At 43.6% G+C, this 66,771-nt stretch overlaps 5 protein-coding genes, 2 long non-coding RNA genes and 1 pseudogene across 8 annotated transcripts in view; 4 read left to right on the top strand and 4 right to left on the bottom strand.

Moving 5' to 3' along the window:
• Window positions 1-2,770, bottom strand: part of LOC307205825 — a 3,053-nt gene extending 283 nt beyond the window's left edge. Inside the window, exons 1-2 of the long non-coding RNA XR_013834085.1 lie at window positions 2,612-2,770; window positions 1-753 (exon numbers count right to left, since the gene is read on the bottom strand). The exon at window positions 1-753 is cut by the window's left edge and continues 283 nt beyond it. This is a non-coding gene — a long non-coding RNA (uncharacterized lncRNA). The remainder of the gene's footprint in view (window positions 754-2,611) is intronic.
• A 9,859-nt stretch (window positions 2,771-12,629) lies between these two features.
• Window positions 12,630-15,101, top strand: LOC307205820. The gene is made up of 2 exons (XR_013834077.1): window positions 12,630-12,758; window positions 14,326-15,101. It is a non-coding gene; the product is annotated as an uncharacterized lncRNA (long non-coding RNA).
• Window positions 15,102-25,313: 10,212 nt separating this feature from the next.
• Window positions 25,314-26,343, bottom strand: LOC307205803 (annotated as a pseudogene). Its single transcript has one exon. The product of its transcript is annotated as an uncharacterized misc_RNA (transcript).
• Window positions 26,344-32,126: 5,783 nt separating this feature from the next.
• LOC307205740 (uncharacterized protein) lies at window positions 32,127-37,165 on the top strand. The gene is made up of 2 exons (XM_079958512.1): window positions 32,127-32,222; window positions 36,392-37,165. The coding sequence occupies exon 2, from the start codon at window positions 36,406-36,408 to the stop codon at window positions 36,913-36,915; it is 510 nt and encodes a 169-aa protein (XP_079814638.1). The 5' UTR covers window positions 32,127-32,222; window positions 36,392-36,405; the 3' UTR covers window positions 36,916-37,165.
• A 4,312-nt stretch (window positions 37,166-41,477) lies between these two features.
• Window positions 41,478-43,223, bottom strand: LOC307205739 (uncharacterized protein). Its single transcript, XM_079958511.1, has 2 exons — window positions 43,160-43,223; window positions 41,478-42,256 (listed from the first exon to the last, which is right to left on the bottom strand). The coding sequence occupies exon 2, from the start codon at window positions 42,236-42,238 to the stop codon at window positions 41,729-41,731; it is 510 nt and encodes a 169-aa protein (XP_079814637.1). The 5' UTR covers window positions 42,239-42,256; window positions 43,160-43,223; the 3' UTR covers window positions 41,478-41,728.
• Window positions 43,224-47,269: 4,046 nt separating this feature from the next.
• Window positions 47,270-49,285, top strand: LOC307205748 (uncharacterized protein). Its single transcript, XM_079958520.1, has 2 exons — window positions 47,270-47,349; window positions 48,544-49,285. Exon 2 carries the CDS (start codon window positions 48,562-48,564, stop codon window positions 49,051-49,053), a length of 492 nt encoding a protein of 163 aa, XP_079814646.1. The 5' UTR covers window positions 47,270-47,349; window positions 48,544-48,561; the 3' UTR covers window positions 49,054-49,285.
• Window positions 49,286-57,750: 8,465 nt separating this feature from the next.
• On the bottom strand, window positions 57,751-59,797 carry LOC307205741 (uncharacterized protein). The gene is made up of 2 exons (XM_079958513.1): window positions 59,712-59,797; window positions 57,751-58,472 (listed from the first exon to the last, which is right to left on the bottom strand). Exon 2 carries the CDS (start codon window positions 58,452-58,454, stop codon window positions 57,951-57,953), a length of 504 nt encoding a protein of 167 aa, XP_079814639.1. The 5' UTR covers window positions 58,455-58,472; window positions 59,712-59,797; the 3' UTR covers window positions 57,751-57,950.
• A 6,348-nt stretch (window positions 59,798-66,145) lies between these two features.
• LOC307205742 (uncharacterized protein) lies at window positions 66,146-66,739 on the top strand. Its single transcript, XM_079958514.1, has one exon. The coding sequence runs from the start codon at window positions 66,202-66,204 to the stop codon at window positions 66,703-66,705; it is 504 nt and encodes a 167-aa protein (XP_079814640.1). The 5' UTR covers window positions 66,146-66,201; the 3' UTR covers window positions 66,706-66,739.
• The last annotated feature ends 32 nt before the right edge of the window (window positions 66,740-66,771 follow it).

Here is a 66,771-nt window from a genome sequence, read left to right on the forward strand (position 1 = left end):
TGTGTTTCAAAGAGACGTAGGCAAATAAATATCATAAAACTAGCAGGGGAAAGTGAGATAAAATTAAACTGGAAACAGCTGCATGTTCTAGATGGGCCTGATTACAAGGGATGCAGAACACTCTTCCAGTTCCCATTGGGATTGCCTAGGGAGTTTGGGTGCTCAGCATATCTAAAATCAGACCGAAATAGTCCACCACAGATCTCTTTTTCTTTCCTCCTTGTTGACAGACCGTGAGAGCTTAGCATGGGGTATAACAGATGCTGCCTCTACGCCCCACAAACCCATAACGGCCACGGCCCCCAAAACCACCAGAGCTAGACCCCAGAAGACCTGCACCACCATAGAGCCCTCTGCCATATCCGCCACCAAATCCACTGCCAAATCCGGATCCATAACCCCCAGGGGAGCATGGAGCATTTCCTCCTACAGCCACGGGCTCACAACTGGCAGAGAGGATGGGTCCTGGGATGGTCACGATGGCAGCAGGTGGCTGGATGACGACCTCTGCTGGTGGGATCTGGTTGACGCATGAAGGCTGGACTCCAGAAAGAATACCTAGACTGGCAGAAGGGACGCCGGATCCAACCAGGGCACCGGAGCCATAGCCATAGCCAGAACCATAGCCAAATCCACCGCCAAGGCCACCACCAAAGCCACAGCCAAGACCACCGGCTGATCCAAAACCAACGACTGGGGAGGAAGCACAAGATGGGACGGTGCAGGAAGGTCCACAGTTAGCCATGGTTGAGTCTGGAAAGACATAGGCAGGCACATATTATAGCCAAGAAACATTGTAATTCACAACAGCAATGAAAATTATGGGTTGCATCCAACTACCAATCTGAGTAGATGTCTATTGATTAAATAGGTCTACCTGGAAAAAACATTGAATACATGGAGAAACATGGAATACAGCCCTATGTATTCTCAGTGGCACAGTATATCAAGCAAGGGATAGACCAGACCATGTAATGAGCAACTTTATTTCCCGCCTTCTTAGATCAAAAGCTGGTGTTGCCAGTCTTTTGAGGCCAGTAGGGACATTTTATTATTGACAATTGTTCCCATGGAGTGAGGGGAGAAGTGGCGTATCAGAAATTGACTACCGTATCTGAAGAGCCGGGAAAAGAGGCAGGGACATAATTTCAGTTCAACAACCCCTGTGGACTCCAGGTTGAAAAATGGTGCAGGGAGTTCTGAACTAGATCGTCTAACAGCCAATCCCATCATGGTTATGCTGTGCCTCACCAGTTACAGGCATCATGCTTCTGAATACCAGTTGCTGGAAACTTCAGAAGGGGAGAGTGCCATTGCACGTGGGTCTTACAAATGGGTTTTCAACAGGTCTCTGATAGGCCTGTGTGAGAAAAGGATGCTGAACTAGATGGGCCATTTGCCTGGTCCAACAGCAGCTCCCAATACTGCTATTTAGATGAGGATTCTGAAAGAAATCTCTACCCTCTCACACACAGAATTACATCTCTGTTTCCAAAGAGAGAAGAAATATTAAATCAGTTTTAAGTTTGTATCATAAGCAGGCTCTCCAAGCATAGAGGGTAAGACGAGCTGAGAATGTGGCATTCTAAATCCCCAGCTAACTGTTGAAATTCAAAAGAGCTAGATATGTGTGTGTAAGTCTAAGAGATACACTTCAAAGGAACTAGGTAGCACAAATACACCATGGAGATTTAGTAAAAATGTGCATTAGTATTTTAAATCTCTGAGTCAAGTCCTACATTGGCAGGTATAAGTACAGTGGTACCACGGGTTAAGAACTTAATTTGTTCTGGAGGTCCATCTTAACCTGAATCTGTTCTTAACCTGAAGCACCACTTTAGCTAATGGGGCCTCCCGCTGCTGCCGTGCTGCCAGAGCACAATTTCTGTTCTCATCCTGAAGCAAAGTTCTTAACCCGAGGTAATATTTCTGGGTTAGTGGAGTCTGTAACCTGAAGCATCTGTAACCTGAAGTGTCTGTAACCCGAGGTACCACTGCAAATGGGAGCAAACTGGAACTTCTTCTGAGATGAATCAGTGTAACTATTCTATAAGCTCTCCATAAAGAATCACAGAACTGTAGCTTTTTACACCATCAATTCCTATCTCCCTGCTTTGATGGAGGCAATCCAGACCTCCAGCGCAGGAGATATTGACTACCCAACTCTCCAGTTGATTGCTTCCTTCATCAAACCAATCGGTTTCTTTGGGGAAGGATTCTGGCTCTGTTTAAAACATCTACTTTGTATCTTCTACCAGCATCTTCAGGTAGGGGTGACAGGTACACCCAGTGTGGAACCCAATGTAGACTAGTTGTGGGGAATCTTTTACCCTCCAAGGAGTGCTGAACTACTACATCCATCATCCCTGGCCATTGGCCATGCTTGCTAAGGATGATGGGAGCTATGGTTCAGCAACCTCTGGAGGACCAAAGGTTTCCCACTCCTGGTGTAGACAATACTGAGCTAGGTAGACCAATAATCTGACTTGATATAAGGCAGCTTCCTCTGCTCCCTGCTTTCCTACAAACTGTGCTATGTCCAACCAAGATTGACCTTCCTCTAGCTTTTACCCATTTGATCTATGCAAGGACTTGGATAAGCCAAGCTTACCTGTGTTGTTTTGATGCGTGGGAAGTTGAGAGATGATGAGAGGTGAAGCTGTTGGTGAACTGTGGAAGAATGAGAGCTTTTATACCATCCTCACGGAGTCCCTAATGGTTAAGAAACGCCCCTTCACACTTAATGTCTCAATTATCCACGATCAAAATCTGCTGCTTCCATCATAGTCTAAAATTGCTTTAATAAGCCAAACGTTGTCAGGATGCCAACTCTGTAATCAGCTTATTACACAACATGTTCATTTTTTCCTTCCATTTCTTCCCTCCGGGGATTGCTTACTGTATTCCGTTGGCTTGGGAAGGAATCTTGTTGGGGGGAAAAGTGGGCCTTGTTTCCTTTTCATTCTGTTTTTAAATATACAACATTTTTAAACAAATGAAAATACAAAGAAACAGCAACTATAACAGAGCCTCCAAGTATCCCTATTTTCCAGGGACAGTCCTGGATTTACAAAAGCTCACTCGGTTTCTGATTTGGTCCCAGAATGTCCCCCTTTTCCCTAGGATTTCCCTATTTTCATTTGATAAATGTTGGGGGGTATGGAATTATGCAACCCGAGGCATTTTTGTTGGGGATTGTAGGGAAAGACCTGCCAAAAAAGTTGAAAAACATCTTCATGTATGTGACAACGGCCGCGAGAGTTTGGGTAGCACAAGGATGGAAGACTGAAGAAATCCCAACTAAAGAATCATGGCAAGAAAAATTGATGGACTATGCAGAACTGGCAAAACTGACATATAAGCTACGGGACAAGGATAACTGTGACTTTAAGGATGAATGGGAATCCTTTACAAAATATCTGAAGACGCAACAAAGCGAACTGCACTCCTTGGCTGGTTTTGAATAAACATTCACAAACTTTTTATTGATAATAATCAGCTAAATAGTTTGAGGATCTATACAACTTTGTAACATGCAGAAAACAGCATTCTTAGAGAAACCAAAGACTGGAACTGAGGGAAGTCGGGGGGTGGGGTTTGTGGGGGGGGGAGGGAGGAAAAATGGGGGGGACAAGGATGATATGTTTTTGGATAATATGTCTTGTTATAATTTTGAATAATAAAAAAAAAACTAAAAGAGTTATGCAACCCCTGAGCCTAAGAGATGAGTAATTATACAACCTTTAGAAGACATCCAAAGGCAGCCCTGTATAGGGACATTTTTAAATGTCTAATGTTTTATTATATTTTTACATATGTTGGAAGCTGCTCAGAGTGGCTGGGGCAACCCAGAATCTCTAGCCATTTTGGAAATAAAATTACAGGAAAGGATGTGCAGGTCCCTCAAAGCAATTTCTGTGACATCAGACATGAGCGTGGTGGGGATCTTGTATATTTTTCTGGAAGCTGCAGTTATTCAACTTTTCAAAGCCACAATTTCCAGAGTTCCCTTGTTTGTTAAAGAGTTGATTGTTAAAGCACCCTGGAAATTGTAATTCTGTGCTGGGAATAGGGGTCCCCTAACAAATTTTTGCCCCCTTAACAAACTGCAGTTCCCATTCTTTCGGGACTTTAAATATTGATGACTATTTAAAGCAGTCTAATGATGCTTCATGGGACGCAGGTGGCGCTGTGGGTTAAAGCCTCAGAGCGTAGGGCTTGCCGATCGAAAGGTTGGCGGTTCGAATCCCTGCAGCGGGGTGCGCTCCCGCTGCTCGGTCCCAGCGCCTGCCAACCTAGCAGTTCGAAAGCACCTCTGGGTGCAAGTAGATAAATAGGGACCGCTTACCAGCGGGAAGGTAAACGGCGTTTCCGTGTGCGGCTCTGGCTCTGGCTCTGGCTCTGGCTCTGGCCAGAGCCGCTTCGTCACGCTGGCCACGTGACCCGGAAGTGTCTCCGGACAGCGCTGGCCCCTGGCCTTTTAAGTGAGATGGGCGCACAACCCCAGAGTCTGTCAAGACCGGCCCGTACGGGTAGGGGTACCTTTACCTTTACCTAATGATGCTTCACCTATATAGATGAGATATATCTTTAAAAAAAAAAGGAGTCTTATTCAGATGAATTGAACTTAGGATGGGGGACATGAGAAATGGAGAGAGATTGAAATTCATAGTCTTCCATTCCACTGTTCCCAGGATTCACTGGGGGAAGCCATGGTGATTGTGTTAATGGATACTGTCGGTGGTGCCCAGGGTCGGATTTAGGTTTGATGAGGTCCTAAGCTGCTGAAGGTAATGGGGCCCTTTATATGTCCAGCTGTCCTTTGTCAACAACAAACTGTCACTGTTTTTTGTGTTGGATATATGCTATATGGTAGTCTATGGACCTAATAGGTATCTAAAGCCATTTGCACATAACAAAATATGTATTTTATCAAAGTAACTGTTGAACTGAAATACAGTTAAGAAGAAGTATAATAATAGTGAAATACAATTAAGAAGAAGAATATTAATAGTGTAATAATTATTAAGCTCTAACTTAAAATGATTTTTTATTCATAACAAACTTAATAATGCAAACACATTGGCATTTGGCAATAACAAAAGTTGCTTTAGAAACACAGTTTACAATGACCCATAATCTAGTCTCTAGAAACTTGCTATAACATGAAATAATAATAGGTGTAAATATATGATGCAAAGTGTTATAACCTGTACAATGCGATTGTTGTTAATGCAATGCATTTTTATATAACATCAATATCACCATAGTAGTCCACATGGTTCATTGGGACAGCAGACCTTATTTCTTTTTTCTCTTATATTTTGGAAATGTACATTGAGGTTTTCTCCTTTAATTTTTTTGGGGAGCCCCCAAGAGAGTGGGGCCCTAAGCTATAGCTTGTTTAGCTTATACGTAAATCCTGCACTTGTGGTGCCTGGTCAGCTGAATAGTGTGAACCTCGCAGGGCAATTCCAGAGTCAGCAATCTTAACAGGAGAAAAACCCAAAAGCAACCTTGTGGCTAGAGGATCATCTCCTTGCTTTGATGCCTTCCGCTGGTGTCAGCTGTTGGCAGTTTGGGTTTCCTGCTAGAGGATTCTTGTTGGCTTTCCAAAATTGTTGACAAGATCAGAAGAAACCAACAAAGCAAGTTAAGTGCCATGACCCCATGCAATCCTGCATTCCAGCATTAATTGAGCCGCTTTGCCCTGCTTGTAATTATTTGCCAATAAAGAAAATTGTAGTGTGCGCTTGTTAAAATGCTCAGTTTATTTAATTCAAATTGTCTGAATGTTTTTTCCCAGGGTTTAATGCAAGGCAAGCTTAAAGTTTGCTCAGGTTTGACTTAATCATTCCTCCTTGACTTTTCTTAACAAATGTTTCGAATTTGTGAGTTACACAATTCTCAAGGTTATATTTCCTACAAGGAGCAAGCAAAAATTGCACAGAAAGGAGCCTCTCGTGTATGCAATCCAATGTAAACAAGCAGAGCTCACACAGCTTTGCCACAGATCTCCGCAGCCTCTAGTCTACGGGCAGAGCAGGACTGGTGTCAAAACTCTGTGGAACATCTCCCCTCCTGCTGAGTGAGAGAGGAGAGGCATTCTGCCGCCCTGCTTTGCTGCCAGGTAGAGAGGGGAGATCTCCCTCACATACACCTGGTGGTGTGACACATCTTTCCATTGGCAAGGAATCTCAGCTACAGCATCCATGACAGATGGCCACCCAACCTCTGCTTCAAAACGTCCAAGGAAGGAGAGTCCACAGCCTCCCAAGGAAGGCAATTCCACTGTCAAACAGCTCCTACTGTCAGAAAGTTCTTCCTGATGTTTAGTCGAACTCTCCTTTCTTGTAACTTCAATCCATTGGTTTGAGTCCTACCCTCCAGAGCAGGAGAAAACAAGCTTGCTCCATCTTCCATGTGACAGCCCTTGGGATATTTGAAGATGGCTATCATATCTCCTCTCAGTCTCCTGTTTTCCAGGCTAAACATGCCCAGCTCCTTCAACATTTCCGTTTAAGGCTTGGTTTCCAGAACCCTCTGTCATCTTGGTCACCCTCCTCTGCACACATTCCAGCTTGTCAACATGTATCTGAAATAGTGGCACCCAGAACTGTACATAGTATTCCAAGTGTGGTCTGACCAAGGCAGAATAGAGTGATAATATTACTTCCCCTGATCAGGACATTATATTTCTGTTGATGCAGCCTAATTCCAGATTCCAACCCTACCATCCAGTATAAAGATTTATTTCTCATTCTGCTGGTAGTTGCACATTTAGTGATAGTGTATCACTTGAAATCCTGGGTGGACCTACCTCTTGAGACATGGTTCAATAATATTTGGGATATAGCTAGTTCAGAATGACTGCTGGGCTTAGAAGAGTTGAAAATGGTGTTATAAAGGGAAGCACCTTTGGTGAAACCTAGTCTCCCCTTTTTTATATGTAAAGCAAAAAGGAAATTAAAGCTCTTCCATCAGCCTCACAAACCTGTCTGTGGAGAACCTATATGGACTGCCAACGTTTTAAGATCATGTAAAATAACACCATAAGCTTGCTATGTTCTTTTCCTTCCGGTGACTGTATTGTATAATAAATATTATTATCTTTTAAAAAAGAATCATAGAATCATAGAATCATAGAGTTGGAAGAGACCACAAGGGCCATCGAGTCCAACCCCCTGCCAAGCAGGAAACACCATCAGAGCACTCCTGACATATGGTTGTCAAGCCTCTGCTTAAAGCCCTCCAAAGAAGGAGACTCCACCACACTCCTTGGCAGCAAATTCCACTGTCGAACAGCTCTTACTGTCAGGAAGTTCTTCCTAATGTTTAGGTGGAATCTTCTTTCTTGTAGTTTGGAACCATTGCTCCGTGTCCGCTTCTCTGGAGCAGCAGAAAACAACCTTGTGTCTAGAAAATGCATTGCTGATCTCTTCAAAATGGTATCCACTGGGTATTATATCTGAATGAACTTCAACAAGGATATCAAGAGGTATCCATGTCTTTAATGGCGCATTCCAAATACTGTATACTGTATATACAGTATATACTTATACTGTATTGTATAATAAATATTATTATCTTTTAAAAAAGAATCATAGAATCATAGAGTTGGAAGGGACCACAAGGGCCATCAAGTCCAACCCCCTGCCAAGCAGGAAACACCATCAGAGCACTCCTGACATATGGTTGTCAAGCCTCTGCTTAAAGACCTCCAAAGAAGGAGACTCCACCACACTCCTTGGCAGCAAATTCCACTGTCGAACAGCTCTTACTGTCAGGAAGTTCTTCCTAATGTTTAGGTGGAATCTTTTTTCTTTTAGTTTGGAACCATTGCTCCGTGTCCGCTTCTCTGGAGCAGCAGAAAAAACCTTTCTCCCTCCTCTATGTGACATCCTTTTCTATATTTGAACATGGCTATCATATCACCCCTTAACCTCCTCTTCTCCAGGCTAAACATGCCCAGCTCCCTTAGCCGTTCCTCATAAGGCATCGTTTCCAGGCCTTTGACCATTTTGGTTGCCCTCCTCTGGACACGTTCCAGTTTGTCAGTGTCCTTCTTGAACTGTGGTGCCCAGAACTGGACACAGTACTCCAGGTGAGGTCTGACCAGAGCAGAATACAGTGGCACTATTACTTCCCTTGATCTAGATGCTATACTCCTATTGATGCAGCCCAGAATTGCATTGGCTTTTTTAGCTGCCGCGTCACACTGTTGGCTCATGTCAAGTTTGTGGTCAACCAAGACTCCTAGATCCTTTTCACATGTACTGCTCTCAATCCAGGTGTCACCCATCTTGTATTTGTGCCTCTCATTTTTTTTGCCCAAGTGCAATACTTTACATTTCTCCCTGTTAAAATTCATCTTGTTTGTTGAACTAAAATTCATCTTGTTTGTTGAACTAAGTCCCCCTGAGTTCAATGGGATTTTCTCTCTGGTGTGTTCCTGATCATTCTCAAAGTTGTTGTTGTTGTTGTTGTTGTGTCTTTTTTCCCCTGACAGGAACTCAAGGCAGCTCACAGCTACAATCTTATTCTGTTCCATTTATCTGTTGAAGGTGTTTCACATGATTCTTTCCCTCACATATTTTTTTTTCTTTTCAACAGTCTTGCGAGGTAGATTTGGCGGAGAGGTTGCAATTGGCTCAAGGTGGCAGGTGTATATGAGTATATGACGCATATCTGGGTGGGAGATCAAACATGGGAGAAGCTTCCTGGTGTAGAATAGAACGTACCAATGTTCATCTGATAAATGTTGGAGGGTATGCCATGGGGCTATATGGGCTTTTGGTCTGAGCTAGCAGGCCTTTTCTTACATTTGTGAAGAGAATGCTGGGGTTGGAGAACCATAATGATGTAAAAGAGGCCAGCTGGATGAGTTGTAGATTAGTGTTACCTTGGGTAAACTATTTCTTCCAGGCTGCTCTCTCCTGACGAGAGAGAGAGAGAGAGAGAGAGAGAGAGAGAGAGAGAGAGAGAGAGACTCTGTTATTAACTTGATGCTGCCTTGACAGCTAAGTTGTAAGTGATAAAGATCAAGTCAACAGAGCATGATTTTGTCCCTTGTCCCTTGTCTCTTCTCTCTCTCTTTCACACATGCACACACACACAAACACATCAAGACAAGCTGCTGATGCACCGATTTGGGGAAATTAACATTAATCATTTTACATTTTGGGCAGGACAGGTTTCTTACCAGTATAATTAGAGTGCTCATTCCCTTAATCGGGGTTCTGATCTCTCAAAATTAGTTTGACAGAAACAAGCAAATTAAACAGCAGGTATGTCACCATGTTTAAGCTCCAGGGCACCCCCAAACACGTGGATTGTCTGGGTTTGATTTTGTTTTGCTGAGAGTGAGAAAAGGAAATGAATGAAGAGGCAAGATATTTCGTGTGTGTGCTTTGCCCCCCAGTAGATGTGCCCCCTCAAGATCTCCCACCCACACAATGCAAATTGGGTTTGTTTTATTTTATTTTATTTATTTTTTAAAAAATGAGTCCCTTTTATGGATGGGCGAGAAAATTGGCACAGATCACAATCAAAGGGAAGCCTACCTAAATTACATTGCTGAAACAATAAGCAAAGCATACTCCGAAATTTGCACTTCTCTGAATTTTGCAGTGCTGTTGTAAAATTGTGCATATTGTATGTAAGTTCAGAGCAATGCTGATGAATTTTCCTGAAGGCACTTTTTTAAATGATGATGATGATGATAAATAATAATAATAATAATAATAATAATAATTTCACAACTTTATATACAAATGTGGATAACAGAACTTAACACTGGATAAAGGAGAGACTGAAATGGATAGCTTCACTTATCCCTAGAACCAATGAAGACTTACCAAGGGTAGACCCAGTGAAATTGATTGATTACTCTGGTGGCCCTGAGTACCTTGTCCACTTATGTCAGTATGCCTACTATGATTAAGACTTAGTTGAATAAAAACCAATAATCTCCCTTCCATCATACATCTCTGTTGCTGCCACATAATACCTGTTTCACAGCTGTGAGGATTCTGGGATGTTGCCAAGAATCCTTTATTGTCCCCTATGCTCCATCAATGCTGATACATTGTCAAGATCGATGCTCTTTCTGCCTTCCCTTATAGATCACTGATCGAGTCCATGCTTTGCATGGATAAGGTCCCAGGTTCAATCCTTAGAATGCCCAGGTAGGTCTGGGAATTGTCACCTGCCTGAAACCCTGGAGATGCCTGTCAATGTAATCAGCACTGAGCTATATGGACCCCAGTGTTCTGTCTTGGTAGAAAGCACCTTTCTAAATTGGGAGCCAAGCTATGTTCCTCTGTGTCTAGAAAATGCATTGCTGATCTCTTCAAAATGGTATCCACTGGGTATTATATCTGAATGAACTTCAACAAGGATATCAAGAGGTATCCATGTCTTTAATGGCACATTCCAAATATTCTAAGGCAAACATAAAGCATAGAGCTGGAGAGAAGCCTGACTATTTCAATTATATTTTCGTATGTTTTATTTGCATGTGTGTCAATGGGTCTTTACTCTCCTCCTGCCACAAATGCCAGTCTGGGTAGGCAAGTGAAGCAAGGGGCCCTTAGGGAGACTGTTCCCACAGTCTTAAAGTTTCAAAGAAAAATGTTTATAGAAATATAGGAAGCTGCCTTAGATCAAGTCAGGCCATTGGTTCCAGTCAGGCCATTTGTTCTAGCTTGTATTGTCTATGCTGATTGGCAGTGTTGCTTCAGGGTTCTGTATGGTGGTTTCTCTCAGCCCTGCTTGGAAAAGTTAGGGGTTGAATCTGAGAGCTTCTGCGTTCAAAGGATGTACTTGGCATTTTTGCTGGAAGATGGCACCAAATAGGGAGAGTTCTGGGAGCCAGATAGAGAGGTTGAGATGGCTACATTTGGCCCCTGAGCCTGAGATTTCCCCACCCTTCGTCTACACTGACCAGGAGCAAATGTCCAGGGTTTCAGAATGGCAGTTAAGAAAATGTACAAAACCGGTTCAAATTTGTGTTGGAAATGTAAGGAAAAAGAAGGGACTTTTTATCATATGTGGTGGGATTGTAGTAATGTGGTGGGATTGTAGTAATGTGACAAGGATAACTGTGACTTTAAAGATGAATGGGAACCTTTTACGAAGTATTTAAAGAAACAACAAAATGAACTGGACTCCTTGGCAGGTTTTGAATAAACACTCACAAATTCTTTATCGGTAACATACAGATAGATAAATTGAGGATCTTTACAATTTTAAAGGGACGCGGGTGGTGCTGTGGGTAAAACCTCAGCACCTAGGACTTGCTGACCGTATGGTCGGCGGTTCGAATCCCCGTGGCGGGGTGAGCCCCCGTCTTTCGGTCCAAGCTCCTGCCCACCTAGCAGTTCGAAAGCACCCCTAAGTGCAAGTAGATAAATAGGTACCGCTAGCGGGAAGGTAAACGGCGTTTCCGTGTGCTGCGCTGGTGCTGGCTGGCCAGAGCAGCTTCATCACGCTGGCCACGTGACCCGGAAGTGTCTCTGGACAGCGCTGGCCTCCAGCCTCTTAAGTGAGATGGGCGCACAACCCCAGAGTCGGACACGACTGGCCCGTACGGGCAGGGGTACCTTTACAATTTTATTGTAAAGACAAAGGTCTGTATAGTAAAAGCTATGGTTTTCCCAGTAGTGATGTATGGAAGTGAGAGCTGGACCATAAAGAAGGCTGATCGCCAAAGAGTTGATGCTTTTGAATTATGGTGCTGGAGGAGACTCTTGAGAGTCCCATGGACTGCAAGAAGAACAAACCTATCCATTCTTAAGGAAATCAGCCCTGAGTGCTCACTGGAAGGACAGAACCTGAAGCTGAGGCTCCAATACTTTTGGCCACCTCATGAGAAGAGAAGACTCCCTGGAAAAGACCCTGATGTTGGGAAAGATGGAGGGCACAAGGCGAAGGGGACGACAGAGGACGAGATGGTGGGACAGTGTTCTTGAAGCGACCAGCATGGGTTTGACCAAACTGTGGGAGGCAGTGGAAGACAGGAGGGCCTGGCGTGCTCTGGTCCAGGGGGTCACGAAGAGGCGGACACGACTAAATGACTAAACAATGACTAAACAACAACAACCATTTTATATCATGCAGAGAATAGCATGTGCTGAGAAACCAGAGAGAGGAGCTGAGGGAAATCTGGGGGGTGTGTGTCTTTTTTAGGGGGGAGGGGGGAAAGGGGGGAATGTGGATGATGCATTTTTGTTAAATTGTTATGTTGAAATCCCTAATAAAAATATATATATTTTAAAAAAGACAGAATGGACATTCCCATCCCTACCTGGAGATGCCAGGGATAGAACCCAGCAACCTTCTGCAAGCAGAACAGGTGCTCTGCCAGTAAACTATGACACCTGGAATGGTGGGACACCAATGTTGATTCATGAAGATACATAATCATTTCATAGCATTTGCCAGGAGGATAAGGTGATGGGGGGAAAGGGAAAAAAGTACCAGAAATGCCCACAAGCCATTCTGGAAGGGGGGAAAAAAACCACCGACAAGTTGTTAATTATTTCCCTTGCATGTTGTGAGTAATAGCATTAATGAGATCTCATGATGCATAAAAAGAAATTTGTTTGCCGCTGATTAATGCCTCTGAGCGTCATGGGGCGTTTCCTAACTGACACTGCTTCTGGAAAAATGGTATAAAAGCTCATGCCATCCCAGGTTCTCAATACAGCTTCACCTGACAAACCTTCTCATTCATCTCCAGCTCCTCCAAGAGACAGGTAAGTCATCCTTAAGGGAAGGGCTGTAGCTCTGGGACAGAGCATCTGCTGTGCTGGCAGAAGGTTCCCAGTTGAATTCCTGGCATCTCCAAGTAGGGATGGGAATGGCACCCTTTCTGAAACCTCAGCGAGGGTTATAGCTCAATGGTAGACCATCTGGACCAGGGGCATCTTCTTAGGTTCCATTCCTACCCTAGACTATTGTAGGGGAGGTGCCAATGATATCCTGAGGCCAGTTAATACATCTTAATGAATCTTTTGCATAGCGTGTAAGTCCATTCTTTGCCGTGTTTTCGCCACTATCCTCACTAAAAACGCCTCAATAAATAGTCTGAACCTTGTATATGTTGCAAGCTTTAAGAAGAGCCTGTTGCATCAGGCAAATGGCCCATCTAGTTCAGCATCAGAGATTTAAAATACTAATGCACATTTTTACTAAATCTCCATGGTGTATTTGTGCTACCTAGTTCCCTTGAAGTATATCTCTTAGACTTCCACAAACATATCTAGCTCTTTTGAATTTCCAACGTCTTTCAACAGTTAGCTGGGGATTTAGAATGCCACATTCTCAGCACGTTTTACCCTCTATGCTTGGAGAGTCTGCTTATGATACAAACTTAAAACTGATTTAATATTTCTTCTCTCTTTGGAAACAGAGATGTAATTCTGTGTGTGAGAGGGTAAAGATTTCTTTCAGAATCCTCATCTAAATAGCAGTATTGGGAGCTGCTGTTGGACCAGGCAAATGGCCCATCTAGTTCAGCATCCGTTTCTCACACAGGCCTATCAGAGACCTGTTGAAAGCCCATCTGTAAGATCCACATGCAATGGCACTCTCCCCTTCTGAAGTTTCCAGCAACTGGCATTCAGAAGCGTGACAGTGGCGTAGCGTGGGTTGTCAGCACCCGGGGCAAGGCAAGTAATTTGCGCCCCCTAACCCATGGATTTGCGCCCCCTAACCCGTGGATTTGCGCCCCCTAACCCTAACCCCCAGATGTTGCGCCCGGTGCGCCCGGCCCCCCCTGCACCCCCCACGCTACGCCACTGAAGCGTGATGCTTGTAACTGGTGAGGCAGAGCATAACCATCATGGGATTGGCCATTAGATCACCTAGCTCAGAACTCCCTGCACCAGTGTTTCAACCTGGAGTCCAAAGGGGTTATTGAACTAAAATTACGTCCCTGCCTCTTTTCCCGGTTCTTCAGATACGGCAGTCAATTTCTGATAGGTCACTTCTCCCATCCCTCCATGAGAACTATTGTGAAGAATAAAATGTTCCTACTGGCCTCAAAAGACTGGCAACACCAGCTTCAGATCTAACCAGGGGGAAAATAAAGATGCTCATTACATGGTCTGGTCTATCCCTTGCTTGATATACTGTGCCACTGAGAATACATAGGGCTGTATTCCATGTTTCTCCATGTATTCCATGTTTTTCCATGTAGACCCATTTAATCAATAGACATGTCGACTCAGATTGGCAGTTGGAGGCAACCCATAGTTTTCACTGCTGTTGTGAATTACAATGTTTCTTGGCTATAATATGTGCCTGCCTATGTCTTTCCAGACTCAACCATGGCTAACTGTGGACCTTCCTGCACCGTCCCATCTTGTGCTTCCTCCCCAGTCGTTGGTTTTGGATCAGCCGGTGGTCTTGGCTGTGGCTTTGGTGGTGGCCTTGGCGGTGGATTTGGCTATGGTTCTGGCTATGGCTATGGCTCCGGTGCCCTGGTTGGATCCGGCGTCCCTTCTGCCAGTCTAGGTATTCTTTCTGGAGTCCAGCCTTCATGCGTCAACCAGATCCCACCAGCAGAAGTCGTCATCCAGCCACCTGCTGCCATCGTGACCATCCCAGGACCCATCCTCTCTGCCAGTTGTGAGCCCGTGGCTGTAGGAGGAAATGCTCCATGCTCCCCTGGGGGTTATGGATCCGGATTTGGCAGTGGATTTGGTGGCGGATATGGCAGAGGGCTCTATGGTGGTGCAGGTCTTCTGGGGTCTAGCTCTGGTGGTTTTGGGGGCCGTGGCCGTTATGGGTTTGTGGGGCGTAGAGGCAGCATCTGTTATACCCCATGCTAAGCTCTCACGGTCTGTCAACAAGGAGGAAAGAAAAAGAGATCTGTGGTGGACTATTTCGGTCTGATTTTAGATATGCTGAGCACCCAAACTCCCTAGGCAATCCCAGTGGGAGCTGGGAGAGTGTTCTGCATCCCTTGTAATCAGGCCCATCTAGAACATGCAGCTGTTTCCAGTTTAATTTTATCTCACTTTCCCCTGCTAGTTACTATGATATTTATTTGCCTACGTCTCTTTGAAACACACCTATTCGCATTGGGAAGAAAAGCACAAGATCCATTCCCTATGTCTATGAAATTAGCATGCAAGTGTAAATATGTGTAATTGGGACTTAATGTAAGGAAGGTGGAAAGAATGTTCTATACATGTAGAAACCCCTACTCTTCCTCCAGCCTGAAAAAATAATTCTAAAGATGAAGCTGTTCACTGGAATGTGTTCTTTTTTTGCTTTATTGTCTTGCAGTATGCTTAGTATTCACATGAATACTTTTACTGTTTGAAATTCCCAATAAAACTTTTTCTGCATCATAGCACTGGCTTTCTGGTTTTCCTTTTTATGTGGCAGCACAATCCTATACTCATCTACCAAGAAATAAGTTCCTTTCAATACAGTTCAATGCAACTTACTCAAAAGTAAGTCTGTTCACGGTCACACCCCTAAGAATATATCACATATCCTCTTGGACTGGTTCAAGCATCCACCATCCTGTTAACAGTGCAGCAAGTATTTCCAGAACTTGCCACCTAGATATCATCAGAACCCTTGAATGTTGGAGGAATTGAAAGAGATATCACGGGGTTACTTACCAACAGAGAACATTGATAAGGCATAAAACCAATAAATCCAGAGAGAGGTATCACTGTTGTTTTAAGATGGTCTGCTCAGCAATAGGGGGAAACTTCAAATTTGGATTAGAGGAACATTTACTGAACATTCCATTCATTTCTTAGATTCTGCAGATCAAATTGATTTACTGATACCAAATATCTATAAAAACTGGCAGCTGGCTTTTTAGTTTCAAAGGATTTAACCAATTGTTCTAGTACCTCTGGTGTCTTAGATGCTGGGAAGGCTGCCAAAGGCCTGAGAGAAGAGGAATGTTCTTGCCTGGCACCTAAAGATATGTAATGAAGGCATCAGTTGAACCTCCTTGGGGAGAGCATTCCAAAAACAGAGAACCACAAAAGAAAATGTCAATTTTCTTGTTGCTGTCCTTCAGACCTCTCATGGTGGAGGTACCTGAAGAAGGGTCTCAGATGGTGATCACAGGGACTTGGTCAGTTCATCTGGGCAAAGATGGTCCTTGAGATATTGCAGTCCTGAGCCATTTAAAGCTTTATTGGTCCAGGAAACTACCGTATTTTTTGCACCATAACACTCACTTTTTTCCTCCTAAAAAGTAAGGGGAAATGTCTGTGTGTGTTATGGAGGGAATGCCTACGGGTGGCATGCCTACGGAATTTCCTCCTCTAAAAACTACGTGCGTGTTATGGTCGGGTGCGTGTTATAGAGTGAAAAATTCGGTAATTAGTAGCCAGTGTACTCAGGCCAGGATTGGTGTTATATGCTCAAACTGTCCTGCCCCAGTGAGCAACCCAGCCACCAAATTCTGTACCAGCCAATGTTTCTGAATTGTTTTCAGAGGTTTCTGCATTGCAGAAATCTCACCTAGTGGTAGAGGCAACAGAGGTTAGGCCAATGATTGCCAAACTTGCCCTTCAGCTGTTTGGGACTACAATTCTCATCATCCCTGACCACTGGTCCTATTAGCTAGCAAGGGATAATTAATAATAATAATAATAATAATAATAATAATAATTTATTTATACCCTGCCCATCTGGCTGGGTTTCCCCAGCCACTATGGGCTGCTTCCAACAGAATATTAAAATACAATAGTCTTTTAAACATTATTTGTAGTCCCAAAACAGCTGGAGAGCCAAGTCTGGCCATCACTGGGTTAGGCTATCCCTGTTCAGATAGACGCACAGCTGGCTCACCAGCCAAATCTTATGGACGGCACTCCATGCCACCAAGGCCAAGTGGACCTCAAGTGACAGCAGTGGAACCAGAAGGAGCCTCCAAGCTACATGTCTGTTCCTTCAGGGGATATGTAACCCCATCAAGAGCAAGCCACCTCCCATCTATCCAGTCTATGGAACCACCCACTAACTGTACCTCAGTCAGATCTGGACTGAGTTTCAGTTTATTGGCTCTCATTCAGACAATTACCAAGGAAGAAAACTGCCCAGCACATCCAAGGACAAACCTTGAGATATAAAAGAGAAGTAGAGCTGTGTGTCATCAGCATATTGTTGACTACCAGGGCCGTCTTAAGCATATCCTGCGCTGTGGTGCAAGGCTCCCCCTGGCACCTGCCCCGCCCCGTTCCCCAGAGTTGTGTCGACCTTTTTTTAGGGAGGGCAGCACTGCCGTCAGGACTGGAGGAGGCGGGCAGCAGTGGAGGGCGGCTCCTCCGGTGGGGAAGAGGCGGAGGCTGAACGCAGCGCCTCTGAGCTCAGCTGGCCGCTTCGTGCCACAGTGGCCACGGCAGGCGGAGGCTCCAGGCATGGTGTTGCTTTGGGCAAGGACAGCGAGCTGATGCCAGGAGGCGCCACGTCCAGCCTCCACCTCCTCCCTGGCGCCCTCCAGAACTTGGCGCCCTGGCGTCCTGCGCCACTAGCCTCTAAGGGTAAGACGCCCCTGCTGATGACATACTCCAAAACTCCAGATAACCCCACTCAGCAGTTTCATGTGGATGTTAAACAGCATGAGGGATAAAATCAAACCCTTCATGGACCTCACAGAGCCAAAGAGCACTCCCCAAACATCAGCTACTGGAAGTCTAAGTAGGACAGGAACCACTGCAGAACAGTGCCACTCACACTTAGGCTGGATCTAGACACATCAAAGAAGCGTTTCTGTGAAATGCGTTGTGAACTTTGCATGAGAAATTGGGTTGGCAAAAACAGGACTCCCCAGCGCCATCTGGTGTCACAGTGTTAGAATGCATTGTTGTTGTTTAGTCGTTTAGTCATGTCCGACTCTTCGTGACCCCATGGACCAGAGCACGCCACGCACTCCTGTCTTCCACTGCCTCCCGCAGTTTGGTCAAACTCATGCTGGTAGCTTCGAGAACACTGTCCAACCATCTCATCCTCTGTCGTCCCCTTCACCTTGTGCCCTCAATCTTTCCCAACATCAGGGTCTTGTCCAGGGAGTCTTCTCTTCTCATGAGGTGGCCATAAATACATGGCATTATAAGACAATGACCTAACCCCCACAACAGCATATGAATCAACAACAGTTTTCATGACACATGAAGGAAGATAATGACATGATAAAATTCAAAACAGTAACTATTAATTGCATAGCTGTATGGAAAATGCATCTGGAAGACAAAATATATTGAGGAGCTAGTGATCTGACTAGGAGCCCTTCCTGTCTCTGTTCCTTCCCCCTCCCTCGCTCTTCTTAAGTGTTTTGATGGTGTTAGAACAGTCTTTAATGTCCTGAGAATATTGGGAGGAGGTGACCCCCCCCAGCTGCCTTAATCAGTTGGGAGGATAATGCTGGGTACCTTCTTTGATGTTGGACATTGTTTTGAGGAAGTTAGGCATTGGGAGAGGGTGCCTATCTATAAAATCAGATGGTTTGGGCAGAGTTTTTTTTTTTTTTAATAATATTTATTAAGGTTTTAAAGGTTACAAAAAGAAGAAGAGAAAACGCCAAGTTAAACAAAAACTAAACAACACATCACAATATGGGAAAAAAAGAATAGAAAAAAGAAAAAGAAATAATTATAAAAAACCGAAAAACCGAAAAATAGAAACAATTTAAAAAAACCACAACGAACCTTCTCATAACTTATCTTTCATTTGCTTGTTTCCTTGACCTCCTCGCACCTCCCTTTTTTGTATTCTGGTTCGGTTTGCTATTTCAGCAAATCCTTTCCATCTTTCCCAATTTTTATCCTATAATTTATCTTAATATAATGTAGCTTTACCTTTCCTCCTTTCATCTATTAACAGTCTATTTTTACTTAGTCCTTTGTAATATTTCTGCTAAAGCCACATAACTTCATTCCAGCCTCCTTCTAACATTCCTTAATTTAAAATGTTTCTGTAAATAAGCTTTAAATTTCTTCCGATCTTCTTCCACCTACTCTTCTCCCTGGTCTCGGATTCTGCCAGTCATTTCCGCCAGTTCCATGTAGTCCATCAACTTCATCTGCCATTCTTCCTGGGTGGGTAAATCTTGTGTCTTCCAGTACTTTGCAATAAGTATTCTTGCTGCTGTTGTTGCATACATAAAGAAAGTTCTATCCTTCTTTGGCACCAATTGGCCGACCATGCCCAGGAGAAAGGCCTCTGGAGGAGTCACTTCGCCGCTTCTTAAGGACTTCCAAGTGGCAGATTGATGTGCTTGCTTGCTGTTTTAGAATAAAATATTTTAATCTTCTCACTCACTTGTGTAGTTTGCATTGCTTCTGAATCTCATTTTAAAAGAACCACCTTGCCTTTGGCAAGACAACAGCCTTTCAAAATCCTATTAAAACTATTTAGTTTAATTAATTCAACCACATTTATGAACTTGATCCAGGGATACCAGCTTTTTACAACCTGGTAATTACATCTCCAATGCCCCTCTGCTAGGCGCTTGCCTATTAGCACCTCCCTGGATTACCCCACTGCCTCCCTTGGGGTGATTCCACTCACTTTGGGAGTTATTGCTTTAGCATTGCAAGTTAGTAATTCTAACACTTGGAACAAAGAGACGGGGTGTTTGTGTTTGGCTTTCTAGGGATGCAACTTTAGAATATATGAAAGTGTACTGTAGCCTGTGTGAGAACTGGTCAAGCCTGGAACCACCTACCCAACCTCCATCTTACTTGCCTGAGGCTGCAATCCTAACCCTGCTTACCTGGCAGTAAGCCCCATTGAATTCAATAGAACTAGAATAGATTTGGTTAGGGCTGTGCTGTAATTGAGATCAAGGTAGAAAAAGGATGTGAAAGCTGCGGTCCTCCAGCTATTGAACAACTACATATAGTACCCACCAGTCCCAGCAAGTATGACTGCTGGTCTGGGGCTGATGAGAGCTGTGGTCCAATGACATCTCGTTGGCTGCAGGTACCTGCCTTAGACAAAAACAGTTACACCCACAGGAGGTTGTTACAGAGGTTCTATCTGTACCATTATCCTTCAGGTCAAATTGGTTTATGGGACGAAGAGGTAAGGCCTTTTCTATGATTCTCCCAAATGATGGAATACAATTCCCATTGAAATGAGAATTGTCTCAGCTGTGGATTTTTTTTAAAAAATAAAGCAGGTTTTAATTGGTATTGTTTTGAGTTACCTTTTCATAGAATCATAGAATTGTAGAGTTGGAAGAGACCCCTATGGTCATCTAGTCCAACCCCTTGCAATGCAGGAATCTCAGCTAAAGCATCCATGACAGATGGCCATCCAACGTCTGCTTCAAAACCTCCAAGGAAGAAGAGCCCACAACCTCATGTGGGAGACTGTTTCACAGTCAAACAGCTCCTACTGTCAGAAAGTACTTCCTGATGTTTAGTTGGAATCTCCTTTCTTGTAACTTGAAGCCATTGGTTGAAGTCCTACCCTCAAGAGCAAGAGAAAAACAAGTTTGTTCCCTCTTTCATGTGAAAATCCTTGAGATATTTGAAGAGGGCTGTCATATCTCATTTTCATCTTTTCCAAGCTAAACATGCCCAGCTCCGTCAACCATTCTTCATAAAGCTTGCTTTCCAGACCCTTGATCATCTTGGTTGCCCTACTCTGCACACATTCCAGCTTTTTCTTGAGGAAAGGGCTGGAGCTCAGTTGTAGAACATCTGCTTTGCATGCAAAAGGTCCGAAGATCAATCCCTATCATCTCTAGGGAGTGTTAGGGAAAGGACTCCTGTCTCAAACAATGGGAGATGCTACAGCCAATGTAGACCATACTGAGTTAGGTAGACCAGTGGCCTGACTTTGTACAAGGCAGTTTCTTAATTTTCTAACTGGGGTTATTTAAGGCTGGGTTTATCTAAATGGTTAAGGTAAATGTAAAGGGATCCCTGACCATTAGGTCCAGTCATGACCGACTCTGGGGTTACGGCGCTCATCTCGCTTTATTGGCCGAGGGAGCCGGCGTACAGCTTCCGGGTCATGTGGCCAGCATGACTAAGCCGCTTCTGGCGAACCAGAGCAACACACGGAAATGCCTTTTATCTTCCTGTCAGAGTGGTACCTATTTCTCTACTTGCACTTTGACGTGTTTTCGAACTGCTAGGTGTGCAGTAGCAGGGACCGGGCAACAGGAGCTCACCCCATCACGGGAATTTGAACCGCTGACCTTCTGATTGGCAAGTCGTAGGCTCTGTGGTTTAACCCACAGTGCCACCCGCATCCCCATTTAAATGGTTAGTTGTTTTTAAATGCCGAACTTTTATTTGCTGGAATGCATGTCGATTTTTTGTGTCTCTTATTTGCTTTAAAGAATTCTTGAGCTTTTCTCATATGGTAGCTTGATATGTTTTAAATTTTCTGCTTATCTCCTCTTGTAATATTAGAAGTTGGGGCCAACCAATGAAGCTGAATGTCAGAAGATCCAGGACAGAAAAAAAGCAATGACTTCTTCAAATAGGGCATAATTAAACTACAAAATTCTTTCACACAGTGCTTAAGAGATGGCCAGTAAATTGGATTGCTATAAGACAGGATTAGACAAATTCATGGGGGATAAAACCGTCTGTGACTACCAGCCATTATGTCTATGTCCTCTTTCCACTGCTGGGGGTGGCCTATCTCTGAATACCAGTTGCTTGGAATCACAAGTGGGGAATGTTGCTGTTGCACTTATGACATCCTTGTGAGCTTCCCATTGGGTCAACTGTTTGCCCTGTGTGAGAACAGGGTCAGTATGCCCCACAGAGGACCTTAAGGTCCATAAATAGCAACACCCTAGAGGTCCCAGGCCCCAAGGAAGTTAGATTAGCCTCAACCAGAGCCAGGCCTTTTTCAACACTGGCTCCAGCTTGGTGGAACGCTCTGCCTCATGAGACCAGGGCCCTGCAGGATCTGATTTCTTTCTGCAGGGCCTGTAAGACACAGTTGTTCCATCTGGCCTTTGGCTTGGAGTCAATTTGATTTCCACCCCCCCCCCTTTCTTTTTTCCTTTCTCCTCCTGTGATGAGGCTGCATTTTAATGTTTCAATGTTTTAATGTTGTATTTTAATCTTGTTTTTAAGTTGTATTCATTCAACTTGTTTTTATTATTGCTTGTTAGCCACCCTGAGCCTGGCCTTGGCTGGGGAGGGTGGGGTATAAATAAAAATTATTATTATTATTATTATTGACTAGATGGACGTTTGATCAGATGCGGCAGGCCTGCCCTTATCTCCTTGTAAGAGATGTTCCCCCAAGTGCAACTTGCGCAAAAGTGTATGCTTGCACTGATAAAAAAGATAATGTCACAATGAGGTGCAGAACCAAGAGAGTTGATTCAGAATGAACTTTAATGGAAATATGAAAAGTGTCAAGCAGGCAATTGTAAAAGAAGCAGGACAGGAACAAGGCAAAGGCACACAGTATACAATGTGGTTTTCAACTTCTTCTTGGTCTGGAGGCTTTCGGGACACATAGTGGGAAAGCAGGAGAAAGGAAAGATGGCAGAGACTCGTGTAAATGCTGTTGGCTTAGATGACGGTCCCAGAAATTCAGATTTTCCAGAATCCAAGGTGAGACGCTCAATAATGGATAGGCATGATCTTCACGCATTCAGGGTCATTCAAATCATCACCACACAGATTTTCTTCACAAGTTCAATAGGCCTAAAAGCACACGCTGCCACGACGCCCCTGCAGAGCCCTCCTTCCAAAGAGCCCACCCCTTCTCAGACCATAGCCCCAAGAGCTTCCAAGGAGGCCATCCCCATAGCCACACCCACCATGGTCAGGTTACATTTACCTTTACGTAATTAATAGTTACTGTTTTGAATTTTATCATGTCATTATCTTCCTTCATGTGTCATGAAAACTGCTGTTGATTAATATGCTGTTCTGGGGGATAGGTCATTGTCTTATTATGCCATGTATGTATGGCCGCCTCATGAGAAGAGAAGACTCCCTGGAAAAGACCCTGGTGTTGGGAAAGATTGAGGGCACAAGGAGAAGGGGACGACAGAGGACGAGATGGTGGAACAGTGTTCTCGAAGCTACCAACATGAGTCTGACCAAGCTGCAGGAGGCAGGAGTGCCTGGCGTGCTCTGGTCCATGAGGTCACGAAGAGTCGGACACGACTAAACGACTAAACAACAACAATGCATTCTAACACTGTGACACCAGATGGCGCTGTGGAGTCCTGTTTTTGCCAACCCAATTTCTCATGCAAAGTTCGCAACGCATTTCACGGAAACGCTTCTTTGATGTGTCTAGATCCAGCCTAAGTTAAGCGTGAGTGGCACTGTTCTGCAGTGGTTCCTGTCCTACTTAGACTTTCAGTAGCTGATGTTTGGGGAGTGCTCTTTGGCTCTGTGAGGTCCATGAAGGGTTTGATTTTATCCCTCATGCTGTTTAATATCCACATGAAACTGCTGAGTGGGGTTATCTGGAGTTTTGGAGTATGTCATCAGCAGGGGCGTCTTACCCTTAGAGGCTAGTGGCGCAGGACGCCAGGGCGCCAAGTTCTGGAGGGCACCAGGGAAGAGGCGGTGGCTGGACATGGTGCCTCCCCACATCAGCTCGCCGCCCTTGCCCAAAGCAGTGTCGTGCCTGGAGCCTCCGCCTGGTGTGGCCACCGTGGCACGAAGCAGCCAGCTGAGCTGGGAGGCACTGCGTCCAGCCTCCGCCTCTTCCCCGCCGGAGGAGCCGCCCTCCAGCCACTGCCCGCCTCCTCCAGTCCCGCCGGCAGCGCTGTCCTCCCCCCAAAAAAAGGTCGTCAATGGGGGTGGGTGCCAGGGGGAGCCTTGCACCATGGCGCTGAATATGCTTAAGACAGCCCTGGTCATCAGACACACAGCTCTAATATCTAAAGGCTTGTCAGTGGATGTACTGGACAGTTTTCTTCCTTGGTAATGAACTGGATGAGAGCCAAGAAACTGAAGCTCAGTCCAGATAAGACTGAGGTACAGTTAGTGGGTGGTCCATAGACTGGATAGATGGGAGGTGGCTTGCTCTTGATGGGGTTACATAACCCCTGAAGGAACAGACACGTAGCTTGGAGGGTACTTCTGGTTCCACTGTTGTCACTTGAGGTTCACTTGGCCTTGGTGGCATGGAGTGCCTTCCATAAGATTTGGCTGCTGTGCGTCTATCTGAGCAGGGATAGCCTAACCCAGTGATGGCCAAACTTCGCCCTCCAGCTGTTTTGGGACTACAACTCCTATGATCCCTAGCTAACAGGACCAGTGGTCAGGGATGATGGGAATGGTAGTCCCAAACCTGGAGGGCAAAGTTTGGCCATCATTGGCCTAACCTCTGTTGCCTCTACCACTAGGTGAGATTTCTGCAATGCATTGTATGTGAAGCTGCCTCTGAAAACAGTTCAGAAACATCGGCTGGTGCAGAATTTGGTGGCTGGGTTGCTCACTGGGGCAGGACAGTATGAGCATATAACACCAATTCTAGCCTGACTACACTGGCTGCTAATTAGTTTCCTGACCCAATAAAGCTTTAAATGGCTTAGGACTGCAATATCTCAAGGACCACCTCTGCCCATATGAACTGACCCAGTCCATGTGATCACCATCTGAGACCCTTCTTCAGGTACCTCCTCCATGAGAGGTCTGAAGGACAGCAACAAGAAAATTGACATTTTCTTTTGTGGTTCTCTGTTTCTGGACTGCTCTCCCCAAGGAGGTTCAATAGATGCCTTCATTACAGATCTTTAAGTGCCAGGCAAGAACATTCCTCTTCTCTCAGGCCTTTGGCAGTCTTCCTAGCATCTAAGACACCAGAGGTACTAGAACAACTGGTTCAATCCTTTGAGACTAAAAAAACCAGCGGTCAATTTTTATAGATATTTGGTATCAGTAAATCAATATGTTCTACAGAATCTAAGAAATGAATGGAATGTTCAGTAAATGTTCCTCTAATCCAAATTTGAAGTTTCCCCCTATTGCTGAGCAGACCATCTTAAAACAACAGTGATACCTCTCTCTGGATTTATTGGTTCTATGCCTTCTCAATATTCTCTGTTGGTAAGTAACCCCGTGATATCTCTTTCAATTCCTCCAACATTCAAGGGTTCTGATGATATCTAGGTGGCAAGTTCTGGAAATACTTGCTGCACTGTTAACAGGATGGTGGATGCTTGAATCAGTCCAAGAGGATATGCGTTGTGTTCTTAAGGTTGTCACCCTGAACCTACTTACTTTTGAGTAAGTTCTATTGAATTGTATTGAAAGGAACTTATTTCTTGGTAGATGAGTATAGGATTGTGCTGCCACATAAAAGGAAAACCAGAAAGCCAGTGCTATGATGCAGAAAAAGTTTTATTGGGAATTTCAAACAGTAAAAGTATTCATGTGAATACTAAGCATACTGGAAGACAATAAAGCAAAAAAGAACACATTCCAGTGAACAGCTTCTCCTTTACAATTATTTTTTTCAGGCTGGAGGAAGAGTAGGGGGTTCTACATGTATAGAACATTATTTCCACCTTCCTTTACATTAAGTCCCAATTACACATATTTACACTTGCATGCTAATTTCATAGGCACAGGGAATGGATCTTGTGCTTTTCTTCCCAATGTGAATTGGTGTGTTTCAAAGAGATGTAGGCAAATAAATATCATAGTAACTAGCAGGGGAAAGTGAGATAAAATTAAACTGGAAACAGCTGCATGTTCTAGATGGGCCTGATTACAAGGGATGCAGTACACACTTCCAGTTCCCATTGGGATTGCCTAGGGAGTTTGGGTGCTCAGCATATCTAAAATCAGACCGAAATAGTCCACCACAGATCTCTTTTTCTTTCCTACTTTTTGACAGACCGTGAGAGCTTAGCATGGGGTATAGCAGATGCTGCCTCTACGCCCCACATACCCATAACGGCCACGGCCCCCAAAACCACCAGAGCTAGACCCCAGAAGACCTGCACCACCATAGAGCCCTCTGCCAAATCCGCTGCCAAATCCAGATCCATAACCACCAGCAGCACATGGGGTGTTGCCTCCAACAGACACAGGCTCACAACTGGCAGAGAGGATGGGTCCTGGGATGGTCACGATGGTAGGAGGTGGCTGGATCACAACCTCTGCTGGTGGGATCTGGTTGACGCATGATGGGGCAACTCCTGCCAGGACTCCGAGGTTGGTTGCTCTTTCAGCACCTCCATAACCGTAGCCGAGACCTCCGTAGCCGTAGCCGAGACCTCCATATCCATTGCCGAGACCTCCCTACCCATAGCCCAGACCTCCTGCTGATCCAAATCCAACAGTGGGAGTGGAAGCACAGGATGGGACAGCGCAGGATGGACCACAGTCAGCCATTGTTGTGTAGAGGTGAGTCTGAAACCAAGAAGACCATGGGACAAAATGAACATGTGGAATGTCACTTCAATGGGGAACGCAGGGGACATTTAAATCAGCTGCCATTGACAGTTCTACCACTCTGCCCTAATGCTTGGGTTCTTTATTGTTTTCTCTTTCTTTCACCACAGCCCTTCTCTTCATTGTGGGTCCCAAATCCAAATACTGGCAGCTCCAGGAATGCCTGAGAATGTCATCTATCTGAAACTCTGGAGAATAGTTTCCAGTCAGCGAGGACAATACTGAACTAGGAGGTCCAATGGTCTGTCTTGGTAAAAAGCAACTCCCTAAGTTTCTATTTGGGACGCAGGTGGCGCTGTGGGTTAAAGCCTCAGCGCCTAGGGCTTGCCGATCGAAAGGTCGGCGGTTCGAATCCCTGCGGCGGGGTGCGCTCCCGCTGCTCGGTCCCAGCGCCTGCCAACCTAGCAGTTCGAAAGCACCTCCGGGTGCAAGTAGATAAATAGGGACCGCTTACCAGCGGGAAGGTAAACGGCGTTTCCGTGTGCGGCTCTGGCTCGCCAGAGCAGCGATGTCACGCTGGCCACGTGACCCGGAAGTGTCTCCGGACAGCGCTGGCCCCTGGCCTCTTAAGTGAGATGGGCGCACAACCCCAGAGTCTGTCAAGACTGGCCCGTACGGGCAGGGGTACCTTTACCTTTACCTTTAAGTTTCTATTTAAACCAGACCTTTAGCTGGAACAATGAATGCAGGAATCTTTTTTCTTTCCTAGAGGAAGGGCTATTACTCACTGGCAGAACATATGTTTTGCATTCGATCCCTGGAATCTGCAGGCTGGGCTGGGAAAGTATCTCTCATCTGAAACCCTGGAGAGCCTCAGACAATCGGAGAAGACAATACTGAACTACATGGATGAATTGTAAGGCAGCCTCCTATATTATTAGTTTCTTCATCTGCCAAATCTTCCATGAAGAACAAATGCATATTAGCCTATGCAATAAATACTGTACTTCCCTTATGCTGACTTCTGGTTTTTTAAATCTTCCTGATTGAATTTTTGCTAAGGTTACATTGCTGGGGAAATCTGGAAAACATTCCATGGAACGCTGTTGTGTGTCTCAAGCCCAATGCATCATGAATGCTAAATTTGTACTTTACAGTGAGGAAAGCTGGATTTGCACAACTTGTGATCGAATAGGACTCTCTCACCGTCACCACCACCCAGGAAAACAAAAATGTCTCATTTGAAAGAATGCTATAAGATGTAATAGTAATAATAATAATAATAATAATAATAATAATAATAATAATAATAATTTATTCTTTATACCCCACCCATCTGGCTGAGTTTCCCCAGCCACTCTGGGAGGCTTCCAATCTAGTGTTAAAAACAATACAGCATTAACCCACCCTGGAAGAATGGCAGATGCAAGTAATGGACTATATGGAATTGGCTGAAATGACCGGCAGAATCCCAGACCAGGGAGAATAGTGGGTGGAAGAAGATTGGAATAAATTTAAAATCTATCTACAGAAACACTGTAAAATTATTGAATGTTAATGACGTTGGAATGAAATGAAGTGGTTCTAGTAATAAGGTAAAATAAGAATATGGAAGAAGGGATGGATTTCGGATGAAAATTTGAAGTTAGAATATGTGAGGATAAATAATTAAGGCTAAAATATGAGGTTATGAATTTGCTGAATAAATTTTTAAATGGAATACAAAAAAGGGAGATGTGAGGAAGTCACGAAAATAAGTAAATGAATATAAGATATTATAAAAGAGGGATTTTTAGCTTTTTTTTCTTTTTATGTTAAATTTTGGTTTTGTATTTTTGTATTTTTTCTGTGTGTTATTATTTTGTAACTCTTTTTTGTTAAAAATTTAATAAATATTAATTAAAAAAAACAAAACAATACAGCATTAAATATTAAAAACTTCCCTAAACAGGGCTGCCTTCAGATGTCTTTTAAAAATAAGATAGCTGCTTATTTCCTTGGCATCTGATGGGAGGGCGTTCCACAGGGCGGGCACCACTACCTAGAAGGCCCTCTGTCTGGTTCCTTGTAACCTCACTTCTTGCAATGAGGGAACCGCCAGAAGGCCCTCGGAGCTGGACCTCAGTGTTCGGGCTGAACAATGGGGGTGGAGAAGGCTATAGAGAATTGTTAGAGCATCTTCTTTGCATGCAGAAGGTTCTGACTTCACTTCCCAGCATCTCCAAGTAAGGTTTGGAAGAAAAACCTTCCTTGAAGCCCTGGAGAATTGCAGCCTATCAAACATTACAGTGCTGGATGGATGAACACTGGTCTCGGTGTAAGGCAACTTCCTAAAACGTTTGTGTTCAGAAGAAATACATAGAAAATAAGTCAGCCAACAAAATGGAGGATGGAGGATTCCTGATGGAATAGCAACATAAAGGTAAAGGGACCCCTGACCATTAGGTCCAGTCATGACCGACTCTGGGGTTGCGGCGCTCATCTCACTTTATTGGCCGAGGGAGCCGGCATACAGCTTCCGGGTCACGTGGCCAGTCTTTTACAGCACAAAACTCTGCATTTTACTCAGAAGTAAACCTGAATGTGTTATGCAAAGGTAAAGGGACCCCTGACCATTAGGTCCAGTCGTGGCCAACTCCGGGGTTGCAGCGCTTATCTCACTTTATTGGCCGAGGGAGCCGGCATACAGCTTCCGGGTCACGTGGCCAGTATGACTAAGCCACTTCTGGCAAACCAGAGCAGTGCACAGAAACACTGTTTACCTTCCCGCCGGAGCAGTACCTATTTATCTACTTGCACTTTGACGTGCTTTCGAACTGCTAGGTTGGCAGGAGCAGCGACCGAGCAACGGGAGCTCACCCCATTGCAGGGATTCGAACTGCCGACCTTCTGATTGGCAAGTCCTAGGCTCTGTAGTTTAACCCACAGTGCCACCCGCATCCAGCTGAACCCTCTAAGCAGTGCAAAAAAAAAGCATGTAAAGACAAGATCATAACATACATGCACACATTTGACTTACCAAAGTCTCTGAGGAGTAGAAATGGAGAGAAGGAGATCAAGTCAAGGAAAGCTGTTGGGCTATCTCAGCCCAGGGAGCCCTTTTATACTCTTTTGACTGTATCCCCTGATGGCCCCACAGCTAGCTGGGATACACCCCCTTTCCCTGAGGCTTTAATTAGCAAGCAATTTATGAATTACATCATGCCCTCTAATTGTTTTAATAAGAAAGAAAAATGGGGCAAAAGACTTCGCATTTCCTCTGCTCCCCACAAAGCTTCTTTCCCATCCTCACCCTTTTGATCTTTGCATTCTCATTCTTCCACCAAAGGAGTTAATAAAAAAAATTAAGAAAATGTAAAGATGCCTTTGTATGTTCATTTCGGACAGATCAACAGGTGCTATGGCTTTGAAGAGAATTAAAGTGGCTGGAATGGCTGGAGATTTTATCAGCAGCCTACTTGACTTCCATATCCAAGATTATCATTCCGTTCACAGCACATAGCCAGGGTTCTCTGCCTCCAATGTCAGAGGTAGCATGCCTCTGAATACCAGTTGTTGGGAATCAGAATTGGGGAATGGGACATTGAGTTCCTGTCCTTATGAGATTCCTATTGGTTGACCACTGTGAGAAGAGAATCTTCCTAATGCTCTAACCTTCATTGATGCAAGGATGTCATATACACATGTATGAATAAGTGTACCCAATAAAGCGAAAATGATTTTGAAGCGTTAGCAAAAATTCACAATTATTTGAAGCCCACCTCCCAAATAAAATGATTGAAGAAATAAAAGGATAATGTAGGCAGGGATGATAGGAGACACCTATGTCCCAACCAATCAGGGATCACATATTAAATTCACTTGTAATATTAGCAGATCCTGGTTTCCTGAATTTCTAGCCCTCCTGTAACTTGTAATGTCAATGTGGCTAACACAATGCAAGGGTAAAATTTAATAATGATGTTTAAAAAATCCTTCGATAGCTTCCTGTTTCTATCCATCTTTGAGATCAGCAAGGGAAATCCTATCCACTGTTACATCAATATGCAAGATCAGGTGGGAAGAGTTGGTGCCTTCATGGTGATCAGTTGAGATCTGTTGGTATCCATCTATCTCCACTTACTGAAATGTTAAGGTTATTTTCAGCTAGCCCATGTTAGACCTATTGAAAGCAATGGACAGGGGTATTATGTTCACATGTGGTGGGAGTGTAAATATGTACACATTTTTTTGGCAAAGGTTATTTAAGGAGATAACAGAAATCACTGGGTTACAGCTGACCGAAAGTCTAGCGGTAGCATTATTATCAATTTACAATGGAGTGGAAGGTTCGCTGGCTATGAAGGACTTGCTCACAAATTTATTGACAGCTGCATGAATTATTATAGATAAGAAGTGGAAGGGGCAAACAGAATATAAAATGGAATAATGGTATAAAGAGGTGTGGGATATAGCTGTTAAAAGATAAATTAACATGTGCCATTGAGGTAAGATGGGAAATATGCAAGGGAAATTATTTTTGAGGAGATATGGAGGGTGTTTGTAGAACTTGTACTGTTAAAATGGAAAAGGGTCAAACCATCATAAGAGGTGTTGAAATTTTGGGAGGCTGGATAGTTACAATGGGATGGTATCAGTGGTGGGGTGCACATTTTTATTCTTATTTATTTATGCTTATTACTTTGTAAAAGAAGAAGAAGAAGAAGAAAGCAATGGACAAGTCAGTCAACACCATGTATTTTGATGGAACTTTCCTGAGAATGAGTGTTTATTGGATGCAACCCATCATAATTTCAGCTATGTTTGTGTGCGGCTTGTCGCTCATAAATTAGCATGTTCTAAACTACAGATTTTGAATACATTTCATACGTTTTCTAGGCTTCCCAATATGCAAGTTTTAATTGCCTTTCTAAGCTGCCTGTTTAAAAAGAAAAAAAGTAGTGTTTTCTTTTTGGTTTCAACTTGGTACTGATTTTATATATCTGGTTTAGATGCTTAACATATTTTTGGTTGGTGTGGGGTTTTTTTAACCACAGACACCATCTTCTATTGAAGTTGGGACAGCCCCCTCCCACCTCTGCCACCCAGAAGACCACTCCAGATTAACTCTAGATTTTTGCCAGGCTGAAGGAAACATCTCCGACCTCCTAGGACCAGTGAAGAAGATAACCTATAATGAGCCCTGAAGCTGGATCAAACCAAAGGCCCATGTTGTCCAGCATCCTCTTTCCTGCAGTCGTCAACCAGATGTAGTGGTCAACATAGGGACCATAGCTCTTTCTCACTATTGTTCTCTTCTAAGTGGCATTGGCGCTCTCAGGTCTCAATTGTGAGTTCCCCACTGAGGCATCTGGTTCTGTACTGTGTGTACAAGATGCTGAATTAGATGGGCCTTTGACCTCATCCAGCAGGGCTTTTCTGATGTGCTCAAGGCATTCAAGGACACCGATTTCATCTGATACCGGAGATGTCTCAGAAGGTGTAAGCAGAAAGCTTTGATCATGTCCTAGAGTTCTCTACACTGATGAAAGAGCTTTGATGATCTCCATCTCCTCCCTCTGGGTGTTTCTGATTTAAAACAGCAGATAAACTAGAGCAATTTGACTTGAGGTCAGCAAAATTAAAAGGAAGGGAGAGGGGAACAAACTGGTGTCAAGACTATTTGTGTTGCATTATTGCAACCACTTAATTTTGTGACCTCCCTCTTTTGTGCTTAGTAAAGTATTTTGCACATGAAATTGTTGACAACTAAATAAAATGTTAGCTGGAAAGAGGCGGTCTCTTGGTCACAGGAGTGGTTGACAGAACTGTATAAAAATGGAAAATTCTCCCAGTTCCTCCAACAGCTTCATCTGACTCTCTTGTCTTCGTTCCATCTTCTCAAAGAAGCAGGTAAGTTCATTTTTTGGGGTGAATGTTTCTGAATTTATCAAAAAAATCACATCAAATTAAGACTAGATGGATTTTCCAGCTTCCTACTTTGTAAGTGCATTTAATATGATATTGCTAGAAGAAACTCTAATTAAGCATTTTTAAGGAAAGCTGGAAGGTGCCACCAGCTCTCTATCTTCTTCCTTCCTTCCTAAATGATATTTAGACAAACATATACACTTCTGTCTTTTACAGCACAAAACTCTGCATTTTACTCAGAAGTAAACCTGAATGTGTTATGCAAAGGTAAAGGGACCCCTGACCATTAGGTCCAGTCGTGGCCAACTCTGGGGTTGCAGCGCTTATCTCACTTTATTGGCCGAGGGAGCCGGCATACAGCTTCCGGGTCACGTGGCCAGTATGACTAAGACACTTCTGGCAAACCAGAGCAGTGCACAGAAACACTGTTTACCTTCCCGCCGGAGCAGTACCTATTTATCTACTTGCACTTTGACATTTTATAAACACAAACACACACACACAGACAAAGACAACACATATAAAGTTTCATATCCTTACTTTCCTAACCCCAGTTCTTGACCTCCCCCCACCCCCCCTTCATACATCCTAATTCAATTAAATTATCTCAGCAAGTTCATATCTCTCATCCTTTACATATTATTATATATATATATATATTTAAAGAAATACTTAATTCTTATTACTTGGCCAGATTTTACTTATCCAATTTTCTTATAAATATTAAATCCTTTTCTAAGGTCGACTCAAATTCCTTCGACGAATTTCCCTTTTATCTTAAAAATAGGTCATAATAATCAAACACAAAGGTCATAAACATTTTTTTTTAAAAAAAATTCTTTCCCCCCCCCCCGCCCCGGTTTCTGTCCCTTCCCAATGTCCCCATGTCCACAAAAACAGTTCTTAGCCTGGATTCCTCACATCTGAGGCCTTTAAATCTCTGTCAGTCTCTCTCTGCCGATTTTGTTGGTAGCCCTCTTTGTTGGTCATCGGGTCTCGAAGGAGTTCTAGCTCAGTCTCGTCAGATTTTCTTCCATCCAAAGTGCTTGGTACCAGCTGCTGCGAAAGGTCAGCTAATCTTCCATACTCAAAGAGGAAGCCCCAATCATATTTCTTGCTTCTTTTAAATTCAAATATTCCAAGTGTTCCAGGGGCTTCCTCCCTCCTCTTTCGCATCTTTCGCAGATTTGTAATCCAAAGGTCTTCTTCTTTTTGTTCTGACAATGTAGGCTTCTGGTTGGTACTCTCCATCTGTACTGGCCCTTGTTCCCTCTCCTCCTGTTCTGAAGTTGTCTCTTATAATTCAGCTGTAGATTTTTTCCCGGTCAAATCCATTGTGCATTCAGCAGAGTCACTTATTTTAGAGTTCAAGGTTATAAGTTGTTTACTCATAGCCATAGTCTGCTCCTGCAACTTTCCCACGAGAAAAAACATTCTTTCTATCTCTGCCTGTAGTTTTCCATCTGCAGCCATTGTAGTGTTTCAATGTTTCCCCTAGGGGGATTCTGGTTACTTAATAGTTTTTTCCCAACAGTCCGTTACTTTGTTATTTCACTACTTTGTTCCCAACCAGTTTAATTCAAATATAACAAATTTAGTCCAGAAAGGTGTTAAATAATAAGATTTTTAACTTTCACTGCCCGTTTGACAGCTCCTTTGACAGCTGTCAAACTCCTTGTTCCTTTTTCTCCAGCTCACATACAGGACACTCCCGGGTCTGGGGGGGGGGGGGGTTAGACAAAGACTTCTAAAATTCCACTCTTACTCTCCAGCACAAATCTTCTTCTGTCAAATTCATGAAAATATTATCTTTTAAAAAACACCAAAAAGAAAGAACTCTCCACCTTAGTTCTCCGATCCTTGCTTTAAATCTTCTGTAAGCAGGGGGGTGCGGACTTCCCTTTAGCACATCCCCCGATCGTACCGAATTCAAAGGTAGAAATTTTAAAGTCCGAATTACATTTTACTCACGGATTAATTAAAGTCCGAATTTCAGGGAAGAAAGTCAGCGGTCTCCGGCCATGGCTCGCGGCTTCGCTCCACTGCAGTAGTGGTCCACTCACAGCACCACGCCGCTCCCCGTACCCTCTCCGCAGCCTTTAAAAAGGCTCTTCGTGGGTCGGGGGGGCGCTTTAGGTGCCCGCCGAGTCACCAAGTCCGCAGGCTTCAGCGCCTGCAGTTTCTGAGGGTCCCCGCGTCGCCGTCGCGGTAGAACCCTTCTCCAGCGGAGCCGATTCCCTCCGGAGCTCGGAGGGAATCCGCCATTAACCAGATCGCGCTAACCCGGAAGTCCCTTCTATCTACTTGCACTTTGACATGCTTTCAAACTGCTAGGTTGGCAGGAGCAGGGCTGTCTTATTTTTTTCAAGCTCATCCCCAACTTGCTAGAGAATGGTATACTGTGGTGCAGTATGTTCAAGATACATGCTGATAGCATTGTTGATAAAACATGCCTTTTCTTAAAAGAACCTTACTGGGTTATCTCATCATTTTCTTATATTTCAGAACATCAGTACTGGGGGTAGCCAGCATAGCACCTTCCAGATGTTGTGGGTTAAAATGCCAAGAAAGGGGGTCATTCCTTAGTGATACATCCCATACTTGGCATACACAAGGTCCCCAGGATCAGTCCCCTACATCTCCAGGTGGGGCCAGTAATGTCCCCTGTCTGGAACCCAGGAGAGTCATCGGCAATCAGTGTAGACCATGGGTAGGCAAACTAAGGCCTAGGGGCTGGATCCGGCCCAATCGCCATCTAAATCCAGCCCACGGATGGTCCAGAATCAGCATGTTTTTACATGAGTAGAATGTGTCCTTTTATTTAAAATGCATCTCTGGGTTATTTGTGGGGCATAGGAATTTATTTATTTATTTCAAAATATAGTCCGGCCCCCCACAAGGTCCGAGGGACAGTGGACCGCCCCCCTGCTGAAAAAGCTTGCTGAGCCCTGGTGTAGACAATATTGACAACAAAGCCCACATTTAATATATGGCAGCTAATCTTGTTCTCATCACCCTGAACTGTTGCCCATGCTAGCTGAGTGGGCGTTGAAGTCCACGATATCAGGGCAGGCATCACTTTGATTCCCCTTGATCTGCACCATATCTGAAACTTTTTCATTCTTTGACTTTCGTGGTCCATGTTCAACTCCCTTCTGCAATTTTATGTTGTGTTTTGAATATAATTTTTTATTCCATTTTCTGTTTCACACTTTCAGATAAAGATTTTACATACTTAAAATATCAGTGACTTCCTGTCAGGGACTGGACTGAGGAGGAATGGTGGAGACCACCCACTTTCCGCCTGAAGCTTCCAAAGAAGAGGGAGACAGTATAGAATTACAACAGTGGTTTGCGGGAGGTCATAGCTCAGAGGCTGCAGAGGGGAGAAGCTGGGAAATATCGGGAAAGGAGCAGGAACAAGAAGAAGCACGAGGGGAGAGACAGCTGGCAGACTGAGTGTCTTTAGAATGCATTCCAGACCCTTCTCTCTCCCAGAACCTGGCAGGCATTGAAAGTAGGAGAGCAGAGAGCTCAGAGGCAAAAGGCATAGAGAAGCCACCATAGGGAAGATGTAGAATAGGAGAGACGGAGGGGGTGGGGTTTTCACTCGGAGCAACATCATTACTCTAAGAAGCAACATTTCTAAGCCTCTCTCTGTGAACATTGAATAAAATACCCCCATTGTTCAGCCTGGACACTGAGATCCAGCGCCGAGGGCCTTCTGGCAGTTCCCTCATGTTGAGAAGTGAGGTTACAGGGAAGCAGACAGAGGGCCTTCTCGGTAGTGGTGCCCGCCCTGCAGAACGCCCTCCCTTCATATGTGAAGGAAATAAGTAGCTATCTTATCTTTAAAAGACGTCTAAAGGCAGCCCTGTTTAGGGAAGTTGTTAATATTTAATGCTGTATTGTTTTTAACACTTATTGCTGGCAGCCTGCCACGAGGGAGAGGGATCAGATTCCCTGAAGCCTGACACTTCCCTTCTTCTCCTTCTATGGTTCATTTTGCATATCTTATATCCCTGCATATCTTACAAAAACTATACCAATCGGTTTTCCATTATTACATCCATCAAAATATTATTTGCATTGCTGAATTTATCTTCATGCTGCCAGAGTTTTCAGCTGTACACATGCAATTTATTTTTTAGAATCATCTTCAGCCATGGCTAACTGTGGCCCATCCTGTGCCGTGCCATCCTGTGCTTCCACCCCCATAGTTGGATTTGGATCTGCAGCTCTTGGTAGACGCGGAGGTCTTGGCTATGGATACGGAGGTCTTGGCTACGGCAATGGAGGTCTCGGCTACGGCTATGGAGGTCTCGGCTACGGCTATGGAGGTGCTGAAAGAGCAGCCAATCTTGGTGTCCTTGATGGAGTCATCCCTTCATGCGTCAACCAGATCCCACCAGCAGAGGTCGTCATCCAGCCACCTCCCAGTGTCTTGACCATCCCAGGGCCCATCCTCTCTGCCAGCTGTGAGCCTCTGTCTGTTGGAGGCAACACTCCATGTGCTGTTAATGGTTCTGGAATCGTAGGGAGTTATGGCTATGGTGGGTGGGGCTATGGGTCTGGCCTCCTTGGAAGCTCTGGGGGCTGGGGCTATGGTTTGGGCTATGGGAGGGGAGCACTCCTTGGAAGGAAGGTCGGGCGTCGTGGTAGCATCTGTGCATAAGCCAATTAAACCTGAGAAGCATATTATGAACTGATAATCAGAGAGCTTGATACAGATCCATTGGGCGTGGTTCAAAAGAGCTAAATCCCAGGATCCACTGCTGAAGTTGAACCCTCTTAATTCCCCCCTCTGTATTATGAAGTCGAGAAGACCAAGAACCTTCTACAATATGCAGCTTTTTTGCCTATTGTACAACTATCCTTTCTTTTTCTTTGATCTTTTCAATAAAGCTTGTTCTGCATTCTGATAACATGTGTGTCTTTGTTTTTAAAACTCCACCTCCAGTTTCTCATAGGAAGGTGTCCAAGGTCTTAAACCCAATTTTGTCCCAATTAAAATTGGAGTATTGGGGGCCATCTTTCTCTCTTGCACCCTGAAGGGTTTACATGGAGTGTGGGGAAAGTATGTTATATTCCTCTAGAAATACCATTTGCCTCTTATTCAACATGAGTACAAGATCTCTCTCCAGGGCACCCTGACTAGTTATTCATTCAGAGAAACAACTCATAGTCAGGGGTCAAATGCAACTTTTGCTGATCGCTAAAGGACCAGGAAGGATGGGTTAAATAGGTGCAAGGAAGCAGTTGTGCCCCTTCTCCTGGTTCTTCTTTGCTGTCACTCCTGTCTTCCACTGCCTCCCACAGTTTGGTCAAACGCACGCTGGTCTCTTCGAGAACACTGTCCAACCATCTCCTTCTCTGTCGTCCCCTTCTCCTTGTGCCCTCCATCTTTCCCAACATCAGGGTCTTTTCCAGGGAGTCTTCTCTTCTCATGACATGGCCAAAATATTGCAGCCTCAGCTTCAGGATCTGTCCTTCCAGTGAGCACTCAGGGCTGATTTCCTTCAGAATGGATAGGTTTGATCTTTTTGCAGTCCATTGGACTCTCAAGAGTCTCCTCCAGCACCATAATTCAAAAGCATCAATTCTTCGGTGATCAGCCTTCTTTACGGTCCAGCTCTCACTTCCATACATCACTACTGGGAAGTATATAATAATAAATACTTAGCTAAGAAAAAGAAAAGGGGAAAAGAAAGGAGGGAGATAAAAAAAACATACCTTTAAATAAACTTTCTTATTTTAAAAATAAATTCATATCTATAGATACTCAAAAAACAAATAGCCATCTATATTAATATGAAAAAATATCTGTGGAAATCAATGTGGAGGAGCAGAAAATATAAATTTCATACTTCGATTAATCACAGACATATTACCAGCTCTGTGTGTGTGTGTGTGTGTGTGTGTGTGTGTAAAGTAAATTATATGGAGGAGTGTTTTCTTCAACTTTCTTATCCCCCCAAAAAAATATTTAAAATGTCCATCTTCTAACTATTCCCCCCCCCCTGAGGCATCTAATCATAAGCTTGCATTTTTATTAAAGCTTATATGTTTAATCAGGGCTTGTATTTTAAAAATGAGCTTAAAATGTTTTATGCCAGGCAGAAGACCAGCTGCCTAAAAAAACCTTGGCAAAATGTTTTTACTCCTAGACAAGGGCCCCCCCCTGATTTATAGCAGAAAACAATTCTCAAAGTCGTAAAAAGGGAATTACAGGCTGACAGCCAAGGTTACACTGACCCTACAAATTAAGGGTGGATAAATAGTAAAATGAGCCATATCTTCTTCCTAAGGTTAAGAAGGTCAAGAGCAGTGAAAAAGCAACTGGTCTGGCTGGCAGAAACAGAACATTTTTGGGAAGTCTTTTCTAAAGCTGTTTCTTTCTTAAACTAAGATCCTTTTAAGATTTCTTTTCCTTTTAAAAGGTTATTTATGCATTAAATATATTAGCTTAAATATAATTATGGAAAGGATTTAAGAAATGCTAGATTCTTATTTCATATAGTTGGAAGAGATCACAGGGGCCATCAGGCACCAGCCCCCCCTTGTCAGACAGGAGACGCCATCGAGCACTCCTGATATATGGTTGTCAGGCCTTTTGTTTAGAAACCTTCAAATGAAGGAGATCTATCAATGTTGATGTGAACTCAAAATCCTTGACATATGTTTAAGATAAAAATTCAAGATTAATCATCTGTTTTGGAAGGCAATAGGGCAAGGAGGGCAAGAGGTGAGCTGGTAATTAAGATTCCTTGTTGAGACACATGTAAGATATATTACTACTTATTTGTCATTTATAGATAGAAGAATATATAGCTTTTTATTTCCCATAAAAGGGCGAGAGGAAATGGGTGTATCTTTTGTGATTGGTTCTAGCAAATAGCCAATAGGAATTTCAACCAGGCTGATTGGACAGAGGCAGCCACAGGAGGAGCAAGGGGGCTGGATTAAGGAAATATAAGTGCTGGCCAGAATGGCAAGAGGCCAGGCCAGAGCTTGGTAACCATATACCACTGTGCCTCATATTTATTTGTCTGACAAATAAATTATTATTTTAATTTCTCTATTGCTGCGTTGAATATTTCATTCCAGCTAAGAGTTAACCACAAGCAGGGTGCTACACCCCCTTGCTGGCCAACAAGAACTCTTCTCTTACAAGTTGCTGCAGTCAAAATGGCAGCTTGGAACTTCCTCATTTTTCCAATTTTGATGCCTTGGCAGAGCCTTGACATGACATGACTTCTGGTGCTTTGTAAGGACCTGGAAGTCATGTCAGAGGCATTGCGGTGCAGGTGCTGAGCACCCACAACAATGTTTTGTGGGTGCCCTGGCCCCCAAGAGTTGGTGCCAGTGCCTGGATGCTTTCCTTTGTTCTCTCGATCTCTCCCTTCCCGGCCTCTTACTCCGAGTCCTTCACCAACAATCCATCACTTTAATGTGTGTGTAATTCTTGGGTCCCAATAATGGCCCATAGCTGAGGACACCAAGGAAAACAAAAGGGGGCTGGGAGCCAGGAAAGAATATAAAAAGAAGAAAAGAGGAAAGAAAGAAGAAAGAAGAAAGAGAAAGGCACTTCCAATTTTCCATCTGCCAGTTACGTAATAGAAATTATTCAAAATATTCACCCCAAGAAAGCGTGTTCTCCTTCATGGAGAGCACGTGTCGCGGTGGGGTCCGACAGGACACTCCAAAGTTGTGGGGCGGGCTAATTGATCTTTGGCCACTGTTGTGATTGGGCTTCCCTTGTTGTTGGGAAGATGTTAATGTTGCCATTTGATGATTGACAGCCAGAAATGTTAAAACTCCCTGCACGAGGTGTAGAGCTTCCTCTTTTCGTTCCGTGCATCAGATTGCCAGTTTCCCCTCCCTATATTTAGGGTTGTTTGCTTTGACCTTGCTATGCCTGTCATGGGGTCGTCTGCTCTTGGGGCAGGGGCCCAGTAGGAATTTTGTCCATCTGGCTGATTGGCTGGTGCCATTTGGTTTTTGCCTACTGCATAGCAAATTGTCACAACTTGTAAGGTTGCAGTTAGGCATTGGTTTATGGTTTGGTTGGTTGAGGGGCATGGATTGGCTGTGCCTACCCCTCTAATGCTGCTGCTGCAAGGGATTCCATTAAAGGAATACAGGGGCTCATTATTGCTTTTGACTGAACCCTGTCAAGGGGCTAGGGCCATGCAAGAGCCCCTGGTTGCATTTGGGGAAGGCTGAGGGCAGGTTCCCTGCTCTGTTGCTACCCCCAAATGTATTCCCTTTTCTGACTTTCACAGGCTTGCAAAATGTCAGTCTGTCCCCCCCTGGGGGGCAGATAGTCACAACCAATGCCTAAGTAACCACTCACATTTTTTGTATTTTAATAAAGTTGTGGCCAAAATTATGCCAAAAAACCTTAAACAAAAATTCTCTGTGTTGTGTGAGTTATTTGGGGTTGCCTGGGGACCTTGACACGCAAAACACCCAGCTGTTCTACTTCCTGCTAAGCAATATTTTCCCAATCCCCAGATTCTATAGTTTCAATATATGCTTTTTGCGCTAAGTAAACAATTCCTGGTAAAAGGTTTCTGCAATTTCTCGCATCTTTATCCTTATATTTACCGGTAATTGATGGAAATAAACATTTGGATCTGTTTATCTTTCAGATGTTTTGATAGTGATTTAGATGGTTTATTGAGGTATTTCAACCATCTTTGATTTTTTTACAGTTGGCAAAGCATTCCCGTTTTTAGGCTTGGATATTTTGAATGTTCTCTGTTGTTCTTAACTTCATACACCATGTTTGCTTATGCTAATGTGTCTTTTCTTAATATTTTACACCATTTTTTTCTGCTTGAGAGAATCTCTTATACATCTCTGCTGCTGCTATTTTTGTTTTGTCAGAACACCTCTGATAGAAGATTCACTTGCATCCCATATATGGCCATGGTGTTTATGCACTTTAAAAAACCAATCTAAATATTGTTCTATTTGTGTCTTTCTATCTCCTCTTACTGATAAACTGTTATTTATTCTCTATAATTTGCTATTACAATTATATGGCATTTTGATGTTCAATAATCCCTTAGAATTGGAGTATAAAACCTCCAAACATCTGTCAAATTTGTGTTGGCAAACATGCCTTGAGACACATTCTAGTTTTAATTTAGACAAAAAGTCGCTTCAGTCAGCTGGACAGCTTGCTGTGAGGAACTGAGGCCAAGTGTTACAAAAACCAACACACATGGGTTACTGTAATGCGCCAAAAGCTTTACTGAAAAGATTCAAGAAATGACATTGATAGTTGTATGAGAAATACAGAAGAAATTTAGCATATAAGCATCTTAGTTTTCTGGACTTCAAAGCGAAGAGGTGGGGGATGAAGAGGGTTCAACTTCAGCAGTGGATCCTGGGATTTAGCTCTTTTGAACCACGCCCAATGGATCTGTATCAAGCTCTCTGATTATCAGTTCATAATATGCTTCTCAGGTTTAATTGGCTTATGCACAGATGTTACCACGACGCCCGAGCTTCCTTCCAAGGAGTGCTCCCCTCCCATAGCCCAATCCATAGCCGTAACCCCCATAGCTTCCAAGGAGGCCAGACCCATAGCCCAACCCACCATAGCCATAGCCTCCTACGATCCCGGAACCACCAACAGCACATGGAGTGTTGCCTCCAACAGCCACAGGCTCACAGCTGGCAGAGAGGATGGGCCCTGGGATGGTCACAACGGAGGCAGGTGGCTGGATCACAACTTCTGCTGGTGGGATCTGGTTGATGCAGGATGGTATAACTCCTGCCAGGACTCCGAGGTTGGCTGCTCTTTCAGCACCTCCATATCCATAGCCGAGACCACCAAATCCGGAGCCGAATCCTCCATTTCCATAGCCGAGACCTCCCAATCCATAGCCGAGACCACCATAGCCAAGACCTCCTGCTGAGCCAAACCCAACAGTGGGGGTGGAAAGACAGGATGGGACAGCGCAGGATGGACCACAGTCAACCATTGTTGGGTGGAGGTGAGTCTGAAACCAAAAAGACCAAGGTAACACAGTAAGCCATGGCTGAAGATGAATCTAAAAAATAAGGTTGCAGAACTGAGCAGAACATGGAGCATGAAAACCAAAAAACAACAGAGAATCATAAATCCTCTGATATTATGCATATGAAGGAGGCCTAGTGTTGTATGCTTCAACTCCCATCAGATGTAGACAGAACGTCCTATGGTCAAGGATCATGACAATTGTAGTTCAACAACAATTGGAAGCCCAGTACTTATTCTCTACGCTCTGACACATGTTTCAACCAATTAGGGTTCACATATTATAGGTTTATTGTCCAAACTCCATCTGTGAGGTTTTTTCTTCTTCCCAAAAATTACTACTTTAATTTTAGAATGGTTGACTGTTCACTGTTCACTGCTCTTTTGTGCAAAAGACATTCAACTTCCTCAAAAGTCTCTGCATCCCAATTAAGGTAGCAGAAATCAAAACAATATCATTGGCATACAGAAGAACTGAGAGTCTGACATCCTGAATAGAAACAGGAAAATATTCTAGGCCTCTTAGTTCTTGAACAATATCATTTATATAAAAATTGAATGAAAGGGTGCTAGGAGGCATCCCTGCCAGACTCCCATCTCAGTGAGGATATTATCAGAGAGCAACCCATTTGCCACAAGTCTAACCCTAAGCAAAGTATGGCTATGCAGCAGTTTATACAACTATGAAGTAGGTATGATGAACTGTAGTCCTCCAGTTGTCACTGGACTTTAGTCCCCTCAGTCAGCAAGCCCAAAGGTCAAGCGTGACCAAAGGTCAAGGACCAAATGGTGCTCATTCTTGCTCTAGTGGGAATATCAATCTAGCCTTCCACTGTCATAATCTTCTGATAAATTACGAAGTATTTCCCCAAGAAATTGGACTTACCTGCTTCTTTGAGAAGATGTAGTGAAGACAGAAGAGTCAGATGAAGCTGTTGGAGGAAAGGAGAGAACTCTGAGCTTTTATATCGTTCTGCCAGCTGCCCCTTTGACTCAGAAACCGCCTATTTCCTGCAAACATTTTACTTAGCTGTCAACAATGCAATATGCAAAATTACTTTGCTAAGCACAAAAGAGGGAGGTCACAAAATTAAGTGGTTGTAATAATGCAACACAAATAGTCTTGACACCATGTTTTTCCCTCACTCATTCTTTTAATGTTGCTGGCCTCAAGTCAAATTGCTCTAATTTATCTGTTGCTTTTAACCAGAAACACCCAGAGGGAGAGGATGGAGATTAAGGTGCCTTCATCAGCTCTGGAGACTCTCAGTCATTATCAAAGCTTTTTGCATACATATATGGGATTTTAGGACACCACCAATATTAGAGGAAGGCAGAGTCTTAAAATGATGTAAAAACATGGGAGAAGCTTTGCTGCATCAGGGAAAAGACCCATCTAACCCTGTTCTTGTAATGGCCAGACAGATGGCAAAAACAGGCCCTGCAAACAATAGCAGAAAACGCTATGGCCCCAGTGTTCTACATGGAATAACCAAGAAGCATCTTGTTGGCCGCTGTGGAAAAGATGATGCCTTTGCTCTAAACAAAATTAAGCAAACAAACTAGAACTATAAACTCCATGCAAATACATTGGTCCCTTGGTTCTTGAACATAATCCGTTCCGGAAGTCTGTTCGACTTCCAAAACATTCGAAAACCAAGGCACAGCTTCTGATTGGTGCAGGCGCCCCAGAAACAGTAGCCGACAACCGCACTGGATGTTCAGCTTCCAAAAAAAGTTCCCAAACCAAAGCATTTACTTCCGGGTTTGCAGCATTTGGGTTCCAATTTGTTCATCAACTAAGCCATTTGAGAACCAAGGTCCCACTGTTTATAAAATAAATATAATACATTTTAAAAATTTGAAACCAAAGGAAGGCACTGTTGTTGGCATCTGCTTGTCTTGAGAGACGATGGAGTGCACCTACAGGGGTTAAGTCAAGCCACTGTGTTAGCAGCACTGAAGTGATCTCCCTGGGGCAAAAGCCTGGGCAGTGGGCATGGAGGTCCTGGCCAGTGGCCAAATGAAAGTAGACCAATACGTTTGGGACCAGCTTGGATGCACGAGTTGCTGGAAGGCAGCTTACAAGGCCCCATCCAACCATCTTGGGGTCTGTACTCCAGATTTGTGTAGTGTTTACTTGTTAGCCATTTCTTCATCTGAAGATATCCTGCAAGGCAGCAGAGGTTTAGGATCAGAGTTTTTCCTTCTCCTTGATGGGCTACCTTCCCAGGTTGACAAGCACCATCTGCCCCACACTTCCCTATACAACTCATGCAGAAACCACCTTCTTGATTGTTGGGCCCACTATTGGTCTCGTTAGCTCAATCCAAGCAGGGAAAGTCCCTAGCTCACTAAGGGTTTGAGGCCCATTGACTACCCTCACCTGGACAGTCGAAGCTGCTCCTGGGGTGTGGCCAATGTCTCATGCTGCCAGCTTCTGGGAGCCATCGGTGAGATTTGAGTGCAGGGTGGGGACCAAAGGTGGGCAAAATATCTGAAAAGGAGCATGTTGTGTCTCCAGACAGAGGCACTATCCCTCCCTGAACACCCTGAACACCCCAAAAGAATGCTATTATTACTATTACTATTACTATTACTATTACTATTATTCCCCAGTTGCTCTGGGCAGCTCCTAGCATCCTAGCAGAATATTAAAAACATGACTATATATATATGGAAGTTTTTAATGTTATATATATACCATCTATATTTATGGTTAACAAGCAATTAGCAATCCCGCTTTCAGAAACCATCAAAACACTTTCATTTATTAGCAACAAATCACAAACACAGGTAGCTGAAATGATTGTGATGGTGGATAAAACAAAAAAAATTCCTTCCAGTAGCACCTTAAAGACCAACTAAGTTAGTTCTTGGTATGAGCTTTCGTGTGCCAAGAACTAACTTAGTTGGTCTTTAAGGTGCTACTGGAAGGATTTTTTTTTTGTTTTGACTATGGCAGACCAACACGGCTACCTATCTGTAACTGTGATGGTGGATGTCATTCTTAGGTTGCATCCATCAAAATCCATCAAGGGTGATGTCTGGCTTGTTCATTGCTTTCAGTTGGTCTACTCTCAGTATGGATAAACAACAGATCACCAAAAAGCTGCCATCTCTTCTATCGGCCCCATGCAATCTTGCATATTGATGGGACAGAGGATAGGATTTCTGATGCTTGTATAAGAATGAATATGGAAACAGGTGGCTATTCCGGGGTTTTATTACATCTCAGTTAAGTTTTGCATTTTGTTGGCAACTTTGACATTATGAGTTGCAGAGAGATTGGAAATTCATGCAATCCGGGATGGCTGATGTAATAAGTGAATTTAATATTTGATCCCTTATTTACTGGCACCATTTTCTAGTACAGGGCTGCTAAATCTGAAGTTCTCCAGATGTTTTGCTGGATCACAACTCCCATCATCACTGGCTACATCAAACCTATTTCCCCCCAAAACATTTTCTCACTAACACTGTCAAATAATGTTGCTTTATTGGGTACCTGTATATATGAGAACCTTGTGTCAATGAATATTAGAGCTTTACTTATACAGTTATTTTTTGAAACTGTATTTGAAGGGATCTCATATATTACAGGCAGGCGATGCAACCTGATTAAAAGCTAGCTTTACTTAATTTGTTAAGAGATGGCCATAAAAATTAAATGTGGAAGGATCTAGCAGTCTTTTTGTCTGCAGCTAGAAATTCATAAAGGGACACAGTTGGCGCTGTGGGTTAAACCACAGAGCCTAGGGCTTGTTGATCAGAAGGTCAGCACGGTTCAAATCCCCGCGACGGGGTGAGCTCCCGTTGCTCAGTCCCTGCTCCTGCCAACCTAGCAGTTCGAAAGCACATCAAAGTGCAAGTAGATAAATAGGTACCACTCTGGTGGGAAGGTAAACAGTATTTCCGTGCTCTGCTCTGGTTCACCAGAAGTGGCTTAGTCATGCTGGCCACATGACCCGGAAGCTCCCTCGGCCAATAAAGTGAGATGAGTGCCGCAACCCCAGAGTCAGCCACGACTGGACCTAATGGTCAGGGGTCCCTTTACCTTTACCTTTTAGAAATTCATAAACATAAAATCGGAAAACAGCAACTAGTTTAGCTACAGAAGCATGATGACTATGGAGCATAGCTCTTGTGGAGACACCAGTGAAGCATTTTAGAGCACCAAGGAACACAAAGACCAAAGTTCATTTTGAAACTCTATGGTATATGTTAATCAACACAGTGGAAAGAACAATGTTGTTTCCTCACCACCAGCCACTCATTGCTCACTCTGGAACCATCAGTTAAGGCAAAGTGGAAGATACAAGTGATAAAAACCAACTCTAAACATTGAGACTAACCTGCTTAATATTTAACAGCACTGTCTGCATTGCTAATATGTGGAATGTTTCTTGGAAGGTGGGGGTACAAGAGGATTGTTTGTTTTTTAAAAAAAAAATCAGAAAAATAAATAAAAAGAAAAACCGCATCTAGTCCAGCATCCTGTGCCCAACCAGATTCAACGAACAGCCCACAAGAAGGATGTGATTTTGATAGCCCTCTTCCCAATGGTTCACACTGCAGTGAAGGTAGAGAATGATGGCAATGTGTTGTGGCTGGAAAGATCAACTGAAATCCTGGATGTGAAAGTCAAGTAGCCCACTCTGAACACCCACAGCTACTTTAGCTATTTTGAAGAGAAAAAATGGGGACAACGTATCTGTTGATCTGTCTGACAGATAAGGAACATACAATCATTTCTTTTAACTTTGTTTTGCAGAGGAATTAAGAAGCCAAGATCAAAAGTGTCAGAGTGGGAGAGACGCGTTGTGGGAAGTTGAGGAAATGCTAACACCTTTGTCTCATTTTTCCTTCTTATTAAAATAATTAGGGGGCCTGAGGCATATCACAAATCATTTGCTAATTCAAGCTTCAGAGGAACAGGGGGTGTATCCAAGCCAGCTGTGGGGCCATTAGGGGATCCAGTCAAAAGAGTATAAAAGGGTTCCCTGGGCTGAGATATCTCAACAGCTTCCCTGAACTTCATCTCCTTCTCTCGATTTCTACTCTTCTGAGACTTTGGTAAGTCACTTGTTCACTCGGTAGAGCATGAGGCTCTTAACCTCAGGGTCAAGGATTCGAGCCCCACATTGGGCAAAACGATTCCTGGATTGGTTGAGCTAGATTACCCTCTTGTTCCCTTTCAACCCTACCATTCTATGAATCTTGCATTTGCATGATTCTTGCACTGATGAAGAGGGTTCAAATAACTGAATTCCAACTGTTTTATTCTGTGAGATGGGTAGCTCTCACCAGGGGTGCCAAATTGAATAAAATATGGGGGGCAGGTAAGCACGTCTACGCCATTTGAATGGCAATGCTAATCAACTTGGGGGGAGGGCAGCCCACTCAAATATTTTATGGGCTCGCCAAAGAGACCTTCAACCAGGAATGTTAATCCTTCATGTTGTTGGTTGGCTTCTTTTCTGTATCTATCTTATGAAATCATGTATTTAGCTGCCTTATACTGAGTTAGGCTCTTGGTCCATTGAAATTGTTATCGTCTACAATGACCAGCTGTGACTCTCCAAAGTTTCAAGGAGGGAGTATTTACCAGCTCGACTTGCAGATTCCTGGAACTGAACCTGGCACTTTCTGCATGCAAACCATGCATCCTGCCACTGAGCAATGACCCTATGACCCTTCCCATAGAAACAAAGAAAGAGCCTAGACTTCAAGGCTCTGTCTAAAGCGCTGACCTAAATAGAAGCATATGAAGTTGACCTGTACCATGTCAGACCACTGGCACCTAGTTCAGTATTGTCTACACTGACTAGAAGATGCTGTACAGCAGTGTTCCCCAACCTTGGGCCTCCAGCTGTTTTTGGACTACAATTCCCATCATCCTTGACCACTGGTCTTGCTAGCGAGGGATGATGGGAGTTGTAGTCCAAAAACAGCTGGAGGCCCAAGGTTGGGGAACACTGCTCTACAGGACTTCAGGCAAGGGACATTCCCTGACATTCCTGGAACCACGAGGGATAAGATTTAGGACCCACAATAGAGAGAAAGGTTGTAGTGGACAATACAGAATGCATGAATCAGTGTTGAATAACAGAAAACAGCTGATTTTCAATCAAGGAGAAAAGAAGATGGTTTAAGGTGGGGGAAATGGGAATGGGGGAAATATCCTACCACCTCTGACAGATTCCCTGCACTCCCCATTGAAGTGATGTACCCCACACCTATTTTGTCCCTTGGTGTTTTTGCTTTCAGACTCACCTCCACCCAACAATGGTTGACTGTGGTCCATCCTGCGCTGTCCCATCCTGTCTTTCCACCCCCACTGTTGGGTTTGGCTCAGCAGGAGGTCTTGGCTATGGTGGTCTCGGCTATGGATTGGGAGGTCTCGGCTATGGAAATGGAGGATTCGGCTCCGGATTTGGTGGTCTCGGCTATGGATATGGAGGTGCTGAAAGAGCAGCCAACCTCGGAGTCCTGGCAGGAGTTATACCATCCTGCATCAACCAGATCCCACCAGCAGAGGTCGTGATCCAGCCACCTGCCTCCGTTGTGACCATCCCAGGGCCCATCCTCTCTGCCAGCTGTGAGCCTGTGGCTGTTGGAGGCAACACTCCATGTGCTGTTGGTGGTTCCGGGATCGTAGGAGGCTATGGGGGCTTGGGCTATGGGTCTGGCCTCCTTGGAAGCTCTGGAGGTTTCGGCTATGGTTTGGGCTACGGGAAGGGAAGGAGGTTCGGGCGTCGTTTTAGCATCTGTTCATAGGCCAATTAAACCTGAGAAGCATATCCTGAACTGATAATCAGAGGGCTTGATACAGATCTATCGGCCATGGTTCAGAAAAGCTGAACTCAAGCAATCACTCCTGGAATTCATCCTCCATTCTTTGCTTCAGAGTGCAGAAGAAAAAAGATCCTTCTACACCGATTTTCTTCTTTGCCCCTTTCAATGCTCTTACTTTGACCTTTTCAATAAAGCTTGTTCTGCATTCTGATAACCTGTTTGTCTTGGTTTTTTAATGTAAAGCCTCAGTTCCGCATAGCAAGGTGTCCAGGGCCTCAGCTGTCTGAAGCAGTTTTTGGCCAAACTAAAATTGGAACATTTGCAGGACATCTTTTTCTCTGGCCCCCTGAATGGTTTAGTTCTATGTGGTTAAAATAAGGTACATTCGCCTTGAGAGAATTATCATTTCCCCCTTTTTCAGAACAAGTCCCCTTTTAGAGTGCTTCAAACCATTATTTATTCAGAGAAGCAACAGTCAGGCTACGGGAAGGGAAGGAGGTTCGGGCGTCGTTTTAGCATCTGTGCATAGGCCAATTAAACCTGAGAAGCATATCCTGAACTGATAATCAGAGGGCTTGATACAGATCCATTCGGTATGGTTCAAAAGAGCTTAATCCCAGAAACCACTGCTGAAGTTGAACCTTCTTCATCCCCCACCTCTTCGCTTTGAAGTCTAGAAAACTACAATGCTTATAGGCTAAATTTCTTCTGTATTTCTCGTACAGCTATCAATGTCATATCTTGAATATTTTCAATAAAGCTTTTGGCGCATTACAGTAACCCATGTGTGTTGGTTTTTGTAACACCTGGCCTCAGTTCCTCACAGCGAGCTGTCCAGCTGACTGAAGTAATTTTTGTCTAAATTAAAACTGGAATGTGTCTCTTTTTTCCAAATAATATTTATTACTTTTAAAGTTTACAAAAAAAGAAAAGAAAAAGAGAAAAGAGAAAAGAGAAAAACAAAAATAACAAAAAAACCAATATAATACATAATATAAACAATGCACAACACAACCTTAACACATTAAACTAAGCACATTAAGCTAAACAAAACCCTATCCCTAACCCTAACCCCAAACTGAACAAAACAAAAACAATTTTAAAACATACATTAACCTTTTCCATACTCTATTTTCATTCCCTTGTTTCATCGACCTCCTCTCACCTCCCTTTTTGTATTTCACTTCTATTAATTGTTTCAGCAAATCCTTTCCATCTTTCTCTGTTTTCTGTCATACTATAGATATCTTAACATATTTTTAACCTTATTTTCCATTAAAACTAGAATACTTATATATGCTTAACTCCTTATAACATTTCCACTAAGGCCATAAAATTTCATTCCAACATTTTTCTATCATTCATTAATTTTACAGTATTTCTATAAATAAACTTTAAATTTCCCAATCTTGTTCCACCACCTCTTCTCCCTGGTCTCGGATTCTGCCAGTCCTTTCCGTCAATTCCATATAGTCCACCAACCTGGAGATCTTATGTCTGAGGCTCTTAACTCTTTTCCAAGTCCCTTCTGCGGATCTTCTTCATGTTCTTTAATGCTAGAGAGCAGATCTCGGGGAGACTCCAACCTAACAATGCTTTTATTCCTTCTCGACAGGTCAGCCAAATTTCCATGGCTAAAATTAAGATCCAAACAGTATTTCAGAACATGTTTCAAGCTTCTTCCAAGTCCAAAGGCCCGCAGAGCTTCAGTCTCCTCTTGACCCAAGTCCATATCCCAAAAGTCCATTAATCCCTGCATAGACGGATCTTTCCAACTTTCCTTCTCCAATCCAAGCCGGGCTCCAATCCTCAGAATCTGACTTTTCCTAAATTCAATCATAAAAGGCCTCAACTTATAGTCGTCAGTTTGCTTCTGTGAGGCTGAGGATCCCGCTTGTATTACTTTAGGTTCGGCAACAACAGCTTTCTCCTTCTCCTCCACACTTTTTCCTGCCAAAGTAAATTCCTGAACCAAATCCTGAATACTTTCTGTATTGGTGCTCACTGTCCCAAATTAATCGCTTTTTGTCCCAAGTTGTCAATTTTAATAGTCATGTCATCCGTCTTTTTATGAAGCTGTTCCAGCAAATAGCTTATCCTACATAATGCAGTTACTATGGCTTCTCCTGTCAACATTTTTAAAAAGTCCAAGGTCAATCTCTGGTTCTCACAATAATTCCTTATCTTGCAGCTGGAGCTTTCCCAGTTACACTCCTGTAACAGTTTCAAAAGCTCCCTCTAGAGGGAAACAGTCTCCACTTGTATCAGTCCTTTCAAGCACAACTCAAGCAATAAAGATAGTTTCAATTTTCAGTTACTTTTCCTCCTTTTTAAATGCAGAAGAGGACAATGGAAACAGTATCTTTCTCTTATTTAGCTAGCTGTCAAATACGTTCTGTTCATAGTCAATGAACTCTCCCAAAACATCACTTTTCTGACAGCCCTTTTCCAGGTTCAGAGCAGTGGTAATTTGATTTTTTACTCTCTCCTGCAGGCTTGCTAGGTCCAGAATTTCCCCCCTCTTCTCCTGCTTCCAAGGGGTTTTTTGTAATTTTAACCGATGGAAATTTAATCCTTTACCAAAGGCTTTCCAAGACTTTAGCTTGTAGCATCTTTGCTTTAATCTATTTACAAAAAAGGAAGGCGGACTTCCTGTTTAAAACCTTCCCGTTTCAATGCCAAATTAAGGTATTTGAAGATCCAATTTTCCGTTCTACTCACGGGTAGTTGTTTAAAGTCCAATTGTCCACAGGAAAAAGTCAGCACTCTCCGGCAACAGCAATGCGGCTTCACTCCGTGAAAGAAGCAGTTGATTCAAAGCACTGTGCCACTCACCCCACGTCACTCCGGATCCCCAAAACAGGGTTTCCCCGCGAGTAGGGGAGGCGCAAAAGGTGCCAGCCAAATCCCAAGTTCACAAGCTTCTCCCGCCTGTGATTTCAGTGGGTCTCCGCCTTCGCCGTGGCGGTCAGACCCTGCTTTCCATGGAGCAAGTTCCTCCCGATCGGAGGAGCTCCGCCATTGCCGGAGGCGTCAACCCGGAAGTCAAAACTGGAATGTGTCTCAAGGCATGTTTGCCAACAAAAATTTGTCAGATGTTTGGAGGTTTTATACTTCAACTTTAAGAGATTCTGTGCTGGTAGGAAGCTATGGCTATGGGTCAGGTCTCCTTGGAAGCAATTTTGGTGGCTACCTTGGAGGTCTGAGGAAGGGTGGGCTCCTTGGAAGGAAATCCCTGCTGGGATGTTGTGGTAGTACGTACTTTTAGATATATTGAACTCTTGAAGAACATATTTGTGATGATGACAGGAATGACCCTGAATGGGTGAAGATGATGCAGTGTCTTGTCCTGGGACCATCATAGAAGCCAACATCTTTTGCATGAATTCCAGCCGTGTTTCCTTCCTCCTTCTTTCCCCCTTGAAAGTATTTAATCCATGAATGAGTTCAGAGCTACATTGTACTAAATCTGCCTTTGCCTTGTTCATTTCTGCTATCTGTACACTTGTCTACTTGACACTATCCATATTTGCATTAAAAAGCATTCTGTCGTCGACTCTCTCCCTCTCCCTCTCTTGTTTGATTTGGCATCTTATGGTGAAAATTCCCCAAAAAAGAATACCAGGGTAGTCTCCCATGTTTGAAAAATCCTGGAATATGTTGGTCTAGAAGACCCTGAGCTAACTGAGAACTTAAGGGGCACTTAATAGGTTCAGAGGGTGGGACGCAGGTGGCGCTGTGGGTAAAAGCCTCAGCGCCTAGGGCTTGCCGATCGAAAGGTCGGCGGTTCGAATCCCTGCGGCGGGGTGCGCTCCCGCTGCTCGGTCCCAGCGCCTGCCAACCTAGCAGTTCGAAAGCACCTCCGGGTGCAAGTAGATAAATAGGGACTGCTTACCAGCGGGAAGGTAAACGGCGTTTCCGTGTGCGGCTCTGGCTCGCCAGAGCAGCGATGTCACGCAGGCCACGTGACCCGGAAGTGTCTCCGGACAGCGCTGGCCCCTGGCCTCTTAAGTGAGATGGGCGCACAACCCCAGAGTCTGTCAAGACTGGCCCGTACGGGTAGGGGTACCTTTACCTTTTTAATAGGTTCAGAAGGCAGTGCACGAGTGGGGAAACATTGGCCTTCCCAATATTGCTGACCACCACACCTGGCATTAAGTATATTTTGTTTCATACCTCATAATTGCTATTTCTTTTTTTAAAAAACTTTTTTTTTTATTCAAAATTAAAACAAAACATATTATCCAGAAACATATCATCCTTATTTTTTCCCCATTTTTCCTCCCTCCCCCCACCCTCCCGTACAAAACCCACCCACCCCCACCCCCGGCTTCCCTCAGTTCCAGTCTTTGATTTCTCTGAGAATGCTGTTTTCTGCATGTTACAAAGTTGTATAGATCCTCAAACTATTTACCGGTAGCTGATTATTATAAATGGCAGATGATTTTGCCATTTCAGCATATTCTATCAGTTTCCTAAGCCATTCCTCCTTAGTTGGTAATCCTTTCCATTTCACTTCTGACTTCCAACTCTACAACAATATGATTCTATGAATATGCACACCAACACCTCTCCTCATTTGTGTTTCCCAGACACTGGTATTCAGAGAGATATTAGCTGCAACAGTGGAAAGGGAACATAGTCATCATGACTAATGACCACTGATTGCCTCCCCACCCACCCAATGAATTTGCCTAATCCTCTCTTGTTGTTATTGTTTAGTCATTTAGTCGTGTCTGACGCTTCGTGACCCCATGGACCAGAGCACGCCAGGCACTCCTGTCTTCCACTGCCTCCCGCAGTTTGGTCAAACTCATGTTGGTAGCTTCGAGAACACTGTCCAACCATTTCATCCTCTGTTGTCCCCTTCTCCTTGTGCCCTCCATCTTTCCCAACATCAGGGGCTTTTCCAGGGAGTCTTCTCTTCTCATGAGGTGGCCAAAGTATTGGAGCCTCAGCTTCAGGATCTGTCCTTCCAGTGAGCACTCAGGGCTGATTTCCTTAAGAATGGATAGATTTGATCTTCTTGCAGTCCACGGTCCTCTCAAGAGTCTCCTCCAGCACAATCCTCTCTTGGCAACAACAAAGTTGATGGCCATCTCTTTAATTGTTGTAGGAGGGAATACCATTATTCAAATATATTCTGTGTGAAGTCCCTCCCCGCTGGGCCCTAAATAGTTCAACAGTCAGTTCTAGTCTTATGAGAGAAGGAGACAAGCAAGGTGGCTTTCATGTCATGAACCACAAACAAACCAAACTATTATATGGGAGAAGCCCAAAGGATAAATGTTTATGGGATTGATGTTTTGTTCAGATATGTGTGTGCAATATGATTCAGCTAAGGTCATTAAAACATATTACTGAAAGAAAATCATTGATATGGCAAATATCCATATTGTTTCTATAAATTTATGAGGGCTGGGGAATGCCATCAAGTGATGGAGGGTCTCTGACTGTACTAGAAGGCAGTTGCCCTACATTATTATTTTTCTACAACAGACACCCCATGTGACCACTACTAATAGATTATTATGCCACTTCTACTTTGGTAGTAACTGTATGGGAGCTGGAAATAGGTATTCCAGAGGGGTGACCATATTTATATATTGATCATTTCACTTTCAGGTATAAAAATAAAAACCAAGACAGAGGGGGAAATATTTTTGTGGCTTACTTTCACATCTGTAATCATCCCCTTACTTTCACATCTGTTTACTCTCTGAGTAATAATCCACCCACTTTATAGCTCAAATGCTTAGGTGTTTGCAAAATAATTTTTTTTAAAAAAATTGGCGAGATTATATTTTCTTGGAATTTGAATGTTATTTGTAACAAACTTGTTCTCAACAGAATTTCCAGCACATCACTTGACCAGTAATCTGGAAAGAAGAGTATGCTCCCATTTTTTTAACAGGTGCAATTTAGTGGATGTGTGGCATTTTCTGAATTGGACAGCTGTAGAATATACAGTGGTACCTCGGGTTAAGTACTTAATTCGTTCCAGTGGTCTGTTCTTAAACTGAAACTGTTCTTAACCTGAAGCACCACTTTAGCTAATGGGGCCTCCTGCTGCTGCCGCACCGCTGGAGCACAATTTCTGTTCTCATCCTGAAGCAAAGTTCTTAACCCGAGGTACTATTTCTGGGTTAGCGGAGTCTGTAACCTGAAACGTATGTAACCTGAAGCGTATGTCACCCGAGGTACCACTGTATTTTTTTTTTTTTCTTCCAAGCTTCGGTTATTCTCAGAAATTGCAAATATTCTAGTCTTTATATTGGAATTAAATATATTTAAATTGAAGCTATAATCCTATCAGATCATTCCCCTACCACAGTCATGTTGCAAATGCAAGATCATATCACCCCTGAACCTACCGTATTTGGCAGTTGGAACCATCCCTATTATACCATGATATCTCAGAGGAGGCAAACCAAATGGCTATAACAAATTATTTCAACAGGAATGCCTCACCTGATGTCCAACACAATATTCTTGGGGATGTCTGAGGCATTTGCATTGTGGATGAGACTAAAAGAAATTGAGCTCTCTTCCAAAGACACAAATCATGGCAGAATGCAAGATTTGGAATTAAAGCATAAAGGAGCTGGCCCCAATCATATACATGCCAAAATAATTGCCAAAAGAAAATAACTAGAGGCTCTCAAATTACACAAAATTGCTAAATCAATACTGTTCTTAAAACAGAACTATTATGAGGCAGGGTATAGAAACACTAAATTAATAGCAATTATTCCAACAATAAGAAAACTTAAATCTCACATTACTGCTATAAATCAAGCAAATGTCCAATTGATGTATGACCCCAAAGAAATCAATATCCTTTTTTTGCAAGCTACTATTTAAAGTTATATGGATAATCACACCCCAAAGGGAAGATATTACTTATACTAATTACTAATGAAGACAATTTTGCAGCCAATTGACCCTACCTATAGAGAAGTTTTAAATTAGGAAATTTCAGGAGAAGAAAGTAAATATGCTACACAAAAGTTGGAAGAATGATAGAGCCCTGAGTCATCCATCAATTTCTTTATATTATATTATTTTGTGAGGAGGCAAAATCCCTGATACTTAGTTAGCATTCTGCATCATAATCATTCCCAAGTCAGGGAATGGTTGGAAGGATGAAGATTTTTATTGACCCATAACCCTCTTAAATAAAGACAAAAAAAGTTCACATTTATTTTATTTCGTGTTATTTATGGATCTACGATGTGGGACATTTGACTGCCCTGAAGAGGATTGTTTTAAGACAGTTCTAGTTTATGGCCCTGGATTTAAAGTTTTAAGGAAAAAAGAAAACTATAAACCGAGGATTTTGCATCAATCTGGACAAATTCAGCTAATATTCTATATTGAAATACTGTGAAGGCTGAAACAGGGATATCTGTTGCCTCCCTTTCTCATTGGAGACACTCACTGAAGCAATATGGAACAATCCAAACCTTCAGGGCTGGTGAATGGGGATGGTGACTAGACTGTCAAAGTAGGACCTGGGAGATCAAGAGTTAAATACCCACTTGTCCATAAAGCTCACACACCTCTGCACACATAGAATCATAGAATCATAGAGTTGGAAGAGACCACAAGGGCCATCAAGTCCAAGCCCCTGCCAAGCAGGAAACACCATCAGAGCACTCCTGACATATGGTTGTCAAGCCTCTGCTTAAAGACCTCCAAAGAAGGAGACTCCACCACACTCCTTGGCAGCAAATTCCACTGTCGAACAGCTCTTACTGTCAGGAAGTTCTTCCTAATGTTTAGGTGGAATCTTCTTTCTTGTAGCTTGGAACCATTGCTCCGTGTCCGCTTCTCTGGAGCAGCAGAAAACAACCTTTCTCCCTCCTCTATGTGACATCCTTTTATATATTTGAACATGGCTATCATATCACCCCTTAACCTCCTCTTCTCCAGGCTAAACATGCCCAGCTCCCTTAGCCGTTCCTCATAAGGCATCGTTTCCAGGCCTTTGACCATTTTGGTTGCCCTCCTCTGGACACGTTCCAGTTTGTCACTGTCCTTCTTGAACTGTGGTGCCCAGAACTGGACACAGTACTCCAGGTGAGGTCTGACCAGAGCAGAATACAGTGGCACATTCCAGCGTGTCAATAGCCTTCTTAAATTGTGGCATCCAGAACTGGACACAGTATTCCAGGTGTGGTCAGACCAAGGCAGAATAGAGTGGTACTATTACTTCTCTTGATCTGGACACTAGACTTCTGTTGGTGCAGCCTAGAATAGCAATAGCTTCTTTTTGTGTGTCTTTTTTTCTTTTTTGCTACTTCATCAAACTGTTGACTCATGTTAAGCTTGTGGTCCACCAAGACTCCTAAATCCTTTTTACATGTACAGTGGTACCTCTGGTAACGAACTTAATTCTTAGCTCCAGTTTCAAGGCATGTTTTTCCCCTGAATGAATAACTATTCATGGCACTCTGAAGGATGACTCTGCACTCGTGTTGAAAAAGAGGGAAATGTGAATTTTATCAAGATGACTATATCTTAATTTATTTCCACATATAAGGAAAGCATTCAGGGTGCTAGAATGGAGGGCTACCCAACCACACCCCAGTTTTAAGGGTGCTTCAGATACCTGAAGTCCTGAACAGCTTGCTATGAGGAACTGAGGCTTAGTGTTCAAAAAACAAGACACAAACATTCTAAGAATGAAGAAGCTTTATTGAAAAGTTCAAGGAAATGGTACATAAAGTTGTACAAGAAGCAAGGAAGACAAACAGTGTGGAAGGATCTTATTCTTCTCTACTTTAAAATAAAAGGGGGAGTGATTTTTCAGCCATGGTTATTTAGATTCAGCACTTGGATATCAGTTCAGGATATGCTGCTCAGGTTTAATTGGCCTATGAACAGATGCTAAAACGACGCCCGAACCTCTTTCCAAGGAGTGCTCCCCTCCCGTAACCCAAACCATAGCCGAAGCCGCCAGAGCTTCCAAGGAGGCCAGACCCATAGCCCAAGCCCCCATAGCCTCCTACGATCCCGGAACCACCAACGGCACATGGAGTGTTGCCTCCAACAGCCACAGGCTCACAGCTGGCAGAGAGGATGGGCCCTGGGATGGTCACAACGGAGGCAGGTGGCTGGATCACGACCTCTGCTGGTGGGATCTGGTTGATGCAGGATGGGGCAACTCCTGCCAGGACTCCGAGGTTGGCTGCTCTTTCAGCACCTCCATATCCATAGCCGAGACCACCAAATCCGGAGCCGAATCCTCCATTTCCATAGCCGAGACCTCCCAATCCATAGCCGAGACCACCATAGCCAAGACCTCCTGCTGAGCCAAACCCAACAGTGGGGGTGGAAAGACAGGATGGGACAGCGCAGGATGGACCACAGTCAACCATTGTTGGGTGGAGGTGAGTCTGAAAGCAAAAACACCAAGGGAGAAAGTAAGTGTGGGGTACATCACTTCAGTGGGGGTGGACCACAGTCAACCATGGCTGAAGAAGAATCTAAAGTATACAATTGAAGAACTGAGTTGAATATGGAGCATGAGAACCAAAGAGGGCCAAATAATTATAAAAGCTCAGATATAAGGTACATCAGGGGGTGTCAGTGTGTAGTTTTTTCTGATGTTGCAGATTTCAACTCGCATCAGACCCAACCAGCATGAACAACAGAGAAGGGTAATGAGACTATAGGAACCTCACTATAACTACTGAGTGAGAACTACACCCCTGTGGTAGATGCTGTAGAAAAATAAGAAAGTACTCATATATATTGGAAGGATGATTCAGTGATGGTGCTCTGAATTTAAAAAATCATGCTATGTCTACAATACTATCAAAAACATTTTTTTAACAGGCTGGTGAACAATAAAACATTTTCTAGCAAGGTAGGAATGAGAAAGAAAGAAAGAAAGAAAGAAAGAAAGAAAGAAAGAAAGGGAGGGAGGGAGGGAGGGAGGGAGGGAGGGAGGGGAAGGAAGGAAGGAAGGAAGGAAGGAAGGAAGGAAGGGAGAGAAAAGCTGTAATTCTTTATCTATTTACCTGGGATTAAACATCTGTGAACACAACAGGGCTTACTTATCAGTAAAATGCAGATATTTTGTGCCACAAAATAGAGAAGTGTGCCTGTGTGCATGCAAGCACCTGTCTGTTTATCCCTGACTGTGTTTAAATTACATTCAGGGAGACAATGGAAAGCTGGTGGTGCCTTCCAAATATCACAATTCTCCCTAACAAATTTAGAGTTCATTAATATGAATTTCCCACCTTAGCCTTCCTAAATGTAAGATGGCAGAGCCAGCCTCTAACTCCCATCCACCTCAGCCAGCATGTCAAATGGTCGAGGATGATGGGAGTTATGGCTCAACAACATGTGCAAGTTCCTTCTTTCTCCTCCTTTCCTCTAGACATGTGTCCCAACAGCCAGGGATCACATATTAAATATACTTACAGAGGGTAACGTAGGGTTGGGGAACCTGTGGCCCTCCAGTTGTTCAATATCCCAAGTCACCTTAGGCATCATTCCTAATGGTCAGGGATGATGTGAGCAACATCTCAAGGACCACAGGATAGCCATCCCTGTCCTAACTGGAAAGTCCATCTAGCCTATCCTTTGACAGCTCTGGGGATATTCTACCTAGAAAATAGACTTACCTGCTTCTTTGAGAAGATGAAGTAAAGATGGAAGAGTCAGATGGAGTTGTTGGAGGAACTGAAGGAAGTCTGAGCTTTTATACAGTTCTGCCAGCCTCCCCAGTGCCTAAGGTGCTGCCCCTTTCCAGCTAATCGTTGTTGGCAATTGTTCTTTCATGTGCAAAAAAATAAAAAATCAGTTTACGAAGCACAAAGAGGGAGGCCACAAAATTAAACTGTGGTAACAGTGTAACATAATCATGACACCTATTCCTTTGTGCCTCCCTTCCTTTTAATTTTGCTGACCTCGAGTCAAATAGCTCCAGTTTGTCTGATGTTTTAAAGCAGAAACACCCAGAGGGAGGAGATGGAGATCATCAAAGCTCTTTCATCAGCACTGGGGTCTGTAGGACATCATAAAAGCTTTTTGCATATACATACAGGATTCTGAGACATCTCCAGTAACAGTGGAAAACAGTGTCTTTGAATGCCATCAGAAGAGTCCTGCTGAACAAGGCCAAAAAGCCCATCAAATATGACATCCCTTTCTCTCTCTTGCCCACCAGATCCCTTACCAAAATGCTAGCAAGCCGGACCTGAGTCCAGCAACACCAACACCAGTTGGAGGGAAAGAGTTGGAAAGAGCTACGTCCCCCATGCTTTCCTTCTGGGATAACCAAGAAGTATCTCGTTGTCCGCAGTAGGAAACAAGATGCTAGAGGATACAGCTCTTTGATTTGAGCCAGCTGCAATGCTCTTTCTTTATATTCTTATCTTCTCCACTTGCACTCGCTCTGGCATGTCAGAGATGTTTCCTTCAGCCTAGCAAAGTTTAGGGTTAATCTGAAGTGGTGTACTTCACAGCAGGAGCAGTCCTTATTTGAAAATAAGAGAAGTAGTAGTGTATGTTTGTATGTGTTTAAGAGATGTAGATACCCTTCCCACACACACATAAACTAATAATAATAATAATAATAATAATAATAATAATAATAATAATTTGTATCCCACCCTCCCTGGCCAAAGCCGGGCTCAGAGAGGCTAACAACAGGTAAAAATAGCACAGTGTACATAAAATTGCACAGTCAATTAATTAAAATACATTCTAGAATCAATTCAGAATCAAATTAATGGCAACCATCGGGTTAGAGCTCTATGAAGATTACAGAAGGAGAGAGGGGGTCAGACTGTGCCTTGGCCAAAGACCTGGCGGAACAGCTCCGTCTTGCAGGCCCTGCGGAACGATGTCAAGTCACACTGGACCCTAGTCTCTTGTGACAGATTGTTCCACCAGATCAGGGCCACGGCAGAGAAAGCCCTGGTGAAAAACCCAAGCCAGTGCTTGACAGCTCTCTTTGGCTTCTGCAGCCCAGCCCTACTAAGGGAACTGCAGGACAGGAGGAAAAGGTACTTCAGTGCCAAGAACTTCTTTCTCTGGGAATCAGTTGCACTGCAGATTCCAGACGCTGTTACGAAATTTGCTTCATGGAACCAAGTCCAAGCCAGAAATATAAAATCAGCAAAGATTTGAAATCAAAAGAAAATGGTGACATTCTTCTTTTTAAAAATGGCTTTTAAAAGGAATTGAAACTTTCATATTGGGAAGCCATGAAATGTATTCAAAGGCTGCAACTCAAAACAAATTCATTTAAAGGCAGAAAATCACACACAAGCATAGCTGGATGGTGGTGACAGGTTGGTGGGTTTTACCTAAGAAAGTCATTCTCAGGTTACATCCATCAAAATCAATTGTGATCACTGACTTGCTGATTGCTTTCAACAGGTCTACTATCAGCATGACTTTAGTTGGAAATAACTAGTATTTCTGCAAAAATCTAACAAGGGAGGTAGATGGATAGCTACAGATCTTTACTGAAGGCACCATCTCATCTATGTGTCCATTTGCTCTTGCATACCGATGGGCCAGACGAGGATAGGGTGATTTCAAAGTTGAATATGGAAACAGGTGACTATTGAGGGCTTTTCTTACTTTTGCATTGTGTTAGTTGCTTTGACATTACAACTTACAGACAGTTTAAAAATTCACAAAATCACAGGCATCTAGTAATGTAAGTGAATTTGATATGTGATCTCTAATTGGCTGGGACAGGTGTCTGGTGTGGAATCTGTTGCCCTCCAGATGTTTCTGGATCAAAAGTCTCATCATCCTTGCCTTCTATACCTTCATTACCTCACTTTCAAGAGAGGGGACTTCAAGTGATTGTGAACATTTGCAAACTCTTGCCAATCAGCTGGGAAGCCCACAAGACGGTCATGATTTCACTAACACTCCCCCCGAACTTTGATTCCCAGCTACAGTGGTGCCTCGCAAGATGAAATTAATCCATTCCGTGAGGCTCTTCGTCTAGCGGTTTTCTTGTCTTGCGAAGCAAGCCCATTGACAGCTTAGCGGATTAGCGCTATTAGCGGTTTAGCAGCTTTTAGCGATCAGCTGTTAAGCGGCTTATCAGCGGATCAGCTGATAAGCGGCTTAGGAAAAGGGGGGAAAAGGGGGGGGAACCCGTAGGAACTCGCAAGACATTTTCATCTTGCGAAGCAAGCCCATAGGGAAATTCGTTTTGCGAAGCGCCTCCAAAACGGAAAACCCTTTCGTCTAGTGGGTTTTCCGTCTTGCGAGGCGTTCGTCTTGCAGGGCACCACTGTACTGGTAAACAGAGGCATATTGTATCTTGGAGTGGAGGCAGAAAACAATGGCAATATTTTGTGCATGGGGTGTTCAGCTGAAATCCTAAGTATGGAAGTCAAATAGCCAATTGAGCCTATTTCCAGCTACTCCCGCATCTTTTAAGAGAATGAATGGGGCAGGGTATCTGTTGATCTATCAATCAGTATGAAACATGTAGAAGCCTATTGTTGTTGCTGCTGTTCTCCATTCCTTCCTCTTACAGTGGAGGTAGAAAACAAGAGTTTTGTTCACAATAAAGATTTTAACCTCTGGGGAAAACTCTTGAAAAGTGATCTGAAGTTCACAGCATGTTATTCTTTGAAGGAGAACAACTTGAAAATGATTTACTCTGAGTAGGCAAAGATGTATAAGACTGAATCAGATAAGTGCTGGAGATGCAAAGAGGTTGAGGTAACGTTCTTTTATATGTGGTGGACTTGTAAAAGGGTAAAAGAGTATTGGGAAATGATCCATAATGAATTGAAAAACATATTTAAAAGTACTTTCCCCCCCAAACCAGAGTCCTTTCTGTTGGGGATAATTCAGACTGAAATTCCCAGGTGTCAAAAAGGTTATTTATATGCCACTACTGCGGCCCGTGTTTTGTTAGCCCCAAAATGGAAAACTAACAAGGTCACAACCAAAGAAGAATGGCAACTTAAGTTGGCAGAATATGTGCAGCTTGCAGACTTAACATATAGAATAAGAGAACAAGAAAAGCATATGTTTAGAGAAGATTGGAAAAAGTTTATTGAATATATGGGAAATAACAGTGGACAGGTGAAAATGCTGGCAGCATTAAGATAAATTCAACAGTGTAAATAAGTTATGATGGATGTAATAATGGAATACTGAATGGTATAGTTTCTATAAAATATGCAGGGATTTATGATATGTAAAATGAATCATGGAAAGAGAAGAATGGAAGTCATTGATATCTTACGGATGTAAAAACTGAGTACTTTAAATTGTAAAGCAGAAAATTTAATAAACATTAGGTTAAGGTAAAGGGACCCCTGAACACTAAGTCCAGTCGCGGATGACTCTGGGGTTGTGTGCTCATCTCACTCTAGAGGCCGAGGGAGCCGGCGTTCGTCTGCAGACAGCTTCCGGGTCATGTGGCCAGCATGACTAAGCCGCTTCTGGCAAACCAGAGCAGCACACGGAAACGCCATTTACCTTCCCGCCGGAGTGGTACCTATTTATCTACTTGCACTTTGACACGCTTTCAAACTGCTAGGTGGGCACAAGCAGAGACTGAGCAACGGGAGCTCACCCCATCGTAGGGATTCAAACCGCCGACCTTCTGATCGGCTAGCTAAGCTCTAGGCAAAGAAAACAAGAGATTTGTTCTGTGCATGGACTGATCAAGTGAAATCCTATGTCTGACAGTATCACAAGCTGCTGAGAAGATAGCCAGCTACTTCAGCTACTTTAGAGAGATTGAATAAGAACAGGGTATCTGCTGATCTGTCTGAAAGCAAGGAACATGCAAGCAATTTTATGTTTCATTAAATTTGTTTAGCAGAAGAATGAAAATGCAAAGATCAAAAGTGTCAGAAAGGGCAAGGCGCATTGTGGGGAGCTGAAGAAATGCTAACGATTTTGCGTCATTTTTCTTTCTTATTAAAGTAATTAGGGGGCATGAGACATTTCAGAAACAGTTTGCTAATTAAAGCCTCAGGGTGAAGGGGGTGTATCCCAGCTAGCTGTAGGGCCATCAAAGGACACAGCCAAAATAGTATAAAAGGGCTCCTTGGGCTGAGATATCCCAACAGCTTCGCTTGACTTTATCTCCTTGTCTCCATTTCTACTCTTCAGAAACTTTGGTAAGTCAAGTCTACCTTTATATGTTAGAATGTTATCTTTAAATGATTCTTGCACTTTCAAGAGGTTCAGATTTCTGAACTCCAAGAGAACACCAAAATTCTATTAATCTCTGAGATGTGTAGATCTTGCACCAAGAAATTAAATTACTTAATGTCATCTGCTGCTTTTGTGTGTGTTTGTATGTGTGCATACAGGGACACGGGTGGCGCTGTGGTCTAAACCGCAGGCTTGCTGATCAGAAGGTCGGCGGTTCGAATCCCCGTGACGGGGTGAGCTCCCGTTGCTCGGTCCCAGCTCCTGCCCACCTAGTAGTTTGAAAGCACGTCAAAGTACAAGTAGATAAATAGGTACCGCTCTGGCGGGAAGGTAAACGGCGTTTCCGTGCACTGCTCTGGTTCGCCAGAAGCGGCTTGGTCATGCTGGCCACATGACCTGGAAGCTGTACGCTGGCTCCCTCAGCCAATAAAACAAGATGAGCTCCGCAACCCCAGAGTCGGCCACTACTGGACCTAATGGTCAGGGGTCCCTTTACCTTTTATGTGTATATACACAATCTTCTGAAAATTGGAAGTTGCCTTCTCCTAGCTTGCAGTGTTAGCCTGTTGAGCTCAGTATTACCTACAATGACCACCAGTAAAGATCCAGGATTTCTGGTCAGATTCCCTGCCCAGCTGCACCCAGCCCATGACATTCTGCATGCAGAGCAGATGTTCTCCCAGTTAACTACAGCCTCTCCCCTGCCCGCCACCCATCTTACAGTATTTGAAACATGCTTTCAGAAGTAGGTATCTCTGTTTTCTTGGGAAGCTGGGATTCTGGGTCCCATTCTACCACACATTATGGAAATCCAGCATTCATCATTACCGTGAGCAAAACTAGCCTCATATGCTTAAGTCTTTTTAATTCATGAAGGGGTTAAGACCACAGAGTAAGTTGTCTTGCTAGGGTAAGCTCACATTGAGAGGGGTTAGATAATCAAGGTTTTGTTCTTTCCTGGTCTAAGTGAGTAGTTCAGCAAGTGAAGAGGCTAGGCTGGTTGATCCAGCTTCGCCGCATGGCTCACACAAGCCACTCTTGAGTTCCCATAAAAAAATAATTAGGAACTTTCATCATGCTGCAATTAAGCCCAGTACTGCCTGTGCAACTTGTCTGACTGATGTGTGGAAAAGCACATGAAACTGACCTTTGAAGGGTTTGTAAGTAAACCAATTTTAAAATTACCAACCATGTGCTCTTTTCCTATGCTCAGGAAGGAGGGAAGTTTTGGAACTTGCAAGAGCATGTTTTAAAGGTATAACAGTTTTTATGTCCATACTTTTTTCCCAGGAATTCTCTTTTATACCTATTTTTTTTCATTGAACCAACAAAAACTAGCACTCATCACTCTCTATGGTTGGATACCTTTCATATTTCACCAATCATGTAACCTTCACGAGAACTGACACCAGAGGGCAGCACAGACTAATATTAATGTGTTTTTCATGGAACAAATTGGTCCATCTAACTCAGTATTGTGTACAGTATATCATGTGCATTTTATGAAGTCAAGTATTTAGCTGCCTAGTACTGAGTCAAACTCTTGGTCCATATAGCTTGGTATTGTCTACAATGACTAGCTGTGACACTCCAGACCAGGTTTCAAAGAGGGAACATTTCCCAGCTCCACCTGGAGATTCCTGGGACTGAACTTGAGACTTACTGCATGCAAAACATATGTCCTTCCCCCAGAAGTGATGGTCCTTCCCCTAGAAATAAAGAGCTCAGACCTCATGGCTCTGATCTTCCTGGAACCATGAGGGAAGAGAAAAGCTGTACGATGTAGAGGGCAATACCGAATCCATGAATTAGGGCTTAATGTTTGACAAATAACAGAAGACAGCTGATTTTCATTCAAGGAAGATGGTTTAAGTTGGATGAAATGGGAATTGAAGTGATGTACCCCACACTTATTTTCTCCCTTGGTGTTTTTGGTTTCAGACTCACCTCCACCCAACAATGGTTGACTGTGGTCCATCCTGCGCTGTCCCATCCTGTCTTTCCACCCCCACTGTTGGGTTTGGCTCAGCAGGAGGTCTTGGCTATGGTGGTCTCGGCTATGGATTGGGAGGTCTCGGCTATGGAAATGGAGGATTCGGCTCCGGATTTGGTGGTCTCGGCTATGGATATGGAGGTGCTGAAAGAGCAGCCAACCTCGGAGTCCTGGCAGGAGTTGCCCCATCCTGCATCAACCAGATCCCACCAGCAGAGGTCGTGATCCAGCCACCTGCCTCCGTTGTGACCATCCCAGGGCCCATCCTCTCTGCCAGCTGTGAGCCTGTGGCTGTTGGAGGCAACACTCCATGTGCCGTTGGTGGTTCCGGGATCGTAGGAGGCTATGGGGGCTTGGGCTTTGGGTCTGGTCTCCTTGGAAGCTCTGGCGGCTTCGGCTATGGTTTGGGTTACGGGAGGGGAGCACTCCTTGGAAAGAGGTTCGGGCGTCGTTTTAGCATCTGTTCATAGGCCAATTAAACCTGAGCAGCATATCCTGAACTGATATCCAAGTGCTGAATCTAAATAACCATGGCT

This window comes from Podarcis cretensis (genome assembly GCF_951804945.1).
Source record: "Podarcis cretensis genome assembly, chromosome: 16".
Lineage (NCBI taxonomy): Eukaryota > Metazoa > Chordata > Lepidosauria > Squamata > Lacertidae > Podarcis > Podarcis cretensis.

Bases quoted from the DNA above. Each gene is read 5' to 3' on its own strand.
- LOC307205740 (XM_079958512.1), top strand. From the start codon at position 36,406: ATGGCTAACTGTGGCCCATCCTGTGCCGTGCCATCCTGTGCTTCCACC.
- LOC307205739 (XM_079958511.1), bottom strand. From the start codon at position 42,238: ATGGTTGACTGTGGTCCATCCTGCGCTGTCCCATCCTGTCTTTCCACC.
- LOC307205748 (XM_079958520.1), top strand. From the start codon at position 48,562: ATGGTTGACTGTGGTCCATCCTGCGCTGTCCCATCCTGTCTTTCCACC.
- LOC307205741 (XM_079958513.1), bottom strand. From the start codon at position 58,454: ATGGTTGACTGTGGTCCATCCTGCGCTGTCCCATCCTGTCTTTCCACC.
- LOC307205742 (XM_079958514.1), top strand. From the start codon at position 66,202: ATGGTTGACTGTGGTCCATCCTGCGCTGTCCCATCCTGTCTTTCCACC.